The sequence below is a fragment of the Vitis vinifera genome, chromosome 15 (assembly GCF_030704535.1).
Source record: "Vitis vinifera cultivar Pinot Noir 40024 chromosome 15, ASM3070453v1".
Taxonomy (NCBI): Eukaryota; Viridiplantae; Streptophyta; class Magnoliopsida; order Vitales; family Vitaceae; genus Vitis; species Vitis vinifera.
Genome location: NC_081819.1, coordinates 1,003,814 through 1,075,902, shown reverse-complemented (window position 1 = coordinate 1,075,902; position 72,089 = coordinate 1,003,814). Strand labels below are relative to the sequence as shown.

General features: G+C 35.3%; 1 protein-coding gene across 4 annotated transcripts; it reads left to right on the top strand.

Moving 5' to 3' along the window:
- Positions 1–13,814: 13,814 nt before the first annotated feature.
- Positions 13,815–67,834, top strand: LOC100248851 (putative disease resistance protein RGA3). Of its 4 annotated transcripts, none has more exons than XM_059743228.1 (22): positions 13,815–17,343; positions 18,235–18,288; positions 18,394–18,447; positions 18,547–18,597; positions 18,671–18,721; positions 18,795–18,845; positions 20,760–20,810; positions 21,095–21,163; positions 21,238–21,288; positions 21,365–21,415; positions 21,490–21,540; positions 21,825–21,893; positions 21,968–22,018; positions 22,095–22,145; positions 22,220–22,270; positions 22,555–22,623; positions 22,698–22,748; positions 22,825–22,875; positions 22,950–23,000; positions 25,926–25,994; positions 26,110–26,157; positions 67,365–67,834. In XM_059743228.1, the coding sequence occupies exons 1-22, from the start codon at positions 13,929–13,931 to the stop codon at positions 67,637–67,639; spliced, it is 4,785 nt and encodes a 1,594-aa protein (XP_059599211.1). In that variant the 5' UTR covers positions 13,815–13,928; the 3' UTR covers positions 67,640–67,834. The 4 variants fall into 4 exon arrangements, with proteins under 4 accessions (XP_059599211.1, XP_059599213.1, XP_059599212.1 ...); XM_059743230.1 differs by lacking the exon at positions 67,365–67,834 and adding an exon at positions 28,901–29,158; XM_059743229.1 differs by lacking the exons at positions 22,825–22,875; positions 22,950–23,000.
- Positions 67,835–72,089: the final 4,255 nt, after the last annotated feature.

Sequence of the window (72,089 nt, the reverse complement as noted above, 5' to 3'; positions counted from 1 at the left end):
CAATCTCCTTGGTCAGCAAGAGCAAGTGATGTGAATGAAAGCGCTCAAGATCTTCGGTATTTTGGGATCAAGAGGCCTGGCACTTTATCTCCTCATCGTCTAGCACTGCTGGCGACATTGCTCGGGTTCCCAGAATAGAGCTCACATACCCAGGTCAATATTAGTCAAATGCTGATGATTCATCTTTCTGTGTAAATTCTCCCGTTCTTCTCTAGGGCTTGTAAATATGGAGAAGTAAAATTGAGCCACTGCTTGCATTACAATGCCCTCAGCCAAAGAAAATGAAGAGGAATCCTCTATAGATTCTGAATTGGAGAAATTCTTATTCTTCCGTGGGAGGGCAACAACTCAGGCTGCAGTCCAAGCATGGAGTGAAGAGGAACAGCCCCAGCTGCGAAAAAAAATGCAAGTGTTTTCAAACAGTGTTAATTTAGTTAGTGATCATGATACTGAGTGAGCTCGAGAAAAATCGCAAGTTGAATGATCTCCTTGATGCATTGGATTTCAATCAAGTTGTTATCTTCGTCAAAAAGTGTGGGTAGCGCTGCAGATTCCACCATTAGTTCCTGGGTTTGGCTCTAGCAATCCACCTCCACGCCCCCCAGTGTTAAACCCCGAGATGGAGAAGGCTTTGCTTCAACGTGCTATTGGCTGTGGCTGTATGGGAGGTGCACCTCTCAAGATCCTAATAATTGGTGATGATCAATGACAGTTCGTTAATGGAGTTGAAGTCCTCCAAGGCAGAGATAATCACAGCCCAGTTAAAATCCTTTTGAACACTATGCCCCTAGATGTTACCCAATGGGACTTTAGCCCAGCTTCTTCATGATTCAACAAAGATATCAGAATATGAACCCGACTGGCCTACAAGAGTCAACATTGCTACTGGAGTAGCAGAAGGGTTGGCTTTCCTTCATCATGCGGACTATGGTATGGTCCCTGGAGTTGTCTATAGGCAATCTGATGTGGCTCCTGTTAGGAAGCAAAGGGAGCAGAGCCTCTCAATTTTAGACACTAGTCGTGTCTTCAGGATGCAGCAACTGCAGTGGGATGTCTGCGTCCGATCAAACCTCTGAGACAGGTATGCATGGCCACCTCTAGCATGGCCACGTATTGAGCCATGTACCACCCCCTCAAACTCTTTCCCTTTGATTTCAAAATAATAATTTCCAACCCTGTTTTGAAGTGATCTTCCAATTTCTGGTTTTTAAATGATTTCAAGTCATCAAATTTTCCATCCTTAGGGTTTTTTTAGATACCAACATCTCATTTTCAATAAAATTTGGTTGCCATTTTCTTTCTGGCAAGCCACTTTTGCATTTTCTTTATTTTCAAAATGTTTTTAAAATAAGTAAGAATTAAATTCCGTAATTCCAAGTGATGGAAGTTATGGAATTGATTCATGCAAAATAAATGGGCTTTGGTGGGGGCCCAACATCAAATAAATTTTCGTCAAAATAAGAGCGAATTTGAATGAAGTGCCATGCGTGCCTTTGATGATTTTGTATTCGATTTAGTGACTTGTGAGCTATATTTATGCTCTTTATTGTGCACTAACCCTCTCTCTTGATAGCGCATAGTGGCTCGCTGCTCAGGTATGCACTCATTCCCACTTTGGTTAGTCTATATGCATTTTTTGACTCTCATATGTGCATGATCGATTCGAGTATTCATTGATTTTCTCATTGATTGCCACATCAGCTTCATTCTATTAGTAGAGACCCTACTTTAGGGACTTAGAGGGGTGCTACGGTCTTTACCGTACCTTCTCGATAAGTAACCTGACCCCCGAACCCGATCCGGTTTTTCACATACCACCTTTTCCAAAATAAGGAGTCACACTTAGGGTTTTTCTTTCTTATTTTGTTTACCCTTTAAAAATAAAACAAAAATAAGTGGCGACTCCAAGTCATTTTCAAATAATCAATAAAATCAATTTTTCAAATAAAAATCGAGCTTGCCATCGAGTGGGAAACGCATGAGCCGAAATCCAGGGTCCACAAAATGGCGACTCCACTGGGGATGATTTAGAGGGTCAAGCTTGAACTTAAAGTGAAGCAAATGTGGCATTTGGTGAGTCGATCAGTGGGTACTCTTCTCTTGATTGCACTTTGAGAGTTCCCGAGTTTTTACTTGGGACATTGACATGATTGATCGTATAGGTCTATTATCTTGATTGGGGATTATGATATAGCCAGTTTCTTCATGCTTCACTGATATATTTGTTTGAGATATTTGACATGCTGATTATGAGATTGATTATCTTGATTGAGGATTTTGATTTTTCTGTGCTTCATTGCCATGTTTTTTGAGTACATTGACATGCTGATTATATTAATTGATCATCTTGCCTTGCTTAGCATAGTCATTCTGATTTTTCCATGATTGTTCTGTTCACCTCACATGCATGGATTCACTGGTGTATATCATTTGACTTGATATGTCGATTCTCTGGCTTGTATATTGCATTGATCGTCTTTTGAGCATGATGTTTGTATCGCTATTCGTCTTGATCGTTATAGTTTGTGTGGACTTGAGTGATATATCTGTACTCTGCTTGACTGTATGGTGCATGACTACCCTTCCTTTGTGTGATTGCATGTTGCTTGTCCGTGTGGGCTACACATCTATCCCCTTACTTCCAACCCTCTGGTTTTCGGTCATTTTCTTCATTTCGGCTCTCACTTTTGCAAGTGTGAGGCCTTGTGTGTGCTTGATTCTCTGACAGAGCCAGATGTTAGGAGTAGGGTCTAGCGACGGGCTATACCGATATCTGGGAGAATTCTGGAGGAGACCGACATATCGATGCTGATTGGAGTCCGATCATTGAAGACCTGTATAGCCCCGAGCTAGGTTTTATGGATAGTTGTGCGACTAGTGTGTTTCCTCTTCTGCTCTAGCTTCCTAGGGTTATCGGATGCACCCACACCATCACTATGCACTCTAGTTGACTATTGAGCGTTGAGAGTTTGAGAGGTTTCACCATAGGAAACCATCTGGGATGTCGAGGTAGTGCATGTGTGGAGGTGATGACCACCTTGCATGGAAGCGCCCCGTCTCTTCGGAGGCGTGCAGAGGGTTGCATACCGTTGGAGAGTATGATCGCTTCTGCTAGGGATCCTTTAAAGTCCACCCATATCCATTTAAAGCCACTTTCACCTTGTAGGTTGAGCTGTAGATCATTCGATTAGGACTCCCTCCCTACACATGGGTGCATCTGAGGGCCTTCAGAGCCTCTTTAGTTACAGTTCGGATCCAGTATTCCCTCTTTTTTTTAGTCTCCAGTTGAGAGTGCTCGGAGATCGGTATGAGTTTGAGTATCGGTTGGATCACCTTTCGTCTTGTCGCCTTAGTTTGTGTTTTTCACTCGATGAGTTTGGCATGTTTTCTCCTTAGGGATTTCGTTCTCATTTCTTGGCTTGACACACCCCTTCACTTTGTTGTCACTTACTCGATATTTTGGGATATGTTCATTGATCATCTTTTTACACTGTATACCTATCATGGGCTCAGTACCATATTCTTTGTTTGATCCTTGGTTCGATTTTCGACTCAATGCTCATATTTTCATTACAGAAAGGTGAAAGACATATTTTCATATTCACACATTTTTCGAGAGATTCGCCTTGATCACCTTACCATTCTTCTTTCTCTTATAGAGCTCGAGTTGAAGGTTGAATTAAGGATATTTTGTTATAGATTGAGTATCGATCTCGTGATAGTGTTGTTCTTCACACCCCATTCACTTTCTTCACACCTCGATCATTTTTTGGATCATTGATAGAAATTCTTTAGTCATATTTGTAGTTGTCTCACACTAGACACTCATGTGACTCTAGAGATTCTATCGTATATCCAGATTTCTGATTGTCATCATACGATTGTGTATCACACCCTGTCGTGTATTGGGTTGTATTGTATCATGCATTGGTCATTGTTTGTTGCATCTCGTGTCGTTGTTTTGCTCGAGTCCTTTTGTAGGGGTCTGTTTGTAGTCCCAATCTTGGTTCAGTGCTCTGGGTTGAGTGGGAGAGAGGTTGATTCGTATTGCTAAGCTGCTATAGACGGATTCACAGTTAGTTCCGATTGGTTAGCTTATCGCTTCTGTGGTTTCGATTCAGGGGGCATTGACCAGTTTGCGTTAGAGGATGGATACTCAGCAGAGTAGGCATGTAGTGCTTGAGGACACGTCATCTGATTTAGTGGCACCACCTGTTATACCTGTTCAGATGCCAGCTACACAGACTTTGCATACTATTTCACATGATCAAGCTGCTGTCGTTCCACCTATTGTCACACCAGTTACCATTGTTGAGGATCCTCGTTCTCGTATGGACAGACTCGAGCAGAAGATTAGACAGATGAGAGATCTTGATGAGATGATTTTATGGGATGACCCTGACGATGTGCCAGTGGCCACTTTTCCAAAATAAGGAGTCACACTTAGAGTTTTTCTTTCTTATTTTGTTTACCCTTTAAAAATAAAACAAAAATAAGTGGCGACTCCAAGTCATTTTCAAATAATCAATAAAATCAATTTTTCAAATAAAAATCGAGCTCGCCATCGAGTGGGAAACGCATGAGCTGAAATGCGGGGTCCACAATCCTCTATTAATAACATAATAGAATTATGAATATTACTCTTTTTATTGTAAAAATCTATTATTATTTTTGAGTCACCTTTAATCTTTAGGTTTAAGAATCCTTTGTTTTTGACAACTAACATGTTATCTTTTAGAGTCATACATTTCGCAATAATTATTGAAGTATTGCCTATATGCCTACTTGTAGTCATTTTTATAGTTTTATTAGAATCTCTAATAACCCATGCATCTTGATGCACGTTTATTATTTATTCTTAAACTATCAAAATTTAATTTGAATATTTCATTAATTGGAGAAACTGAATGAACCCATTTTTCAATCATTCAAGAGACAATGTGTCATTTGTTTTGAAGATAAAGAGTGAATCATATAATCTTGAAGATTTTGAAAGTTAAGGTAGCTTTCTCGATAATAATAATGTGGTTGAATTAGATATTCCTAAAAATTATCTGATTTATATGAATTTATACATTCCCGACATAATGATAATTTTTTTTTTTTGATCGAAAATTTTATAGTTAATTTTATAGTTTTTATATACCTAGGAAGTGACCTTCGTACAAAAGAGGTAGAATAATTATATTGATCCCAAATTGGTTGAACGAAAGGATTATAGTCACAAATATAAGTAATATTTTTAATATTTTGATTGGAAAGAAGAAACATGGTGACAATCACCGGTCTGCTGCTAGCAATTAGAAACTCAGAAGTAGGGTGGGCATGTCAGCTCATTCAAATTATTCATTGTTCAATTACAGTGACTGACAAAAGTAATCATAGTTACATAAAGATTAACTATGAAAAATAGCCATCACAAAAACAGATGACAGCGCAGAGTAGTCATCAAAAGACCCAACACTTTTTTGGCTGTCTTCTCCTCCTTTGTCCTTTTCACTCTTACTTTTCTTTCATAGAATATTCTGATTTAACCAATGACTTGGGGCGCCATGATCCGTATATTCTCACATCATTTATTTATTTGAAAATAAAATATGCCTATTTGACTTGGTCACCATCCATCTCCATCCACATCCAAAAGTGATTACAAATTTTGTATGTCTAGGTACACTCATGTGTCAAGGTCCTGATTCCAGGTGATGTTTGATCATTTATAGTAAAAATTAAATATATGTTTGATTCTAAAAATGAAAATAAGAGAAAACATGTAAGGTAAAAATTAATATGAAAAAATTGTAAAAATATTGTTTTCTTGATTGTACATAGAAAAGTAGAGAAAAAAGAATTTTTTAAAGTTTTTTTTCACCTTTATTTTAAGAAAAAGGAGGAAAATCTTCTACTATTTTAATTCATCTTTTTTTTTCTTTTTTAGAAAGTTTGGGAAAAAAAGAAAATACGGGAAAAGAGAAGAAAAGAAAAAGGAAAGGGAAAAAAATTACGAAATATTTCTCTTATTTATTTGGCCATGGAAAAATGGAGAGAAAGAATATTAGATATATGAAGAATACACCATCTCTTAATTTTTCTCACTTTTTTTTTTTCTATTAAACAGACATAATAAATTTTCCCATATGATATGCATAGCATGAGCATTCATGTGAGAAATTTCCAATAAATCCATGAACCTATTTGGTGGTACTATTTTAAAATAGTGTTTTATTTTTAAAAACAAAAAATGGTTTTTAAAAATTTATGAGCATTTGGCAATAGTTCTGAAAATAATTTTTAAAAATAAAGGAAAATAAAGAACATAGTTTTAAGAGAAAAGTAGAAGTTGCTTTTATATGTTTTTGAGGGCAACAAGAAAACATATTGAAGAAATAAAAAAATAAGTAAAAAGCTATAAAAGTCAATCGTTTTGTTCTTTAATTCTCTCCTTGGCAACCATTACAAAAAAAAAAAAAAAAAAAAAAAAATCTTCAAATATAATTTTTTTTTTAAATTACATATTTTTTTTAATTTATTTTTTTTATCTTCTCTAAATTTTTTCGTTAGGCTACTTCAAATGATACTTGATGGATACCATTTAATGATTTTTAAAAATAATTTAAAATTCAAAAACTGATAAAATTAGTATAACAAAGTCATAGAACTCAAAATCGATCTAATTAACATTAGAAATTCACATACCAAAATTCATTATCAATGGCTTCATTAGTATAACAAAGCGATTTTGTTAGTATAACTATATTTTTGTGAATTTTTTTACTATGCAAGAAAAACTCTAAATCAAACAAGATCTAACACTTTGATTCATTCACGAGTCTTATGATTTTTAAATTTAATTTAAAACTTAAATAGTGACCCAATTAATATTACAAATTTATGGACTAAAAAAGTTTAGAATGACTCTATTGTTTCTTTTCTATGCATTACCAATTTTTTTTTTCCTAATTTTTGTACTAAACAAATAGACTCTAAATTAAGTATGGCTTAATCATTGCATTCAATAATAATGTTATTGATTTTAAAGAGTAATTTAGAATTAAAAAAATAACATAATTACTATTACTACTGAAAATTCACATACTACAATAGGTTTATAATAATTCTATCGTGACACTTGTATATAATTATATTTTTTAATGAACTTTTTCACTAAAAAAATGAATTTCAAATCATACAAGATATTAAGTTGAATTTATTAATGAGTTTAATAATTTTTAAAAATAATTTAGAAATAAAAAATTCATCCAATCACCATCTAAAATAGTATAACAAAATCCAATAGGTTATGACTTTACTATTTTTCCTATACACATAACTATATTTTCTATTTTTTTTAACTAAATAAATGAAATTCCAAATTAAATAAGACTAAATACTCTAAATTCTTGAATAAATATTCTAATTTTTAAAAATAATTTGTAATTCAAAAAATTGATCTAATAATTTGTAGACTAAATAAAAACTAATCTAAAATATTGTTTCCATAATTAAGTACTAAATGTTTACATGTAAAGAAAAAGCTGGTTTATTTACATATTTTAAAAAAATTAAGTATTATTTTTTAAAATTCATTTTAAATAAAATGTTATTAATCATTATTATTTATTTATTTTTAAAATAATTTTAATATCCATATTTTTATAATATATACTAAAATAACATTTTTTTTAATAAAAATATAATTTTTGATTTTACTATAATATTAGTTACTAAAAACTATTTTTAATTTATTTATAATTAAAAACTATTTTTTATTTTAAAATATTTGAATTAAATTCAATCAATATTATATAAATTAAATTTACAAATCTTTTACAAAATAAAAATAAAGAAACTATTTTTAATAATTAAGAAGTAATTATCCAAAAGAATTTTTTGTTTTTTGATTTCTAAAAAAGTGTTTTTTTTTTAAACAATTACCAAACACCCTTGTTTTTAAAAAATATTAGAAAAAATACATTTTTTTTATTTGCTTAAAAACAATTTTTAAAAACAAGTGGTAGAAAACATCACAAAAAGATACTCATATATTTTCTTAAATGAGTTTGAAGATTCAAGGAAAATTTTTCCGATGAAGTATGAATAAATATAAGATGATGTAAATATTTTAATTCAAGGGCCACAGTTTTTGATATATTTTGCAATAAGACAATCATTGTCCGTTAGCATAAACCAAAAAGTTTCATTGTACCTTGCCTACTTTCCCTAGGCGACTTCTTAGTGAGAGACTTGAAGAACGATGTACCCGAACAAATGCTTATTTTGAAGATTTGTAGGATGATGTCCATGCTACAAGACTCCACTTGGAGCACGACCTGTTTGAACCATTTCACGAACTCTCTCAAGGATTCATTTTCCTGCATTTTAAGGTTTTGTAGGGTACTTATGTTTTGTTTGTGGCGTGCTGAGCATAGGTAGTGTCCCACGAAGCAGGCTTTCGATAAATCTAAAAAATTGTTCATGGAGTTCTTTGGGAGGCGGTGGAACCATGAGAGAGCCTGATTGTGTAGGCTGGTTGGAAAGACTTTGCATAATAGCGCGTCATTCCTTATGTCAAGGGTCATGAGCTGCCTATAATGCATGATATGGTTGAACGGATCACTTGTTCCATCGTATGTCATGAATTTTGGCACCATGAACCTCCTTGAGGGCTTGTAGTTGATGGTGTGAGGGCTAAAAGGCGTGGAGAGCATGTCGTCCAGCCTTTGGCTGACAGAGTTGGGTTAACCCCTATCTGCTAGAACTCCTGTTTGTTGTTATGTTGGGGGATGGGAAGGCCACTCTGGCATGACCGTTGTAGTTGAGGGACCAGGGTAGAGCTCCTGGGCCACTGCTACATGTGGTATTCTCTCCATGCAAGGTGCCTGGGGTCCTAACCGGGCCCGTATCGCATCAGATAGTTGTGACTTCCTGTCGTGCCTCCTTTTTGTTGACATGTGGGTAGAGTAAGATATTTCGTCTAGCAGAGCTTGACAAGATGGAGAAAACTTCTCATTAGGCCATGTCTCCTGACTGCCAGAGGGGAACTTTGCATTCTTAGGGAAGGACGCCTCGTCGTTTTGTTTGGAATTTGTTCATTGGCTTTTCAGTTGTCAACTGTGAGAGGGGCTTGATGATGATACCTAGGCGCACAACACATCATTCTCTTATTTAAGTCTCATTGTCTCGCGAAGCAGGGATTGCATCTGTCACTCATTCACTTACTGGTGTCTTTCCATGTTTTCATGCTAGTCGAAGTAGTTTTCGTTACCCATGGCTAATGATCGGCTCCTGGAGGGCGTTGACATCCTTAAATTTCCCGTAGATGGCGCCAATGTTGATGTCAGGTCAACTGAGGTTAGAACCTCCTTGTACTATGCCTTTTAGAGCTTCTATCCAATGACGGGGAACTGGGTAAGCTTCTTCCCTGCACAAAGGATGTCCGAACAGGTGGTCCAGACATGCCCCTCCAAAGATTAAGTTAGACACAGGTAGGGTAAACCTTTTCAAGGAGAGAATGAATAGGCCAGCTTAAGCATGCGTACTTGGGTTATGATTTAGGAGTGCTTTTTATAATGCTCAAGAGAAAGTCATTATAGTGCTGGATAAGCACTTTTTGATGGGAAGCAAGACAAATCATTTGGAAATATGATAGGATAATCCCTTACAACGGGTATGTCCTCCAACTTTAAATCATTTTCATCACTTACCTCATAAGTGAAAAAGCCTTGACAACCCTTCTTGAGCAAAGAACTAGCTAGCTCACAAGACTGAGATCATATGCAATGGTTTATCCACAAGCTTTCCCTCAAAACTAAACTCAAGCTTACCAGGAATGTGGAAAGTCACCATTTTCTTTAAACAATCAATATAGGCATGTTATGAAGCTAACTGATCTATCCCAATAATCAAATCAAAATGTTGAAGCTAAGTTAAGTGACATCTCCCTATAACCAACCATCACAAGATAATCTTTAAACATTCTATTGGCCATAATAGAATCTCTCATAGGAATATCAACAATCAAATCAAAGTCCATGCTAGCAATAGACATACCTAACAAACTAGTGAAAGATACTAAAGCAAAAGAGTATGCCAAGTTTGGATTAATTAGGGTTATAGTAAATAAAGTGTGAATTTGAATAGTACTAATGACTGCATCAAAAGTGGCCTAAGCATCTTGTTGAGTCATAGCAAACCCCTGCCCTTAAACCTTAAGCTTTTTTTTTATCCTCTCTATTCTTTTCCTCAAGCTTCCAAGTTATAAACTTCTTATTCTTTGGATAATTCTTACCATAAGTAGGACATACCACATATGATTTTTGCATTATTTTCTTTTTATTTTGACTCCTAACCAAAACATACCTTTTCTATGCTTAGCTACCATGAGCGCCATCACTCTTACTCCTGTTCCTTTGTTTTTCCCTGTATTGATTAAGCTCATCATTATCCTTCTCTATAATAAGGGCTTTGTCCACAATCTTTGAATAGACACTAAGTTTTAAAATAGATATCTTGTTCTTTAGGTAGGACTTCAATCAATCCTAAAACTTTAATGCATTTTCCTCCTTTGTAGAAATCAACTATAGGGTAAATGTGACAAATTTTTAAGTTTGGCCTCATACGAGGCCACAGTTATAAGCCCATGGTCCAAATGAACAAACTTTCCCACCTTTTGTCGTTTAACATTGTTATGAAAATATTTCTTGTAAAAAGACTCCTTAAACTATTTCTGAACTATGGGTTTCTAATCCTTTAAAAGCCTCTTGCTCATACGTCACCAATGATTTGCCTATTTGTCCAACATAACGGCTACATACAAGGTTTATTGCTTCTCAAAATGATTCATTACATTGAAGAATTTCCCTATCTTAAGAATCAAAGCCTTTGCCTCCATTGGACTTAAAGTACTAGAAAAGTAAGGAGAACCCACCTTTTTAAAGTCATCAAAAGAACTACCCCTTAAAGATGAGGATTGTCCTTGATCTTGGGTCTCGGCAACTCTAGCTTGACCCTTAACAAAATAACCAAAGTTCCAACGCACTTATAAAGCTCTCCTACATTTTGGGAGGCAAACCCTCAAGTGGATGAGGTATATTATCATTAGCCTGGCTGCTTTGGGAAGATGTAGGTCTTCTTGGTGGCATGTTGTCCTAAATAGTGTAATGTATAGTTGAATTAGTCACTAAGATACCGATTGGACAATTTAGAATAAAAGGAAGAATTGGAATATATAATTGATGAAGCAAAAACTTAACTTAATGCATCACTCATCTATCATCTCCAATCTCAAATAAATCAAGTTCCAATAAGATTATAACTTAGTGCTCTAATACCACTGTACCATGCCTCAAGACCCCCTCAAAGGACATGACGGTTGATTTACACCTTATGCTCAAAGACTTAAAGTGCAAATGACTCAAACAATCATCTTGTAATTGGAAGGCTACCAATTACCAAATTCTTGTTTAGAGTAGTAAAACATGGAATAATCCTCAAAACTCAACCTAATAATAATAATAAAAAACTAATACATTGACCAATGTGTTATTGCCTAAACAACTTCAAACTTAAACAAGTCAAACAATAATTAAATTTTGACATTTAAACAATGTCTAAAAATAAAAGCTTAATCCAAAGGTCCTAATAAGGACAAATTTCCATCTTAACCATCATTGTTTGCCTGAACTGAAAGTACTTGAAAAAAGAATGTCAACAAAAGGGAATGAGCTTAAAGCCCAATAAGGAATATTAATACAGTTTTATGGATCAAACTTTTTTAATTATGATTACAAATAAGAGACACAATGTACAATTATTTTAATAAAAGCTTTTGAGTTCAAACATAGTAAGCATCCAAAACTTTTCAACCAAATATTTTTCATATCTATGGCAATAACAATCACGTATCAAATCCAAATCAAATGCATTCAAAACATTTTTATTTGGTTATCAAATAATAAATAATGGCCAATTAGGTGAGACTTTATAAATGGGTGGCTAACTTCAAATTTGTTCCTTTTAATATCTCACAAAGGAATGTAAAGGTCAACAATTATATTCCATTGACTAGGGGAAAAAATGTTAACAATTATATCCCATTGACTAGGGTTAAACAGACTAGGGTTAAAGTTAAACATTCTATTACAAATAAAAGAAAATGTGTTCTAACATATTTATTTGCAAAATGTATTTAATCCAAGTAGAGAAACAAAAAAAAAATTTTATATCATTTAAAATAATATATAAAAATATTTCTTTTTAATTTTTTTTTTTACTTTTATAAAATATGATCTGTACTAATTTCCCTTACCTCGAAGAAGCACTCAAAATCTTGACGAAAATTAATCCTAAAGAATCTACTCCTCATCTAATTGACTATTTCTCTAAAGTTTTATAATTGACAATCTTAATAATATTTTGTGTTAATATTAATATTTCTATCTACCAACATTAATTAAAAATTTTGACCAAGTTTGTTTTTAAGATTAAACTAATTTCATTTATTAACTTAAAACTAAATATTATCATTTTCATTATTTTATTATATCATTCCCTGACTTCTCTTACACCTGTTTGTACTAAATCGATCTTCAATGAAAATATGAAAATCTCCACCAGACATTCAAACACCACCTACTTTTGTATATATATATATATATATGTATAATTTTCATAAAATTTTATCCTCACATAAAATTTTACTAAATATATCAATTTTAATTATTTTATATTTAATTTTCTTTGAAAAAATTATTAAAAATACAAAAATTCAACATAATAATATTCTTAATGATGTTTTTTTAATGATCTTTTGGGTAATAATTCAATGTAATAGAAATGTAAACTTGTAAATAAAATATAAAAAATTTATAATTTTTGATATGTTAAACTTTATATTTTAAGAAAAGAAACTTTCCATGATAACAAACTATAGAATGTGGAAGAGTTGTTCCACCAAGTCCGGTGATATAGGCATTCGAGGTGGTGGCCGATGAGAAGCGACAAACCATTGAGGAATCTTTCCCTCGTGATTTCCTTTGTCTCTTTATTTAACTTTACAATCAAATCTGTCAAACGGGTCTCTTGACTATTTGAAATCAGTTGAACACTGAGTAACCCAATCAATTTAATTTGTATTAATCAGTTTAAAATTAATAAATTATCTATTTTTATAGGTTTCTTTCAAAATATTAATAAACATGTTCCCAAAAATTTTCTAAAATAATCTAGATTTAAATTTGATTGGATGACATTAATAATTAATGAGGAGCTGTCCAAAAAGATAATATATTTTTCTAAATAAGTTACAATTTTTCATGTATTTTTCTTTCTTCTTTTCTAACTTCGTCTTGTAAAAGATTGAAGGTTAGTTCAAATGTCTTTTGATGTTTTAAATCTATGTTGTTGTGTTATTCTTATTCTTTTCTCTCCTCCCCTCTGCAGCTTCATTTATAAATACTATAAATAAAATAATAATTATTTACAAAATAAAATTTTTAAGATTTAAAAAAAAACAATAATAGTTAAGATTATAAAATGATAAAATATAAATTAAATCCCAAAGCTTTAATTTATAGTTTACTAATAAATTAGATCCATATTCTTGATTTAATGTGTTAGGTTTAAAGATAAAAACGAAATATATTAAGTTTTTTTTAAATAAAATTTATATTTATAATATGATGTTAATTCAATCGTGGATTTGACTGTGATTCAACTACTGGCTTGATCAGTCCATAATTTGGATGGTTATAGTAGAAGGGCCACTGTTTTGAATATTATTTGGCATGCAAAACAAAGCTATCATATCGTTGTCTGTCAGCATGAACTAAATGGAAAACCATAGTCCTCTTGCATTCCTCTTGCTCTGTTTTCTACCCTCCTCTCCTTCTCTGTAACATTGGAGAATTTGCTTGTGCGTTGGTTTAGGCATAATGGTGCTTGCGGATCCAACTCTGAGTCTTACTGCTTCCATACTCGCAATATCCGCTTTGGTTGCCAAGGGGATGCCATGGATCCTTGCATTTGGGCTCGACTTTGATGATCTTTCGAGAACAGCAAGCATAATCCAAGAAATCGTTACTCGCGCAAATGAAGAGCAGATTCGAGCGACGCAAAACTGGTTGCTAGATTTTCAAGATGCCTTTTGTGATCTACAAGACTTAAGGGACACTACGGAAATCCCAGAATATTTGAGGGGAGGTAATCCTTTCTGTTCTATACGCACTTGGTGTAAGATTAAGAAAATGAAAGATAGGTTTCATCAGCTCAGGAAAAGAGCTCAATTCATCCAAACTCTCGTTGTTAACGAGGGTGCCTGCAGTCCCGGGCTCTCTTCTACTGCTTCTCATGTGGATATTGCTACCATTTTTGGTAGAGACAACGCTAAAGAGGAAATAATAAAGATGTTGTTTAGCACAGCATACCGCAGAGACGGTTGCGTAACAGTCAGTCGCATCGTTGGAATGACAGGCGTGGGAAAAACAACTCTTGCCCAAATCGTCTACAATGACGATAGAGTAAGGGAACATTTTGACCGTACGATGTGGGTCTGTGTCAACCACGATTTTGACCATTCTAGGATTCTGAGAGAGATGATGGTGTCTGATTCTCAGAAGATCAATTACACCAGTTCATCCCAGAACCAGTTGTATGAGGAATTTCTAAAGTTTGTGGGCGAAAAAAAAAGGGTCTTACTTGTTCTAGATGGTGTCCGGACGTTTAACAATGGAGACTGGAACAAGCTTCTCTATCTCCTAAAAATGGGAGAGATAGAAAGCAGTGTTTTGGTTACCAGCCAAAGAAGTGATGTTTGCAGTGCTATGGGAATGGGAGTTCAAAATGTTTACACCCTGGACCCTTTGAACGACTCCGGATCGTGGGCTTTGTTCCAACAAAGTGCATTTACACAAGGCAATTGTCCCCCGGAACTTGAAAGTTTCGGAAGGGAAATCGTGGGCAAGTGCAAGGGTTTGCCTTTGGCAGTCAAGGCAATGGGAGGCCTTTTGCAGAACAATCTTGATGCAAGAAAATGGCGAAAAATCTCGCAACTTGACGTATGTGAAGCCGAGAAGGTGTGCAGGTCTGAGAAGCCTAACATTTTGCCTATGCTGAAAGTGAGTTATAATCATCTGCCTTCCTATTTAAAGCCGCTCTTTTCCTACTGTTCCTTATTACCTAAGGGGCATTCATTCAACCAGAAGGAGTTGGCCCAATTTTGGATGGCGGAAAGTTTAATCCAACCCCAAGGACAAGAAACAATGGAGGAGACTGCAAGTGAACATTTCGATGATTTGTTAATGAGGTCCTTCTTTCACAGGATAAGTCCTCACAATAAGAGCCAAGATTACAATTACATGATGCATGACCTGTACCATGAGTTGGCGCGATACATCTCTAGCCCCTATTGTTGCCCAGTGGAAGATAGCAAGAAACACAATTTCTCTGCAAAAATTCGTCATATATCATTGGGCTGCAGAGATGTAGAAGAAGTTGTTTTCGATGTGGAAGAAGCTGTTTTGGAGATTATTGATAAATGTAAAAAGGTGCGCACACTCTTGTTTCCCAACTATCATTTGAAGAAAGAGTTTGGACAAGCCCTTGACAAAATGTTCAAGAGTCTGAAATACATGCGGGTGTTGGATCTGAGCTCAAGCACAATCCTCGAACTACCAAAATCAGTTAAAGAGTTGAAACTGTTACGCTACCTCAATCTCTCCAAAACTGAAATCAAAAGGCTCCCTGACTCTATTTGCAAACTCTTCTATCTGCAAACCCTAAAACTGTTGGAGTGTCCACAATTCTCCCAATTGCCCCAAAACTTGGCCAAGCTAATAAACCTGCGACATCTTGAGCTAGATGAAGAGTTCTGGTGCAAGACCACCAAGTTGCCACCAAGAATTGGGAGCTTAACCAGTTTGCATACCTTATATAAGTTTCCAATTCGGCGTAAGGTCGGGTATGGAATTGAAGAGCTGGAGGGCATGTCATACCTAACAGGAATGTTGTATATTTCAAAACTTGAGAATGCAGTGAATGCAGGGGAAGCAAAATTGAACAAGAAAGAAAGCCTTCGCAAACTGGTGTTGGAATGGAGCTCTGGGGATGATGCTCTACAAGATGAAGCCGCACAATTGAGGGTGCTTGAAGACTTACGGCCTCACTCAGACCTTAAAGAGCTCCAAATTTTTAACTTCAGGGGTACCGTATTTCCACTTTGGATGACAGAGGGGCAGCTCCAAAATCTGGTTACTGTTTCCTTAAAATTTTGCACAAGATGCAGAGTCCTCTCACTGGGTGGGCTACCCCACCTTGAAAAAATCAACATTAAAGGAATGCAGGAGTTGGAAGAATTACAGGAATTGGGGGAGTACCCTTCCCTAGTTTTTTTAAAGATCAGTTACTGCCGCAAGCTGATGAAGTTGCCATCTCACTTTCCTAATTTAGAAGATCTGAAGATCAAAGATTGCGACTCTCTCAAGACCCTTGCTGTGACCCCACTTCTGAAAGTTCTAGTACTAGATGACAATCTTGTTCTGGAAGATTTGAATGAAGTGGATCATTCCTTCTCTAGTCTTTTGGAATTGAAGATTAATGGTTGCCCAAAGCTGAAGGCATTACCACAAATATGTACCCCAAAGAAGGTGGAGATTGGTGGGTGTAATTTACTGGAAGCCCTCTCAGCCCGAGATTACTCCCAACAACTTGAGCACTTGATCCTGGATGAATGCGAGGATGAAACACTGGTAGTGGGGGCAATACCAAGGAGCACTTCTCTAAACTCTTTGGTCATTTCAAACATCTCAAAGGCAACCTGTTTCCCCAAGTGGCCTCATCTTCCTGGTCTCAAGGCTTTGCACATCCGTCATTGCAAAGATCTGGTAGCTTTATCCCAAGAAGCATCACCATTCCAAGATTTGACCTCTCTCAAACTCTTGTCCATCCAAGGCTGCCCCAAACTTGTGAAATTGCCTCGTGAAGGACTCCCCACGACACTAGAATGTTTGACTCTTAGTTACTGCACAAATCTTGAGTCCCTTGGTCCCAATGACGTGCTGAAGAGCCTCACCTCCCTCAAGGGTCTTCACATCAAGCATTGCCCCAATGTTCATTCATTACCAGAGGATGGTGTTTCTACTTCCCTTCAACATTTGGTAATTGAAGGATGTCCCACACTAAGAGAGCAATTTAGACCAGACGGAGGTTTAGATTGGCCAAAGATCATGCGCATCCCTCACATAGAGATTGATTCCACCCAAGTATCACCGTCCCTTGATTTGTCAAATCAAGTGCAAGGTCACCCCAAAGCATCTTCAACTCGTTGGTATCATCATCTTATGCCACGGAAAGGTTAGTGTCTCCATTACTATTAAAACTGAAAATCTTAATGCCAATTGTCAAGTGTCTAATCTAAAATAGGTTCCAGCATCGGAAATTTGGCTGAAAATTGTCCCCTTAATTTATATATAACCATAATTTCAATTTTTTACTAATCTTCTGCATGCCTTGTAACTCATAAGTTACAGATCAATTTCATTCCCTTTCTTTTAAGGTGACTTTTCTTGTCTAGAGATAAACTTCTAGCCCTTATTTCATCAGCATGAAGCTTAAAAAGAGTTTCTTTTTCAAAAAAAAAAAAAAAAAAAGTTAGAAGCCTTCTCTTCAATCCTTGCTTTTCAGGTCCAGTTTAGAGGATCTTCAATATAAAACGAAGAACCCTCTAAAAGTTAATATATGGTCAACAACTAAAAGAAAAAATAATTCTACTTGATTGGTGCCATTCCAAGAGGGAAGCATCCCTCCGAAGGAGATTAGATTTTTTTCTCTGTTCTATCATTTCCATTGTTCAGGTCAACTACAAGCCTTCCGGAAAATCAGACAACAACTGATTTTACATGGTTTAAATGCAACAAGAAAGTTAAAATGACCATTTCTGGGTTTTTTTCCCCCATTTTTTTTTTATGTTTATTATAATAATAATAATAATAATTATTATTATTATTATCATTTTATTTTTCATGTGCTGTGCATATATATTTGGATGAGTAGATGTATTTAGATTGAAATTAGTGGATGTAGTTTTCTTTGCAGGAAGAATTTCAAAAGGTAAGGTGCCTGTAGAACTATCAAGTAAATAAAAACATATGGTGTTCAACAACCCAATGGCTACATACATGATCATTGGTCATTTTTCTTTAAGATACGCATTTGGATAGAAACTGAAGATTCACAATGTTTCAGGAGGAAAGATTGAAGGGAAGCATCCAGCGGAGGCATCAAATTCAGCAGAACATAGTGAGTGCTCAACCATACAATAACAATAGTTCATAGATGTTCATTAATCTTTGCTCTTTCAACTATACATTTGGATGGGAAATGAAGATTTGACAATATTTGCAGGACCAAATGTTAAAAGAAAAGGACCCCCCGAACCATCAAGTTTAGGAGAACGCAGTGAGTCAGCAATATAGTAACTATAGGATAGATGATTATGGATCCTTTTCCTTATAGACATTGATTTGGGTAGAAAGTGAAGTTCCATCATCTTTGCAGGACAAACTTTTGATAAGGGGACAATAGAACTACCAAATCTGGTAAAACACGGTAAGTACTCAACAATATAATTTTACTTTTAGACATTGGTTTCAATAGAAAATGAAGTTCCATAATTTGGCAGAAAGAAATTTTGAAAAGGAGAGGCTAGAACCATCAAATTTGCTAGAACATGGTGAGTACTTAACAAGATAGTTTACTTTTAGAACTTGGCATGGATAGAAAGTGAAATTCCATAGTCTTTGCAGAAAGAACTTTTGACAATGAGATGGCAGAACCATCAAATTTGGAAGAACATGGTGAGTACTCTACAACATAATTTTACTTTTAGATATTTGTTTGACATAAAATCAAGTTCCATAATCTTTACAAGAACTTTTGATAAGGAGACACTGGAACAATCAAATTTGGCAGAACAAGGTGAGTACTTAATGACATAATTTTACTTTTAGATATTGGTTTTGAAAGAATGTTGTGTGGAATAGTTCAAAAGCACAAAGATAAAACAATTCATACAAAGGTATATAAGGTTTGAACATGGTTGAACCAAACATGTCTATATCCAAGGATGAGAGAGGATCATTCCATTATACCATAGATAATATTATATAGGATGGAAACCAAATATAACTATTACGTTCCCAAAATCTCCCATGTTTCCCCACTCTTTGTATGTACACGCTTAAGCATGAGGCCCTCACTCCTCTGAGTGTCTCCCCTCACATCTCTATCCACCTCGTATAGTCTTTATAAGTTCATCTCGATCTCACAACCTTTTCTCCTAATGACTTAGGATATTTATAGAAATATTCATAACAACTTTCCTTATAGAATAAGGAAATCTAATATAAAAATGATATATGAATATAGAAAATAATTCTATACTAATTAGGAATTTGAGACACTTTTCAATAATCTCCACCTTAGATCAAATTCCATTAAGTCAATCTTCATCTCTTCATGACACATTTTTTGTATCACATCTCGATGAGAGAACAATCAACTTCACCTTTAACTAAAATTCTTTTATGTCACCATCTTGTGTGCTTTGTTCTCCTTTATTCTTCCATAAATCTTCAACTAAGACTTTGATACTAGTTTATTGTACCAATGGAAGCTTTAATGACAACAATGTTAGTTCAAGAACATAAAGATAAAACAATTTACACAAAGGTATAATAGGTTTTAATATGATTCAACCAAACATGGCAATTCCACGGATGAGAGAGAATCATTCAAATATACCATCAAGAATATTACAATGGACAAAAATAAGATACAACTACAAAGTTTTGGGAACATCCTATGTTTCCCTACTCCTTGTAACTACACCTTGAACCATGAGCTCCTCGCTTCATTGGGTGTCACTTATTCTCTTATTCTTCCTCACATTTCTATCCACCTCGTACAGTCTCTACAGGTCCATCTCAATCGCATAAACTTTTTACCTAATGACCTAGAATATTTATAGAGATATTCCTAACAACTTTTCCTATTTTATAAGGAATTTTAATATTAAAATGACATAAGAACATAGGTAATATTCGATACAATATTCTTTTCAAAAAAGGAATCCAAACTAATTAGGAATTTGAGACATTTTCCAAAAAAGAAAGTGAAGTTTAGTAATCTTTGTAAAAAGAACTTCTGACAAGGGAATGCTAGTAACATCTAATTTGGTAGAACATGGTAACTACTCAATGACATAATTTACTTTTAGACGTGGGTTTAAATAAAAAGTAAAGTTCCATAATCTTTGTAGAAATAACTTTTGACGAAGAGAAGCTAGAAACATGGTGAGTACTCAATGATATAAGTTTACTTTTATATATATCCGTTTGGACAAAAAGTGAAGTTCCATAATCTTTGTAGAAAGAACTTTTGCTAAAAAGACGCTAGAACCATCAAATTTGGTAGAACACGGTGAGTACGCACAACTTGGTAGGTACTCCAAGACATAATTTTACTTTTTGACATAGAGGTGCCAGAACGATCAGATTCAGCAAAACATGGTGAGTACTTAACAACATAATTTTACTTTTATTGACATTGGTTTGGACAAAAAGTGAAGTGTCATAATCTTTATAGAAATTTTTTTTGACAAGGAGACGCTAGAACCATTAGATTTGGCAGAACATGGTGAGTAATCAACAACATAATCCTAGTTTTAAACGTTAGTTTGGACAAAAAGTAAAGTTCCATAATCATTGCAGGAAGAACTTTTGACGAGGAGAAGCAAGAACCATCAAATTTGGGAGAACATGGTGAGTGCTTAACAATATAATTTTACTTTTATAAAAATTGGTGTGGATAGAAAGTGAAGTTTCATAATCTTTATAGAAAGAACTTTTAAGAGGGAAACATTAGAACCATCCAATTTGGCAAAATATGGTGAGCACTCAATGGCATAATTTAACTTTTAGACATTGGTTTAGACAAATAGTAAAGTTCTATAAAATTTTGCTAAACATGGTGAGTACTCAATGATATAAGTTTTCTTTTATATATATTGGTTTGGACAAAAAGTGAAGTTCCATAATCCTTGTAGAAATAACTTTTTCCAAGGAGATGCTAGAACCATCAGATTTGGCAGAACATGTTGAGTACGCACAACTTGGTAGGTACTCCATGACATAATTTTACTTTTAGACATTGATTTCGACAGAAAGTGAATTTCCATCATTCTTGCAGAAAGAACGTTTGACCAAGAGATGCTAGAACCATCAGATGTAGCAAAACATGGTGAGTACTCAATGACATAATCTTACTTTTATAGACATTGCTTTGGACAAAAAGTGAAGTTTCATTATCTTCGTAGAAAGAAATTTTTACAAGGAGACGCTAGCACCATCAGATTTGGTAGAACATGGTGAGTAATCAACAACATAATCGTAGTTTTAAACGTTAGTTTGGACAAAAGGTAAAGTTCCATAATCATTGCAGGAAGAACTTTTGACGAGGAGAAGCAAGAACCATCAAATTTGGGAGAACATGGTGAGTACTCAACAATATAATTTTACTTTTATAGAAATTGGTGTAGATAGAAAGTGAAGTTTCATAATCTTTATAGAAAGAACTTTTAAGAGGGAAACATTAGAACCATCCGATTTGGCAAAATATGGTGAGCACTCAATGGCATAATTTAACTTTTAGACATTGGTTTAGACAAATAGTAAAGTTCTATCAAATTTTGCTAAACATGGTGAGTACTCAATGATATAAGTTTTCTTTTATATATATTGGTTTGGAAAAAAAGTGAAGTTCCATAATCCTTGTAGAAATAACTTTTTCCAAGGAGATGCTAGAACCATCAGATTTGGCAGAACATGTTGAGTACGCACAACTTGGTAGGTACTCCATGACATAATTTTACTTTTAGACATTGATTTCGACAGAAAGTGAATTTCCATCATTCTTGCAGAAAGAACGTTTGACCAAGAGATGCTAGAACCATCAGATTTAGCAAAACATGGTGAGTACTCAATGACATAATCTTACTTTTATAGACATTGCTTTGGACAAAAAGTGAAGTTTCATTATCTTCGTAGAAAGAAATTTTTACAAGGAGACGCTAGCACCATCAGATTTGGTAGAACATGGTGAGTAATCAACAACATAAGCGTAGTTTTAAACGTTAGTTTGGACAAAAGGTAAAGTTCCATAATCATTGCAGGAAGAACTTTTGACGAGGAGAAGCAAGAACCATCAAATTTGGGAGAACATGGTGAGTACTCAACAATATAATTTTACTTTTATAGAAATTGGTGTGGATAGAAAGTGAAGTTTCATAATCTTTATAGAAAGAACTTTTAAGAGGGAAACATTAGAACCATCCGATTTGGCAAAATATGGTGAGCACTCAATGGCATAATTTAACTTTTAGACATTGGTTTAGAAAAATAGTAAAGTTCTATCAAATTTTGCTAAACATGGTGAGTACTCAATGATATAAGTTTTCTTTTATATATATTGGTTTGGACAAAAAGTGAAGTTCCATAATCTTTGTAGAAATAACTTTTTCCAAGGAGATGCTAGAACCATCAGATTTGGCAGAACATGTTGAGTACGCACAACTTGGTAGGTACCCTATGACATAGTTTCACTTTTAGACATTGATTTCGATAGAAAGTGAATTTCCATAATTTTTGCAGAAAGAACGTTTGACCCAGAGATGCTAGAACCATCAGATTTAGCAAAACATGGTGAGTACTCAATGACATAATCTTACTTTTATAGACATTGCTTTGGACAAAAAGTGAAGTTTCATTATCTTCGTAGAAAGAAATTTTTACAAGGAGACGCTAGCACCATCAGATTTGGTAGAACATGGTGAGTGCTTAACAACATAATTGCACTTTTAAACGTTAGTTTGGATAAAACGTAAAGTTCCACAATCATTCTAGAAGGAACTTTTGACGAGGAGAAGAAAGAACCATCAAATTTGGGAGAACATGGTGAGTACTCAATGATATAATTTTAGTTTTATAGAAATTGGTTTAGATAGAAAATGAAGTTTTGGAATCTTTACAAAAAGAACTTTTGAGAGGGAAACGTTAAAACCATCTGATTTGGCGAAATATGGTGAGTACTCAATGGCATAATTTTACTTTTAGACATGGGTTTAGATAAAAAGTAAAGTTCCATAATCTTTGTAGAAATAACTTTTGACAAAGAGAAGCTAGAACCATCACATTTGGCTAAACATGGTGAGTACTCAATGATATAAGTTTACTTTTATATATATCCGTTTGGACAAAAAGTGAAGTTCCATAATCTTTACAAAAAGAACGTTAGGCAAGGTGACGTTAAAATCATTAGATTTCGCACAATAGGGCGAGTACTCAATGATATAGTTTTACGTTTAGACATTGATTTAGATAGAAAGTGAAGTTCTGCAATTTTTTTAGGAAGAAATTTTAATCAAGAGATGCTATAACCATTAGATTTAGCAAAATATGGTGAGGACAAAAGGTGAAGTTCCATAATCTTTGTAGAAAGAACTTTTGACAAAGAGACACCAAAGCCATCAGATTTAGTAGTACATGGTGAGTACTCAAAAACATAATTATACTTTTAGACATTGGTCTGGACACAAAGTAAAAGTTCCATAATCATTGTAGGAAGAACTTTTGATGAGGAGAAGCTAGAACCATTAAATTTCGGAGAATATGGTGCATACTCAATGATATAATTTAACTTTTATAGATACTGGTTTGGAAAGAAAGTGAAGTTCCATAATCTTTATAGAAAGAACTTTTGAGAGGGAAACATTAGAACCATCAGATTTCGTGAAACATGGTGAGTACTTAATGGCATAATTTTACTTTTAAACAGGTTTGAACAAAAAAGTAAAGTTCCATAATCTTCATAGAAAGAACTTTTGACCAACAGAAGTTAGAACCTCAAATTTGGTATAACATAGTGACTATATAACGATATGTTTACTTTTATAGACATCGGTTTAGATAAAATGTGAAGTTCCATAATCTTTGTAGAAATAACTTTTTATAAGGTGACACTAGAACCTTTAGATTTGACAGAACATGGTGACTACTCAATGACATAATTTTACTTTAGATATTGGTTTGAATAAAAAGTGAAGTTCCATTATCTTTGCAGAAATAACATTTGACGAGATGCTAGAACCTTTGAATTTAACAGAACATGGTGAGTGCTTAATGGCATAATTTTACTTTTTGACATTGGTTTGCACAAAAAATGAAGTTTCATAATCATTGTAGGAAGAATTGTTGACAAGGAGATGCTTGAACCATCAATTTTGATAGAAAATGGTGACCAAATACCCAAATTACAATGCAAGCCTTTTATAATTTAAAATTAGGGTGCAAGAGAGGCAAATACACGTTAAGGCATATAAAATCCAAGCATTAGAAGGGTCTCACAAGCATATTATAATGCAGAAATAGATTGAAATTTAAGAGATAATTAAAATACGCAAGATGAAAATGCAAATTTCATGCATTAAATGAACAATAGTTTGGTAAAATAACCATGGGTGCTCACCAATCAAAGAGCCATCTCTCTAATTTATGAAAAGTATATATATATAAAAAAAAGTCAAGCATAAGTTTCTCCACAAATTGAGACTAATAACCAAAATACATGAATAAATGTAAAAATAGACTTACAAATGGAGTTGAACATAGACAAAAACATCTCAAGTAAGATTATATCAAAATGAATGAAAATGAGATCTACCCTATTCCAATAAAAAACATGAAGAAATCTGAACTCTAGAAAAGACCAAAGAGGCCTCCCTAAAGAAGTCCTCCATCTCCAGCTGCAAAATAGGGTATCTGTTGTCCTTGCTTGGTGACACATAGAGGCAACCTAAGGAACCACCAAAAATCTAAGAGCTAAAAGGGAAGTGCCAAAAACAAAAATAGGATTGAGCAAGAAATGATTTCATAGCTAGGTTGGGTGGCAGGTTTTGGCCTCATGGGACATGCCATCTTATTACCATCCAAAGGTGGCAGTGGCTGAGGGATGGCTTTAGGGTCCTTGGATGACTCATTTTCACCTCATCCTTCCTCTGTTTTAAGCATTTGCCCTCTTCCACTCCATGCTTGTGCTTCGGGTGATCCTAGGATGTTCCTTTGAGTTGCAAGACATCAAAAATTTGAAAATGTGAGATCACTAAACACCGTGCGCTAGCTCTACATTGGTGATTGAGGAGGGCACTAGTGACATGATCTCACTAGGAATGTGATTTATGTTGTAATTAACATGTATGTTATGTTTGGTTCTTAGAAAGTACTAAGCAAAGAAAAAAGAAGTTAAGAAGAAAATACTAAAAAAAATAAAATATAATTAAAATTAGTTACAAACTTAGCAATACAGAGATCGACTATAGTTCATAGATGATCATTAATATTTTTTATTTTAGACATATCTTAGTTTAGATTGAAAGTGAAAACTTGTAATGTTTGTAGGAGGAACTTCTAACAGAAAGGAACCAGTAGAACCATCAAATTGAGCAGAACATAGCGAGTGCCTAACAGTAGAATCATCAAATTTACCCAAGCATAGTCAGTGCCCTACAATACAAATAACTATAGTCGATAGATTGATCTCTTTTTTGTTTGAGATATGGGTTTTCCTAGAAAGTGAATATTCATAATGTTTACAGAAGAACTTGTAAGGGGAAGGAGCCAGCAGAACAATCAATTTTCTTTTGACTTGTCTTTGGATGGAAAGAGAAGATTTATAATGTTTTCCCTATGTTCCATTTAGCAGAACATAGACTTGTTCTGATCAACAATATAATATTGATAATTCATAGATGATAAATTGATTTTTTTGCTATAGCATATAAATCAATCATTTTGAAAGAAAATGAAGATTCACAATATTTGCAGGAGCAAATTCTAAAATGGAAGAGAGCCCCGGAGAACCATCAAGAGAACCATCAAGTTCACCATTACAATGTAACTGCATGCCCAACCATACTATAATAATAGTTCATAGATGATAACTGATCTTTTCTCTTTTAGATATGAACTTGGACAGCAAGTGAAGGATTCCTACTATTTTTACATGCAGATTACAAGAGAATGGAGCCAGGAGAATCATCAAATTTAGCAGAAAATAGTAAGTGCTAAGAAATTCAATATCCATATAATAGTTGAAAGATGAGCAGTGAATATTTTTCTCCCTTTTAGATTTGGGTTTCTTAAAATCTGGAGGATGAAATTCTAAAAAGAACTTGGCAGCATATACGTATCATTAGTGGTGTTCAACAATTAAAACCAGAAATATAATTCATGCAAGATATATTGATTTGTCTGTTGCGTTTTTTTGGGTTCAAAATGATTATTATTATGTTTGCTGTAGGAAATTCTGTAGGGAAGGATACCATAGAACAATCAAGTTTAGCAGAACGCTGTGAATGGTCAGTAATATGATGGCCATAATCTCTACCTTGGTCAATGATCACTACAATTAAATACACACATTTAGGAGGGCTGAACAAAAGCCCTAAATAAAGAACACCTATACTCGGAGTCAATTAGTATATTCATGTGTAGAGATTATACATGATTTTTGGACCTGGTAATAAAGTTGGTGCAGCCGTAGGTTAGGGAAACAACAACAGGAGGTTCATTTCTACAAACCTAGGAGGACTCTTGTGGACATAGTTCTTTTTTTTTTTTCTTTCTTTTGAGGTTGTGGATATATGGTGTGACTAATTATACACACATTTAACCTTAAACAATAAGTTTCCTAATCCTAGCCACACTCAAAAAGGTAATTTATTTAAACGTGAATTTTATAAATATTTTGACTATCCAAAAAAAAAATAAAAATAAAAAGAGTCAAAATAAATAAAAATTTTGTGTTGCATACGGAAATGCTTGATAATTTTGGAGTTCTCAATCACAAATCAAGATTCCTAAGTGAAGTAGTGAACAGTGATTAATAAAATTTGAAGCACATCATCTTTTATTTATGTTGGAAATTCCCTCATTTCTTTTCTTTTCCCCATAATGTTAATAGACACTGACATATTTGTGCGTTGCCGCACACCAGCATTTTCAACGAAGATACTGAAAATACAGTTTGCTTTTACTCTGGCATATAAAGCTTCCAAGTTTTATCATTAATGCGTGCTGCTTGGATTTTATTACAATTCTTGTTCCCAAGGATTCCCTCGTCTCTTTAATAACAACCCTATGGACATAGTGGATTGATAAACTAAACAAAAGTGTTGATATCACACCAAATTTTAATTTTGAATTCAAACAAACCATTTGATGAGTAAAAATTCAAAATCTTAAATTTCTTTTACTCAACAAAGCTTTCCTTTACACCCTTTTATTATTTAATACTATTTTATTATTATTATTACTATTTTGTATGGACAAACTACATTGAAATAAGATGAATTGATTGACATATGCTACATTGTTCTAAAACACATTACATATGTAGTGCCAAATATAATGTGCACTACAATGTTGGGTCAGTTGCAACATATTAATGAAAGAGCATGAAAATAAAATAATCTATATATAAGGGTACATGATATTTTAATGTAGTTCGACTAATCATACCTATATCCATAAATGAGAGATAAAATTCCACTATATTATAGAAAATATTACATAGGATAGAAACAAGTACAACTATTAGGTCCCAACATATCTCATATTTCCCATTATTTGTATCTTGATCATGAATCATGAATTCTTTTGCTCCATTGGGTGTTTCCCACTATTTCTGATATCTACATCTTGAACTGAAAACCCTCTTACTCTACTAGGTGTCCTTTGCGCTTTCTCACATTTCTATCTACCATGGTTTGTCTTCACAAGCTCGTGTCTCTTTCATAATTTTTTCCCCTCATGACTTGGAATGTTTATAGATATATTTTTACTAGTTTTCCTTATTATATAAGAAATCTAATTATAATCACATATAAACTTGGGAAATATTCTATATAATATTCATAAAAAAATATTCCAATAGGAATTTGGGACACTTCCAACCTATCATGCTATAAGTTATAATCTAAGACCTATAACTGCATTAAATACATATATTACATATAATCGTTTATTTATTTATTTTGTTGGTCCTAGAAGGTGTTTTTAGTAATGTTATTTGTTACTTCATTTTCAACCATTAAAAAATGTTTGTAATTTTATTTTATTTTTTAAAAAAAATCTACAGGTACAATCTTGTAGTTTGAACCTTTCGTTTTTTTCTTTTCCATAGATGAAAATACCATGTAGTATTCTAAAAATTACGTAATATATGTCTATTATGAGCTCAATTTATATAAGTTAGCAACTTATAAAGAAAATTAAAATATTTGATTTTTTTATTTATTAAATTAACCTAATAAAATTTAAAATAAAAAAACTAGGTATCTCGTTTTGATACATTTCTTATTTTTCAATTGTAAATTAGAAACTTCTATATAAAAATAAAACTTCTTGTGCTAAAATATAACTTTACCTCATGTTTTTAAGAGTCACTTCAAAACATTTTTAAATTTGAGGTCATAAATATTTTTTGATACCTTAATTTTTTAAACCATTAAACTTCTAAAAGTTTTGGAATTTTATATAAAAGTTATCAATATTTTTTTATTTTAAAAATAAAAAATAGGAACTACTGTATCCATAAGAGCACTAATTTATTTTGATTTGTTTTGTTAGTCCATGGGTGTTGACTGGTTTTCTTAATTGTTTTCTAATTAATGCCACAATGATTTGCATGCATTAATGTAAGAAAAGTATACATAGATGCTTTTAGTTGTATGAGAAGTCCTAAAATTCTTGTTTCATTCAGCTCCATTCGAATACTGAACGCTAAAATCTGATTGTAGGGGGTTGAAGCTGGATGGCAATTCAAGGGGAAGGGTTGCATGTTTCTTGAAATTAGTGAATGCAGAATAGCTGTTTAGGTGATGAATAAGGTCCACTGAAACTATTTAGACAACATTTGGTGTACTTGATTATTTCCTTTTCATCGTCCTTTTGCGTGTGTTATTTTCATTCGAAGACCTCGAGACGCAATATGTTTTACTTAAAGGATATGTTACATATGCATATCAAGTGAACTAATCTAACCTAAAGTTCTAAAACCTTGATCACTTCATAAAACACCTTTCTTGAGGATGTAGTAGAGAAGTTTCTTATAAGGCTATCCTCTTGGAGAAGATATTTAGTAATCCTTAAGGGAATTAAAGAACATGAAGCTTATAAAAAGTAGCATTTCCAGTTTCCCATCGTTTTCATGGTTGAGAAGATTCCACATGATTTCCTTAAAATGGAGGAGGAAACATCGGAGAGGAAATTACAGTTGGTAAAGTCGTCATGCTAAGATAGTTTCAATTCTTTATAAGGCTCTTTTGATAGAAATTGGTGGTTGAAGTTTGAAATGTATTAAGATTAACTGTTTGTACAGGCATGTGATTTTGGTTGTAAAGGATCTTTTTATGTTCCTCATAAGATAACACATGGAGGACAATGACACATCAGTTTTTAAGATAGAGGATCATACTATAGTAGTGTTGTGCTCATAATGATTAGTGGTAATGAGTTGGCTTTCATGGTATAGTGACCTATACGTCCTCATGATGATGTAATACCCCAAACCCAATTTAGGAGTAAAATCATAATTTAAAAATTAATTAATTAAATTAAATTAATAAGGGTAGAAAAGTCTTTTCACTTTTAAAAGCCTTAGGTGCAAATTAGATTTTCCCTATCTTCTCTATTCAGAAAACCCTTTTGCACAGAGATTAGAAAGCATAGGGGTGAAGATTTGGAGGTTTAGGGTTTAAAGATCAAATTTTCAGGTAAGATTTTAATCCTCGGATTAGTATTTTATATTCATTGATTAGATTTGAATACTTTAGAGATCTCAACCTAGTTTAGGGTCTGTTTATTTAAGTTTAAAAAAAAATTAAAAAGATTGGAAATTTGTGATTATAAGTAGAGTTGTTGATGAAAAATAAAAGAAAAAGAAAAAGAAAAATCTAAATATTCAATTAAGTAGATCTAAAATAATAATATGAAGAAGATTTCTGGATTTTGGAGTTTGATGCACTACTTCGAGGCGGCAATTTGAAAAAAGAAAAAAGAAAAAAGAAAGAAAGAAAGAAAGAAAGGAAACGTGAGAGCCAGTAGGGTGTTGATTTGTAAACTAGAGGGTGGAATAAGTTAAAATAATAATAATAATAGATGTAGTTGGTGGCTTGGAGTAATGGTGTTGCAGGTAATTGAAAGTAATAATACTAAATATGTGTGTGTGTGTGTGTATATATATATGTATATATATAATAGGTGAAATGATGGAATTATGGTTAAGTGATAGTTGGATGATGGGAATAATAATAATAATAATAGTTTTTGGTACAAGTTTTAATTCGATTTAAGTACATAAAAAAATAAATAGTTAGGATAAAATTAGGAAGGAATATGAATTTTATAAAAATTTGGAAACTTACTAAATTTATATTATTATTGTTTAAGAAGTTGAAAATAATTTTGGGTGGTAATAATATTAACATAAGAAATTAATTAAGATCACTAGTACTAAATAAAATATTTTTAAGATTTTCAAATTTAGACCTTTAGATAAATAATCAATAATTATAGTTGTGCATAATATTATGTTAGTTAGGTGATGATTAAATTCGTTAAGTTAAATACTTCAAGTTTTTTAGTGTTTTTTTTAAGGTGAGGGAAATTAATGCAAATTTTGTAAAAGAAAATAATTTTCTTTTTATATTATATTTTGAAATGTGTAAAAATATTATTTTTATTTCTATGCATGGATCAAATATATGTTTTGCATGGAAAATATGTTTGATCAATTTCTTTGTTTATGAAAAATGAAAATTGTGGAGATATGATGTTTTGTTTTGTAAGTTTGAATTAATGCAATAAAGTGTTTGACTCTAGTTTCTATGACCCTAGTCAACGGGTTATAATTGTTAACACTTCCGACCCTAGTCAATAGGTTATAATAGTTGATATTATAAGGTCTTAGTCAACGAGTTATAATAGTTGACCTTATGGCCTTAGTTAGCGAGTTATAATTGTTGACTTTTGGTTTTGTTCACTTTAAATGGAACAAATTTGAAACTAGCCATTCATTTGTGAAGTCCCACCTAATTGGGCACCATTTATTATTTGATAACTAGAGTAAAGATATTTTGAATGTATTTGATTTGATTTTGATGAGAAATTATTTTGAAATGGATATGAGAAAGTTTGGTTAAAAAATTTGATTGTATTAACATTTTGAACTCAAAAGTTTTTATGAAAATAATTATACGATATATCTCCAGTTTGTAATTATAATTGAAAATGTTTGATCCATGAAGCTGTATTGATGTTCCTTATTAAGTTTTAAGCTCATGCCCCTTCGTTGATAAATTTTTTTTAGATACTCTTAGTTTGGGTGAGGAATGATGGCTAGGCTTGGAATTTTTCTTTGTTAGGATCTTTGTTCAAACTTTATTTTGGACATTGTTTAGATGTTAAAATTTGAGTCCCATTTGAATTATTTGGACAATTACACTTTGATTGATATGTTAGTTTTTAAAGTTGATATTTAGAGATTTTAGAATTTTTTTATGTTACTATTTTAAACAAGAATTTGGTAGTTGATAATTTCCAATTACAAGATGAATGTTTGTGTCATTTCCACTTTAAGCCTTTGAGTTTAAGGTGTGAAATGATTGTCATGCCCTTAGAGTGGGTTTTAGGGCATGACAGATGATTTGTAGAGGAAAAATCAAGGTAGATGTGGTGTAGTTCAAAATGAAAATTATCTACTAAAGTATATTCCAAACCGAATTCAATTAAGGAAATTTTGAAAATGAAATTTTGTGAAATAAAATAAGCCAAAATTCAAAATGAAATAACCATCAATTGAAAAACTATCGAATTCAAAATTCAAAATTCAGAATTCATTAGAGATTGATTTCAAAGGTGCATTGGATCACAAAATTGATATACTCTATACGTAGTTAGGTAATGACCTTAAAATCTTTCCTATACCAATTTTAGATTTAGCATTAAGTCTTGATCATTTCATTTCAATTCAATTCATCAATTATTTGTGATTCAATCCAATATTAAAATTTAATCATCTTTCAGTTGTTCATATAGTGTGTCTACACAAAATCAACCAATCTAGTGCTTAGCCATTCAATGAATATATTAACAAAAAAACTACAATATTCCTTATTTAAGATGATTATGAAAGAAGATTAACTTAGGTTCAATTAATTAATTCAATTGGAAAGCCTTCTCTATCAGCTCCAAGGACTCGAATTCACCATGAATCTCACCTCTAAATCCTTCCTCTTTGAGAGATTAAGAAAATGGAGAACCAACCTCACAATTCGTGATTGACTTAAAAGAAAATGAAAGAAAAACTTTAATAAAATGAAAGAAAATGCATTCTTTTAAAAGGAAATTAACTTACAAATCCTCTCAATACAAAATTGATTGAAACATTTACACATAAAAATAAAAATAAAAACTCCCAAATGAGATTTTTCAAACTCCAAACCAAATCAATTAAGGAAATTTTGAAAATGAAATTTTTGTGAAATCAAAATAAGTCAAACTCAAAATGAAACAGCTATCATTTGGAAATCTCTTAGATTCAGAATTCATTAGAGATCAATTTCCATGGTGCATTGGATCACAAATTAATCTACTCTTCATCTAGTCAAATAAAGACCTCAAGTAGAAGGTCTCTATGTGCATTGAAACCCTAGCCCCTCTCTAAAGAGAAACATAAGCCACTTTTCTCTATGTGCCTAGATTTGTGAAGGGAGAGATCAAGTAGAAGGTCATTTGGTAAATGAAATATATGATGCCCATAACATTTTTTTCATCATCTTCTTTAGATTAGATTCAATCTAGGAACATCCAGATTGCAAACATGACTTTTATATCTCTAGATCTTGGTTTTAATGTGGTTTTTAATACCATGTTTTCCACTGCATTAAATTTATATAACCTAGCAATGGATTGTAATGCATCCTATATGATCAAGGGCAAGGAATTGAGTAATCTAGGGTCCTTAAAAATTGGTATCAGAGCACCTAGGATAGGTTCTTACATGCTAGATTTTGCTCTAGGTTTTGCTAAATTGGTTTTTTAAGTTTTTTTTTTCATTCCATGGGCCAAGGGATGAATGCATGGTATGTTTTATTTGTGATTTAATGGAACGTAAGATTTTTCTTAGGTTATAAAAATTCTAGTTTTTAATTCCTAAATTGGTTGTAAACTTGAATTTGAAAATAGTATAAGCTTTCTGCCTTTTCCATGTAACAACTTTCTTTTTAAATCAATCTTATAACTCGTAAAGAGTGTGGAGATGATGCAACTAGTCATAGTGCATGCATGCAGGTTCCCAACCAGACAAAAAGGTGAGTTTTTGGATCAAGAGATGGTTAGAGATGTAGAAATCCATTCTTGAAATCTACAATTATAAGTGGAGCACTCAAGTGCTCAAATTGGGGCTTGAGCAACCTTCTAGTCGTTCATGAGTATTTAAGCGCTCATCTAGTGCCAGAAGGCTTTTCTAATCCCCAAACAAGCTTCAAGCATTCATTAATTAGCACTAGAAAGCATTTCTTAGAAAGAAAAAAGCTTTAAATGCTACATCCAACAGTATAGGCAGCAACAAAGGAACAATTTTTAGGCATTTTCGTAAATTTAGAATCTATCCAAATTAGGTTACCAAAATTGTGCAATAGGATCACTAAGGACATGGAAGCTATAATTTTTTTTCATTTCCTTATTATGCATGTTTTGTTTATTAAATATGTTTTAGATATAATTAAAATAATGTAAATGATAATTTTGGTTTTTTCTTGAGAAAATAAATTTTCATAAGAAGATATTTTCAAACTTATTTATGTTAATTGATTGTTGCTTATTAGAGTTGGTATTCCATTTGAACTTTCTTATTGTTATATATAGGTGGTTCTCTAGGCTCTTTCCTCTTAAGAGAATGAGAACAACACCTATGGTGGTCTTCCAAGCTCCCCTCCCACCCCTTAAGAGAAGAAAGACTATGTAAGGAAAGTTTAAGGATAAGGAATATGAGAACAATTCTATTTTAGTTCAAGTGCTCTAATTTATAAAATAAATAGTAGATTGTAAAAAATCTCATGATAGAGAATTTATTTTAAGAAATGTTGAAAAATTATTTAAAGTCTCATTTTTCAAAAGATTAAGTGGGAAACAACCTTAGCAAAGTCCACAACCTCCACTGTCAAGCCCATCTTGATTTGGGTTTATCACAATCCTAACAATAGGTTGAGCTCTAAGAATCAAGGAATATAGACTTTTCATATGGGCAAGACTTAACATGTTTGTAGTAGGATGGACAACCTCAATGGTGCGGTTCTTCACTTGGTGACATTCATGTTAATGGAAATGGTTACACTTAACTTAGATATAAAGTGGTTGAATTGCCCATCATGGTCCCCACTTGTATAGTCCAAGGGCCAAACAAAAGGTATGTTGATTTTTCCTTAAGTTTAACTAATGCGGGAAAATTAATCTAAGAGAGTCTCTAACTAGTAATAAGGTCATGACCTACCTACCATAGGCTTGATTCTTATAATACTAGGATACCTTGCAAATAGGTATGTAGTTTTGAAAGTTTTGCTGTTTTTTTTTTCTCAATTTACACTTGCTTTGATGTGAATGCTTGGTTAATTAATGCATATTTTTTAATTTTGTTACAAATGTCATGCCGTTCAATCCTATTAATTAGATTTTCACTAGTAATAAATTGATCGAACCAAACTGCGTGAATTACAAAAGGAATCTAGACATAACACTCATTTTAGAGGAGCTAAAATGGGTAACTTAGGAATTTTTTGTATCTACCACTAATAAACATTCCACTAAGGAGGAGAATGATAGGTATACTAGTTGGCAAAAATTAGATTAGAAGACTAAGATAATCATACTTATGTCTTTGGATAATGTGCTATAACATTAGCACATGTCTATGCCAACAACTTTTATATTCTCCTTAGTCTCTATGAGATGTTCTATAGTAAAGGTAGGTCAGCTAAAGAAGTTGTTCTTAAGACTATTAGGAATGATAAGATGTCAAAAGGAACTCCCATTAGAGATCATATGATTCATATGATTGGGCTTTTTAACGAGATAAAGATTTGTGGAGTTGAAATTGATGAGGAAACTTAGGTTGACATGGTTCTAGAGACTTAGTTAGATTCTTTCAGGTAGTTGAAGTTCAACTAGACTATGAATAAGTTGGTGATGACCCACCTAAACTTATAAGGGAATTCTAGTCTTAAGGACTAAAAGAGAAATGATATTGCAATTAAGGATTCTTTAGGTTCTTTTAGCTAGAAGAACAAGAATAATTCTTAGTCTATCAAGAAAAAGGGAAATTTTAAGAAGAAGGGTAAGAAAAGCAAAGGACAAAGCAAGTACTTTCTTTATGAAAAGAAATGCCATGAGAAAAAAGTGTCTAGTTTTCCTGAATAGGTAGTTAGGTATGCATTATCCACTTTTAATTGAATAATTTTTAATGTTGAATTTCACTAATTCATGGTGGATGGATTTCGGGGGCCACTGACCATGCATGTCTATAATTCTTTATAGGGTTTTTTGGTAAGGAGAAGAATTGGTATTTAACATTAGCTTTTGAAGCAAGAACTGTTGTATAAGTGATTACTACTCAAAAAGTGCTATTTCATAGCTTGTAATTAACTCTTTTAAACACTTTTGAGTAGTAGTTATCACCTTTTAACCCAATTAACATATTAAGGACCCTTGAAATCAATTCTAATCAAATTGTGTTAAGTTTTGGTGTTTTGATAGCTTTGTGATCACCAAAGCAATCCGAGATTGAGGAGAGTTCTTTGGAATCCATAACAAAAGATGTCCGGACAGGGCGTCCGGACACACCATTGGAGGGCGGCCGAACGTGGGTCTTTTTCATCCTGACAACATATCCGGATACAATATGCTATCGTCCGGGGTGTGATGATTGCGAGTGCCGTGTGCTTCTCCCTGAGGGAGTCCGGATAGGGGAACGCGCTGCCATTCCACCCGGATATTTTGCATCCGGCTCTTGACGCCGGATGGGAGAGGAGGGCGTTTCAACTTCCCCGGTCAGACATATCCGGATCTTCTGATAGCGCTTACCCGGAGAGTTTCGCAGCCATTTTGCATAGTGCCGCGGTGTTCTCCTGAAGCTTCCAGATATTTGCGACCGACATTTTGAGATATTTTGCTTTAGATATTTGATGTCCAAATTCCCAAACTCTCCTTGTAACCCACCAATTATAGGATTCCTTAGTTATTAAGTTTGGAAAAAGGGTGAATAACCCCTTATATATAGTTTATAATTTTCTTTAGAAAAGACGATCAGACTCTTGGGAGCTTGTTCTCGGAGAGACGCATCATTTGTATAGTTTTGGGAAGGAAGTAAAATACAGAGCACTTGCTCTACTTTTCATATATATTTTTGTTTTCTTGTTATTTTACTTTCTAGCCAATCAAACTCCGAGGATTTTTCCTCAGAGGATGAGAGGCTAGGCTCTTTGTCTCTTGGAGTGAAGAAAACTGGGTAAGTTTCCGAATGCAGAATTGGAAGTTTTGTTGTTTTAGTTTTTAATGAAGAGAAAGTGTGACCCATTAATGGTTTTTATCTTTTTAGTTAACTTAAAATGCCTTTAAATCACCTAGGCCAACACTTGATAAGGCAAGTGGTCTCCATCCATTGAGACGCACTAGTTTATCTCTTGCAAGCCTTTGGGAGGTGGTTTGAAGGTAGGATTTTCTAGAATAGCCAACACTTGGTAAGCTTTTGGACTCCACGGAGACATCCATTAGTTATCTCTTGCGAGCTTTTGACGGGTAATCCAAGGTTAAAGATCAACTTGAATGGCAAGTGCTAGGTGAGAGGCATGAGCCATTGCAAGATGCATCAGTGAGAGGGATTTAGTGTTTGAACCCATTAATGGGAAGCATCTGTACCACACCGGTTCGGGAAATAACTATATGTTAAATCCCCAATGCGAGGAAAATAAACAAATGACCGGAACTCCCTTTTTGTATAAGGAACCCGAGCCTAGTGATCTAAACTCCAAGAAACACTTTTCTTTGTAAGTAAAATCAGTTACTATTTTTGGTTAGTTTAAAACCAAACCTTTTTCAAACATCTTTATGTTTTCTTTTAAAGCTAACCTTGAAATGAAAAGACACCAATTCAGCTTTGAATTAATATCAATTGTGAAGTGAAAACCCATCCCGATGAACGATCCTAGGCCACTATGCTATATTAGCTTTGTCTTTGCTACCCTAGTTCATGGTGTAATAGGTTATAAATTTTGTTGATTACTCCCTCAAGCAAGGAGCACCAGTTGGACATGAATCAGCTGAGACACCGATTGGGAACGTATCAAATGGCGTCATTGCCGGGGATGGTGCCACTTCACAGTGATATGATATTTTCTCAATACTTGTGATTTTCATCACAAGTTTGGTGATTTTTCTTTTCATTTGCTAACTCTTTATTTATTTCTTTTTATTTGTTTCTATTTTTAGTTTATCTTTTATCTAGTTTTAGTTAACATATATATATATATATATATATATATATTTTCTAGAATTGTGTTTCTTTTTGTTTTCTTTGTATTTGTTTCATTAATTACTAGTCGTGCATGCCCTGTAGGATACGAGAAGTGCATGCCATTTCTAAAACACTAGTGCAAGCTATGTCGTGTGTCATTTGTCAATCTTTTGAGCACTTGGTGGAGGAGTGTCCTATCCTTCAAGCGGCGAGGGAAATGTTTGGTATGCCATGTGCCATTTGTCAATCTTTTGAGCACTTGGTGGAGGAGTGTCTTATCATTCCAGTAGCGAGAGAGATATTTGGTGATTATAACACCTACAATTCAAATTGTAGGAATCATCCAAATTTCTTTTGGGAACCACAACCACATCAGTACATGCAACCCGCTCAAGCACCACATCAAGGCTTGAAACTTGAACAAGCAATTGTGAACCTTACCAAGGTTGTGGAAGACTTTGTAGCATACCAGAAATCCATCATTGATCAATTCAGGCAAGAAAATGCTCAAGTCAGGCAAGAAATTGACAGCCAAGACAGAAAGATGGATGGGAGGTTGAATGATCTGTCTTAAAAGACAGACAATCTCGAATACTCAAGCTCAGGGCTTATCAACCTCAACACGGAGCGAGAAAAAGAAAACTTTCCTTCTCAACCATATCAACATCTCAAGGGTATCCATAAAGGGGAGGCCCAAAAGGAAGAAAATTCAATGGTGAGGAAAGTCAAAGTAGTTATGGTTGATCAGCCCACATTCAAGCCAAAGCATGAAGAAGGGTTACCTGAACCCTCAGAGAAGCTTGCTAATCTGTTCCATTGGAGGAGAACAAAAGAAATGCAGCCCTTACTGAATGCGGTGGAGATACAGAGACATGCGAAGGAGGAGCCCCCAAAGCTTATTCTTAACCCGCTACCTCCAAAGATGAAATATGCATACCGGGTAGAAGACAAGCTGAAACAGGACCAGTTTTTTTTATGGACTTAGTCTTTCTAAAGACTAGCTAGTCCATATCTTTTTGTTTTATTTTTAAACTTGTTTTGATTTTGATTTCTTGCTTTAATTTTATTTTGGTTTAATTTAAATTAGGTTTTTTGATGATCAACATAGGGGAAGCCAAAAACAGAGGAAAACAGAGCATTTCGCACTAGCTATGATTTTTTTTTTTTTACATGCGAAACGTCTACGAAACGCCAACGGTTAATTAACGGCCAAGAGGTAAGCCAAAATTCATTTGAATTTTCTATTTAAAGGCCTCCAGCTCACCATTTGGCACAAGCGACCTCTGTTGCCAAGAGCTTACTACCGCCTTGAGAAGAAAAATCCTCACCAATCCACGGCCCATGGCAACCAAGGAGAACCAAAACAATACAAATCTCGTCCATAGCAGCTATGGTGCGCACCAGAGGGGGCCATACAGACCCGTCCGCATCTCGCGAGGCTCGGCCAAGCACCTCAGCTCCTCAGGATCTATCTCAGGCCTCTCAGGCCCTGACCATACCATCTCCTGAGAGTGGGGTGCCTTCTAGCCCTCCTCAGCGTAAGTATTCGACACAGAGACCACCAATTTCTTCGCCCCCAGAGCCATCACTACCCCGTGGTCTACCAAAGAGAGCCAGAACCTTGGGCCCTGGAGAGACATCTAGTCAGGCTCCAGCCAATTCTCAGGCCCTAGAGGATATTCAGAGATCTTCAGGCACCGCTCCTGAAGTCATCATCAAGAGACCAATGGTTACTGCGCCTCCCATTCCTAGTAATTTGGATTGTAGAGCCAAACCATTTCACTCTGAGCTCTACTTCGAGATAGAGGCTATGAGACAGGAGCCAGACCTTTGAGATTCGTTGGGATTGCTCCAGAGGTACCATCTCGAGTGCCTGATGACTTCCAGAGAGTTTTTCTACCCCAGAGTAGCGATGGATTTCTATCAGTCTATGACTACTCAGGACGTCCAGGGTTCCATAGCCATTCGTTTCAGTATAGACGGACGTCAGGGTATCTTAGAGGCTAGGCATATTGCTGAGGCTCTCCACATTCCATTTCAGCCAGAGGATCCAGAGCAGTTCAGACAGTGGACCTCCACATCTCAGGGGAACATGGTTCGCATTCTATCACGAGGGACTTCTGGAGATACATGCCTGCTACGTAAGGAGCTTCCATATGAGATGCTCCTAGTAGATGTATTGTTGAGGTCCAACATTTTTCCTCTCCAGCATTTAGTGCAGAGGCGAGGACCTATTTTGGATGCATTATACAGGATATCTATAGGTTTCTATTTTGGTCCACACCATCTAATCATGGACGCTCTCCTATGCTTCGAGGAGAAAGTGCATAGGAAGAAGTTACAACGAGCTGACGCGATTCCATTACTATTTCCGAGGCTTCTCTGCCATGTCTTGGAGCATATAGGCTACCCTACTGAGCCCCATCTCGAGCGTCGCCACCATTGCCGAGAGCATTTCACTCTCGACCAATGGACAAAGTTAACAGAGAGGAATTCAGCCGAAGCAGCCCCACCCAGGCCAGTACCTCTAGTACCAGCACAGCTAGACCAGGCACAGCAGGACGAGCATCCCACAGAGTCTATTCCATCCACCCCTGCTGCACCATCTATGTCTCAGGCCGCCTCTACTGATCCTCTAGCTACACCACCTGTTCCACCAGTTGTACATCTTCCATCAAAGGACTTTATCACCATTTCTGGCTCAGAGTTTCGTGGCATGGTATTATTATTCAGAACACTCAACGCCACACACGACGCTCTATTCCGGAAATGAGAGACATCCGAGATCAGCAAGATCGAAATTCTATTATCCTTGACCAGCATACTACTATCCTTCGTCAGATACAACAACATCTAGGCCTTGCTCCACTTTAGACTGATATTCCTGGGCCATCAGAGCTGAGAGTTCCAGCTGAGGAGACGATTCCACCTGTGGAGATCATCATAGCTGATGTCCCACCTCAAGCCACTCACGAGACAGCACCAGAGCCATCATGTCCACTAGAGGACCCCGCTCATTGATCATTTCTTTATATTGTATTTACTTAGTATATTAGTTGATATTATATATTTTGGGATTGGATGTATTACTGATGATACATCATATATAGACATCATTTTTTGTTTAAACTTGACATTTTTCTATTTCCTCTACTCACTAACTCTTTTGTTTTTTTTTGAAACATATGGTTTCTCCTATACGACTCAGACTCCATGTCACTAAGGAGGTACCACTTCCTCCCTATTTTTCAATCGCTTTTGTCACATTGAGGACAATGTTTAGTTTGGTTGGGGGGAGAGTTGAGGAAGTAAGTTTTGTTATTAATGCTAAGTTATTTTGGTAATTTAGTTGTTTTTTGCTTAATTTTTAAAATTTTTTAAAGTTTTTGTTCTACTCTCCATGGTTATTAAGGAAAAATTTTCAAAATGAAAAGGGAGAAATTGAATTTTTGTCTTTTTACTTGACTTAGAGTTTGTATTATGCTTACTAAAGTTGATGAATTGGTGAAACTTCTATTGAATTCAAGCTTAGTTCTTCCACTTTAAGCTATTCACACACTGTGCACAATAGGTTCCGATTATAAGATAAAAAACTATTTCCCTCTTGACTTAGGAAAATTTTAGACTTGGTACCTTTGACCTCATTTAATAGTGTTGGGACACCTTGTAAAAGGCCAATGAGCCTTTGAAAAAAAGAAAAAAAGAAAAAATGTTTGCTTACCTTGAAACCTGAGCAAGGTCTGAGGGGTATATGGTGAAAATCTTTAAAACCTGGTGCCCTAAGCCTTCATTGGTTGGGAGTCACCGACCTCAATGCTCGTTACAAGGGTGGATAGGTGGAGTCTAACATATTGTAGGTGCTTGGGTATTAAAAATCATTCTCAAAAGTTCGGGGTAAAATCCGAGGAGTTAGTGGTTGAAAGATCCTTAAAACTTGATGCCCTAAACCTTAATTGGTTGGGAGTTTTCGATGGACCCCCGTTACATGGACAATTTAGAAAAAGAATACCTTTAAGCCTTGTACTCCTACAATAAAAAAAAATTGTGAAAAAAGAGGTGTGTTCTTAGCCTATTGGAGGTTGACCAGTTTGCTAAGCTTTGAAAAAGAACTAGGTTGGGGGGAGAGATTAGTTCAACATACTATATTCGGAAACTAATAAATAACACTTAGATTTTTGTGGAAGAGTAAGGTTTGGTCCTTTGGAAGTGGAAATGATTTTAAAGCTTAAATTTGCATAATGCCTTCTCTTTAAGAATTGTGATTAGATAAGTTATTTGATAACTCTTGTTGAAGTTTGAGTTTTATTTCTTTAATGTTCCATGTGAGAGTTAGATCATCATGCCACTTGAAAATTGTTTTTTGATAAGCATGATGTTGTAAATTATAATACTTTTTATTTTTATTTTTCTCTCCTTCATTGCTAAGGGACTAGCAATATGTTGGTTGGGGGGAGTGATTACTACTCAAAAAGTGCTATTTCATAGCTTGTAATTAACTCTTTTAAACACTTTTGAGTAGTAGTTATCACCTTTTAACCCAATTAACATATTAAGGACCCTTGAAATCAATTCTAATCAAATTGTGTTAAGTTTTGGTGTTTTGATAGCTTTGTGATCACCAAAGCAATCCGAGATTGAGGAGAGTTCCGAATCGGTGTCTCAGCTGATTCATGTCCAGCTGGTGCTCCTTGCTTGAAGGAGTAATCAACAAAATTTATAACCTATTACACCATGAACTAGGGTAGCAAAGACAAAGCTACTATAGCATAATGGCTCTAGGATAGTTCATTGGGATGGGTTTTCACTTCACAATTGATATTAATTCAAAGCTGAATTGGAGTCTTTTCATTTCAAGGTTAGCTTTAAAAGAAAACATAAAGATGTTTGAAAAAGGTTTGGTTTTAAACTAACCAAAAATAGTAACTGATTTTACTTACAAAGAAAAGTGTTTCTTGGAGTTTAGATCACTAGGCTCGGGTTCCTTATACAAAAAGGGAGTTCCGGTCACTTGTTTATTTTCCTCGCATTAGGGATTTAACATATAGTTATTTCCTGAACCGGTGTTGTACAGATGCTTCCCATTAATGGGTTCAAACACTAAGTCCCTCTCACTGATGCATCTTGAAATGGCTCATACCTCTCACCTAGCACTTGCCATTCAAGGTGATCTTTAACCTTGGATTACCCGTCAAAAGCTCGCAAGAGATAACTAATGGATGTCTCCTTAGAGTCCAAAAGCTTACCAAGTGTTGGCTATTCTAGAAAATCCTACCTTCAAACCACCTCCCAAAGGCTCGGAAGAGATAAACTAGTGCATCTCAATGGATGGAGACCACTTGCCTTATCAAGTGTTGGCCTAGGTGATTTAAAGGTGTTTTAAGTTAACAAAAAAGATAAAAACCATTAATGGGTCACACTTTCTCTTCATTAAAAACTAAAACAACAAAACTTCCAATTTTTGCATTTGGAAATTTACCCGGCTTTCTTCACTCCAAGAGACAAAGAGCCTAGTCTCTCATCCTCTGAGGAAAAATCCTCAGAGTTTGATTGGCTAGAAATAAAAAGAACGAGAAAACAAAAATATATATGAAAAGTAGAGCAAGTGCTCCGTATTTTACTTCCTTGCAAAATTGTACAAAGGATGCGTCTCCAAGAACAAGCTCCCGAGGGATCTACATATTATGATCGATCGATATATGATTGATGTCTTGTGTAAAGGAAATTACAAACTATATATAAGGGGTTATTCACCCTTTTTCCAAACTTAATAACTAAGGAATCCTATGATTGGTGGGTTACAAGGAGAGTTTGGGGATTTAGACATCAAATATCTAAAGCAAAATATCTCAAAATGTCGGTCGCACATTAGGGATTTAGACATCAAATATCTAAAGCAAAATATCTCAAAATATCTCAAAATGTCGGTCGCACATATGGGGAAGCTTCAGGAGAACACCGCGGCACTGTGCAAAATGGCTGCGAAACTCTCTGAGTAAGCGCTTTCAGAAGATCCGGATATGTCTGACTGGGGAAGTTGAAACACCCTCCTCTCCCATCCAGCGTCAAGAGCCGGATGCAAAATATCTGGATGGAATGGCGGCAGAGAAGAATTCCGGATGTGAGACATCCGGGTGGAATGTCGGCGGAGCAAAATTCCGGATGTAATACATCCGGGTGGAATGGTGGCGTGTTCCCCTATCCGGACTCCCTCAGGGAGAAGCACACGACACTCGCAATCATCACACCCCGGACGATAGCATATCGTATTCGGATATGTTGTCCGGATGAAAAAGACCCACGTTCCGCCGCCCTCCGATGGTGTGTCCGGACGCCCTGTCCGGACATGGGCGTCCGGACATCTTTTGTCATGGATTCCAAAGAACTCTCCTCAATCTTGGATTGCTTTGGTGATCAAAAAGCTATCAAAACACCAAAACTTAACACAATTTGATTAGAATTGATTTCAAGGGTCCTTAATATGTTAATTGGGTTAAAAGGTGATAACTACTACTCAAAAGTGTTTAAAAGAGTTAATTACAAGCTATGAAATAACACTTTTTTAGTAGTAATCACTCCCCCCAACCGACATATTGCTAGTCCCTTAGCAATGAAGGAGAGAAAAATAAAAATAAAAAGTATTATAATTTACAACATCATGTTTATCAAAAAACAATTTTCAAGTGGCATGATGATCTAACTCTCACATGGAACATTAAAGAAATAAAACTCAAACTTCAACAAGAGTTATCAAATAACTTATCTAATCACAATTCTTAAAGAGAAGGCATTATGCAAATTTAAGCTTTAAAATCATTTCCACTTCTAAAGGACCAAACCTTACTCTTCCACAAAAATCTAAATGTTATTTATTAGTTTCCGAATATAGTATTTTGAACTAATCTCTCCCCCCAACCTAGTTTTTTTTCAAAGCTTAGCAAACTGGTTAACCTCCAATAGGCTAAGAACGCACCTCTTTTTTCACAATTTATTTTTATTTTTATTGTAAGAGTACAAGGCTTAAAGGTATTCTTTTTCTAAATTGTCCATGTAACGGGGGTCCATCGATGACTCCCAACCAATTAAGGTTTAGGGCATCAAGTTTTAAGGATCTTTCAACCACTAACTCTTCAGATTTTACCCCGGACTTTTGAGAATGAAATTTTAATACCCAAGCACCTACAGTATGTTAAACTCCACCTATTCACCCTTGTAACAAGCATTGAGGTCGGTGACTCCCAACCAATGAAGGCTTAGGGCACCAGGTTTTAAAGATTTTTACCATATACCCCTCAAACCTTGCTCAGGTTTCAAGGCAAGCAAACATTTTTCTTTCTATTTTTCAAAGGCTCATTGGCCTTTTATAAGGTGTCCCAACACTATTAAATGAGGTCAAAGGTACCAAGTCTAAAATTTTCCTAAGTCAAGAGGGAAATAGTTTTTGTGCACAGTGTGTGAATAGGTTAAAGTGGAAGACATAAGCTTGAATTCAAATAGAAACTTCAACAATTCATCAACTTTAATAAACATAATACAAACTCTAAGTCAAGTAAAAAGACAAAAATTCAATTTCTCCCTTTTCATTTTGAAAATATTTCCTTAATAACCATGGAGAGTAGAATAAAAACTTTAAAAAATTTTAAAAATTAAGCAAAAAACAACTAAATTACCAAAATAACTTAGCATTAATAACAAAACTTACTTTCTCAACTCTCCCCCCAACCAAGCTAAACATTGTCCTCAATGTGACAAAAGCGATTGAAAAATAGGGAGGAAGTGGTACCTCCTTAGTGACATGGAGTCTGAGTCATATAGGAGAAACCATATGTTTCAAAAAAAACAAAAGAGTTAGAGAGTAGAGGAAATAGAAAAATGTCAAGTTTAAACAAAAAATGATGTCTATATATGATGTATCATCAGTAATACATCCAATCCCAAAATATATAATATCAACTAATATACTAAGTAAATACAATATAAAGAAATGATCAAAGAGCGGGGTCCTCTAGTGGACATGATGGCTCTGGTGCTGCCTCATGAGTGGCCTGAGGTGGGACATCAGCTATGATGATCTCCGTAGGTGGAATCGTCTCCTCAGCTTGAACTCTCAGCTCTGATGGCCCAGGAATATCAGTCTGAAGTGGAGCAAGGCCTAGATGCTGCTGTATCTGACGAAGGATAGCAGTATGCTGGTCAAGGATAATAAAATGCCGATCCTGCTGATCTCGGATGTCTCTCATTTTCCGGAATAGAGCATCGTGTGTGGCGTTGAGTGTTCTGAATAATAATACCATGCCACGAAACTCTGAGCCAGAAATGGTGATAAAGTCCTTTGATGAAGGAGGTACAACTGGTGGAACAGGTGGTGTAGCTGGAGGATCAGTAGAGGCGGCCTGAGGCATAGATGGTGCAGTAGGGGTGGATGGAATAGACTCTGTGGAATGCTCGTCCTGTTGTGCCTGGTCAGGCTATGCTGGTACTAGAAGTACTGGCCTGGGTGGGGCTGCTTCGGCTGAATTCCTCTCTGTTAACTTTGTCCATTGGTCGAGAGTGAAATGCTCTCGGTAATGGTGGTGGCGCTCAAGATGGGGCTCATTAGGGTAGCCTATATGCTCTAAGACATGGTAGAGAAGCCTCAGAAATAGTAATGGAATCGCGTCAGCTTGCTGTAACTTCTTCGTATGCACTTTCTCCTCGAAGTATAGGAGAGCGTCCATGATTAGATGGTGTGGACCAAAATAGAAACCCATATATATCCTGTATAATGCATCCAAAATAGGTCCTCGCCTCTGCACTAAATACTAGAGAGGAAAAATGTTGGACCTTAACAATACATCTACTAGGAGCATCTCAGATGGAAGCTCCTTACGTAGCAGGCATGTATCTCCAGAAGTCCCTTGTGGTAGAATGCGAACCATGTTCCTCTGAGATGTGGAGGTCCACTGTCTGAACTACTCTGGATCCTCTGGCTGAAATGGAATGTGGAGAGCCTCAACAATATGCCTAGCCTCTAAGATACTGATTCATGCCCAGTCGGTGTATCACCTGATTCATGTCCAACTGGTGTTCCTTGATTGAGGGAGTAATCAACAAAATTTATAACCTATTACACCATGAACTAGGGTAGCAAAGACAAAGCTACTATAGCATAGTGGCTCTTGGATCGTTCACTGGGATGGGTTTTCACTTCACAATTGATATTAATTCAAATCTGAATTGGTGCCTTTTCATTTTCAGGTTAGTTTTAAAAGAAAACATAATCTTTAGCAGAAAAAGGTTTGGTTTTAAACTAACCAAAAATAGTAACTGATTTTACTTATAAAGAAAAGTGTCTCTTAGAGTTTAGATCACTGGGTTCAGATTCCTCATACAAAAAGGAGAGTTCCGGTCACTTGTTTATTTTCCTCGCATTGGGGATTTAACATATAGTTATTTCCCAAACCGGTGTAGTACAGATGCTTCCCATTAATGGGTTCAAACACTAAATCCCTCTCACTGATGCACCTTGGAATGGCTCATACCTCTCACCTAGCACTTGCCATTCAAGGTGATCTTTAACCTTGGATTACCCGTCAAAAGCTCGCAAGAGATAACTAATGGATGTCTCCGTGGAGTCCAAAAGCTTACCAAGTGTTGGCTATTCTAGAAAATCCTACCTTCAAACCACCTCCCAAAGGCTCGCAAGAGATAAACTAGTGCATCTCTATGGATGGAGATCACTTGCCTTATCAAGTGTTGGCCCAGGTGATTTAAAGGCGTTTTAAGTTAACTAAAAAGATAAAAACCATTAACGGGTCACACTTTCTCTTCATTAAAAACTAAAACAACAAAACTTCCAATTTATGCATGTGGAAATTTACCCGGCTTTCTTCACTCCAAGAGACAAAGAGCCTAGCCTCTCATCCTCTGAGGAAAAATCCTTAGAGTTTGATTAGCTAGAAAGAAAATAACGAGAAAACAAAAGCAGAGCAAGTGCTCTGTATTTTACTTCCTTCCCAAAACTGTACAAAGGATGCGTCTCTAGGAACAAGCTCCCGAGATCCGATTCCGATTCGAGAACAAGCTCCCCAAGATTACATACATCTTTCAAAGAAGATTACAAACTATATATAAGGGGTTATTTACCCTTTGTACTTACTTAAAGACTAAGGAATCCTATGATAGGTGGGTTACAAGGAGACTTTGGGTATTTAGACATCAAATATCTAAAGCAAAATATCTAAAGAAAAATATCTAAAGATAAATATTGAAAGAAAAATATCTAAAGATGTCGGTCGCACATATCGGGAAGTTTCAGGAGAACACCGCGACACTGTGCAAAATTGGCTGTGAAAATCTCCGGGTGTAAGCGCTATCAGCGGATCCGGATATGTCTGACCAGGGAAGTTGAAACGCTCTCCTCTCTCATCTGGCGTCAGAATTCCGGATGTAATACATCCGAATGGAATGGCGGCGGCAGCCGGATGGAATGGCGGCTGTAGTCGGATGGAATTCCTACCCGGGTGGAATGAGCTATGATTCCCGTCCGGGTGGAATGAGCAGGATCCCATACTCCTTGTATTCTAGATTTTCTTATGGATTCCAAAGAACTCTCCTCAATCTCGGATTGCTTTGGTGATCAAAAAGCTATCAAAACACCAAAACTTAACACAATTTGATTAGAATTGATTGCAAGGGTCCTTAATATGTTAATTGGGTTAAAAGGTGATAACTACTACTCAAAAGTGTTTAAAAGAGTTAATTACAAGCTATGAAATAATACTTTTTGAGTAGTAATCACTCCCCCCAACCGACATATTGTTAGTCCCTTAGCAAAGAAGAAGAGAAAAATAAAAATAAACAGTACTATAATTTACAACATCATGCTGATCAAAAAACAATTTCCAAGCGGCATGATTATCTAACTCTCACATGGAACATTAAAGAAATAAAACTCAAACTTCAACAAGAGTTATCAAATAACTTATCTAATCACAATTCTTAAAGAGAAGGCATTATGCAAATTTAAGCTTTAAAATCATTTCCACTTCCAAAGGACCAAATCTTACTCTTCCACAAAAATCTAAGTGTTATTTATTAGCTTCCGAATATAGTATGTTGAACTAATCTCTCCCCCCAACCTAGTTCTTTTTCAAAACTTAGCAAACTGGTCAACCTCCAATAGGATAAGAATGCACCTCTTTTTTTTTTTCACAATTTTTTTCATTGTAGGAGTACAAGGCTTAAAGGTATTTTTTTTTTCTAAATTGTCCATGTAACGGGGGTCCATCGATGACTCCCAACCAATTAAGGTTTAGGGCATCAAGTTTTAAGGATCTTTCAACCACTAACTCCTTGGATTTTACCCAGACTTTTGAGAATGAATTTAAAATACCCAAGCACCTATAGTATGTTAAACTCCACTTATTCACCCTTGTAACGAGCATTGAGGTCGGTGACTCCCAACCAATGAAGGCTTAGGGCACTAGGTTTTAAAGATTTTCACCATATACCCCTCGGACCTTGCTCGGGTTTCAAGGCAAGCAAACATTTTTTCTTTCTTTTTTCAAAGACTCATTGGCCTTTTATAAGGTGTCCCAACACTATTAAATGAGGTCAAAGGTACCAAGTTTAAAATTTTCCTAATTCAAGAGGGAAATAGTTTTTCATCTTATAATCGGAACCTATTGTGCACAGTGTGTGAATAGCTTAAAGTGGAAGACATAAGCTTGAATTCAATAGAAACTTCAACAATTCATCAACTTTAATAAACATAATACAAAATCTAAGTCAAGTAAAAAGACAAAAAATTCAATTTCTCCCTTTTCATTTTGAAAATCTTTCCTTAATAACCATGGAGAGTAGAATAAAAAACTTTAAAAATTTTAAAAATTAAGCAAAAAGCAACTAAATTACCAAAATAACTTAGCATTAATAACAAAAACTTCCTTCCTCAACTCTTCCCCCCAACCAAGCTGAACATTGTCCTCAATGTGACAAAAGCGATTAAAAAATAGGGAGGAAGTGGTACCTCCTGAGTGACATGGAGTCTGATTCGTATAGGAGAAACCACATGTTTCAAAAAAAATAGTGAGTAGAGAAAATAGAAAAATGTCAAGTTTTAAACAAGAATTGATGTCTATATATGATGCATCATCAATAATACATCCAATCCCAGAATATAAGACATCAAAACATGGAACTATGTATACTAATATAATATGTAAAGACAAAAAGTAAAGAGATGATCAAATAATGGTAAGGTCCTGTGGAGCTGATGCATTTGTGGTGGCCTTCTGAGTGGGTTGGATCAGGACTTTGGCCTCTGTTCTGGTATTCTCCTTGGATGGCATAGTCTTCTCAACTGGAGCTCTCAGCTAGAGCTATGGGCTTTGATGGTTTAAAGAGGTCAGAAATGGAGTGAGAGGCTTCATGTGTGTGATCCTAGGGTGCGCGGGGCTCTCCTCTTCAGATGCATGGTCGTGGGGCTCTGTTGGCATTTCAGCTCTTTGTTTGCACAGTTTTCAAACGACCATAACTCTTTCGTTTTAACTCCAAATCAAGCACCGTTTGAAGGTATTGACTCCTGACTTCCTAAGCTTCGAATCAACATATGGTATGCATAATTTGAGCTCCAGTAAGTACTCCAAAAATGTTTCCAACAGTAGCGAAATGGGGTGCGGCTGCAACATTTTCGTTCAGCTTTGCACATTCATCTTGATTTTGATCATCCAAAAACCTATGTTACATCAAAATAAATTAAAATTAAAGAATTAAAATCAAAGTTAAAACAAGTAAAAAAAATAAAACAAAAAGCTATGGACTAGCTAGTCTTTAAAAAGGCTAAGTCCATCAAAAAAATTGATCCGGATTCCGCTTGCCCGGATCCCATATGAAGTTTGCATCCCTCACTTGAGACTTGCTTTGTATGATTTTCCCATACAAATCTTGGAGGAAAAGTGGAGGTATACGTTTCTTCATCAATTCTTCCTTGATGACTATTCTCTGTGATTTTTCATTTATACAATCATCTTTCTCTGTACTTTTCCCCTTTCTCTTTCCTTTCTCTTTCCTCCCTCTTTTCGTTCTCTGTTTCACTCTCTACCTCGTGCTCTAGCTTGCATGCGGGCAGATCAACCTCTTTATCACTCTCCTTAGCCTCTATTTCATGGATACCCTTTTGATTTTGATGAGGTTGAGAAGGAAAGTTTTCTTTCTCTTGCATTGTGTTGAGGTTGGCAAACCTTGAGATTGAATCTTGGAGCACTTTGCACTCCATCCATCTCTTTGTTCAATGAACTCTCTACACTGTCAATTTTTTGACTGAGATGAGCAGTGATGGATTTTTTAGCTTCAACAAAGTCTCCCATGACCTTGTTAAGATTCATCATAGCTTGTTCAAGGTTTGAGGCTTGCTGTGGTGCTTGAGCAGGTTGCTGATACTAAGGTGGTTGTGGTTTCCAAGAGAAATTTGGATGGTCCCTCCAATTGGAATTGTAGGTGTTGCAATCACCAAACATTTCCCTCACGGCTGGAATGGTAGGACACTTTTCCCCCAAGTGCTCATAAGATAGACAAATGGCACAAGGCATAGGTTGCAATGGTGTCTGAGAGATGGCTTGCACTTCTTGCATATTCATCATTTCTAACTCGTCCAATCTCCTTTCCATAGCTGCAATCTTTGCCTTCATGTCCATGTTGTCATTCAAAATATACATCTCACCCTTAGCTTTAGGTTGAGACATCATTCTGCCCATATTTTTAGCATTTGGTTCATCCCATCCTCTTGAAACTTCAACCACATAACTCATAAAGTTCATGGCTTCCTCTGCTATCTCGTATTCAATATGGCATGCACAACTAGCAATTTGTGAATTAAAAACAGAGAAAACAAAAGAAAATAAAAGAAAATAAAATTCTAAAGAAAAAAAAATTATTAAGATTAACTAAAAACTAAATAAAAACTATACTAAAATATGAACAAAAAAAGATAAACAAATAAAAAGAGTTAGTAAAAGGAAAAGAAAAGTAACCAAACTTGTGATGAAGATCACAAGTACTCTAAAGAGGTCATATCACTGTAAAGTGGCACCATCCCCGACAACGGCGCCATTTGATTCATGCCCAGTCGGTGTATCAGCTGATTCATGTCCAGCTGGTGCTCCTTGATTGAGGGAGTAATTAACAAAATTTATAACCTATTACACTATGAACTAGGGTAGCAAAGACAAAGCTACTATAGCATAGTGGCTCTAGGATCGTTCACTGAGATGGGTTTTCATTTCACAATTGATATTAATTCAAAGCTGAATTGGTGCCTTTTCATTTCCAGGTTAGCTTTAAAAGAAAACATAATCTTTAGCGGAAAAAAGTTTGGTTTTAAACTAACCAAAAATAGTAACTGATTTTACTTATAAAGAAAAGTGTCTCTTGGAGTTTAGATCACTGGGTTCAAATTCCTCATACAAAAAGGAGAGTTCCGGTCACTTGTTTATTTTCCTCGCACTAGGGATTTAACATATAGTTATTTCCCGAACCGGTGTGGTACAGATGCTTCCCATTAATGGGTTCAAACACTAAATCCCTCTCACTGATGCATCTTGCAATGGCTCATACCTCTCACCTAGCACTTGCCATTCAAGGTGATCTTATATTGGATTACCCGTCAAAAGCTCGCAAGAGATAAGTAATGGATGTCTCCGTGGAGTCCAAAAGCTTACCAAGTGTTGGCTATTCTAGAAAATCCTACCTTCAAACCACTTCCCAAAGGCTCGCAAGAGATAAACTAGTGCATCTCTATGGATGGAGATTACTTGCCTTATCAAGTGTTGGCCCAGGTGATTTAAAGGCGTTTTAAGTTAACTAAAAAGATAAAAACCATTAAAGGGTCACACTTTCTCTTCATTAAAAACTAAAACAACAAAGCTTCCAATTTATGCATGTGGAAATTTACCCGGCTTTCTTCACTCCAAGAGACAAAGAGCCTAGTCTCTCATCCTCTAAGGAAAAATCCTTAGAGTTTGATTAGCTAGAAAGAAAATAACGAGAAAACAAAAGCAGAGCAAGTGCTCTGTATTTTACTTCCTTCCCAAAACTGTACAAAGGATGCATCTATGGGAACAAGCTCCCGAGATCCGATTCCGATTCGAGAACAAGCTCCCCAAGATTACATACATCTTTCAAAGAAGATTACAAACTATATATAAGGGGTTATTTACCCTTTGTACTTACTTAAAGACTAAGGAATCCTATGATAGGTGGGTTACAAGGAGACTTTGGGTATTTAGACATCAAATATCTAAAGCAAAATATCTAAAGAAAAATATCTAAAGATAAATATCTAAAGAAAAATATCTAAAGATGTCGGTCGCACATATCGAGAAGCTTCAGGAGAACACCGCGGCACTGTGCAAAATTGGCTGCGAAACTCTTCGGGTGTAAGCGCTATCAGCGGATCCGGATATGTCTGACCAGGGAAGTTGAAATGCTCTCCTCTCCCATCCGGCGTCAGAATTCCAGATGTAATACATCCGGATGGAATGGCGACGGCAGCAGAATTCCGGATGTGAGACATCCAGATGGAATGGCGGCGGCAGCAGATTCCGGATGGCGACGGCAGCCGGGTGTAAGTGGTGGCAACCGGATGGAATTCCTACCTGGGTGGAAGGAGCTATGATTCCCGTCTGGGTGGAATGAGCAGGATCCCATACTCCTTGTATTCTGGATTTGCTTATGGATTCCAAAGAACTCTCCTCAATCTCGGATTGCTTTGGTGATCAAAAAGCTATCAAAACACCAAAACTTAACACAATTTGATTAGAATTGATTGCAAGGGTCCTTAATATGTTAATTGGGTTAAAAGGTGATAACTACTACTCAAAAGTGTTTAAAAGAGTTAATTACAAGCTATGAAATAGTACTTTTTGAGTAGTAATCAGATACCCTTATGTTAGACAACAATTGTTTTCAAAACTCCAAGATTGTCATTATATTAATCATGAATTTCGAAAGAATTTGATTTCAATTTCTAGTTTATGTAAATTGAATTATTAAGTGGTTTTTAATAATAAACAAATTTTTATTAAGATGAATGATTCCTTTATATACTCAAGATCAATGGTTGATAATTTTTATCATGTATCCCCATTATTTGTTTTGTCAAGTAGGAGAATTATAATATCTCATTTAAAAGAAAGGAAACTAGCGTTAATCAAATATAGTTTTGGCACTTCTGCCCAGGCTATATTAATCTAAATAAGAACTAATGACTGGTTAAGTCTAGAATATTTTACTCTTGAATTCCAAATGATCCTCCAATCTTCAAATCTTGTATAAAAGGTAAAATGACTAAGAGGTCCTTTACTAGAAAAAGATATGCAGCCAATGAGTGTTTGGAGTTAGTGCATACTAATGTGCATGAGCCTTTTAATATCCATGCATAATGAGGGTATAGGTATTTCATCACCTTTATAGATCATTACTCTAGGTTTAAATATGTCTACCTATTGCATAGGAAACTTGATGCATTGGATAAATTCATTGAATTTAAGGTAGAATTGGAAAACCAATTAGGCAAAAATATTAAGGCACTTCGATCTGATCAAGATGATGAGTACAAGTCTTCTCAATTCAATTCTTTCCTTAGAGAGCATGAGATTTTATCCTAATTGGGTACACCTAGAATTCTATAGTAACATGAAATAGCAGAAAGAAGAAATTGAACATTGATAGACATTGTGAGATTTATGATGAGTTTCTCATCACTTCCTATATCCTTTTAGGGATATGCCTTGGAGATTGTGGCTTACTTACTTAACCTAGTGCCTTCCAAGTCAATACCTTTGACTCCCATTAAGATATAGACAGGTCTTAAACCTTGTTTGCAATGCTTCACATTTGAGGGTGTGTAGCACTCGTGTTGAAGTTAGAAGTAGACAAGTTGGAAGCAAGGTCATAGATATGTTAATTTCTAGGTTATCTAAAAGGAATGGAAGGTCAAAACATAAGTATATCAATTTGTTAGTATAAATTTCGGATTTCTAGAAAAAGATTATATTGTGAGTAGTATGGAGAAACATGATATAAACTAGAAAACACTTGAAGGTACTCCCACATTGGAATAAAGGACTATGGGTCAAAGGTTTTTACACCTACAATTCCTATCACTTCTAGTTCTTCATGGTGGGAGGATTGTTATACAATTAAATAGGTTCATATATTTGGGAGAGCCTTTTGACGTCATTCTAGAGGAACATGAGACCAATCCCATGAATTATGATGAAATAATGAACAGTGATGATGCTATTCTATGGTAAGGAGAAATGGAATCAGAGTTAAAATCTATGTTTCTAGCATATATAGTCCAAAATCTTGTAGAAGCACCTGAAGAGATGAAACCTATAGGGTATAAGTGGATTTATAAGAGGAAGAAAGGGGTAGATGGAAAGGGGTAGATGGAAAGGTTAAGACATACAAGGCTAGGCTTATAGTGAAGGGTTATGGTGAGAAATCTTTTTTTGACTATGAGGAGACCTCACTTAGCGATGCTTAAAACTATTAGAATAATCCTACACATTATGATACATCTCAATTATGAGATATGAAAAATGAATGTCAAGATAACAATATTCTTGAATAGGGATGTTGAATAGAGCATCTATATCATGCAACTAGATGGATTTATAACAATGAGCCAAGAGCACCATATATGCAAGTTGCATAAATTCATTTATGGATTAAAGTAAGCATCTCACTCATGAAATATGTGTTTTGATCAAGTTATTAAGACTCTTGATTTTGATCAAAATAAGATGAACCTAGTGTATATAAGAAGACGTATGGAAGCACAATGGTGTTTTTGATCTAGTATGTTGATGACATTCTACTCATTGAGAATGATGTAGGGTTGTTATCATTAGTCAAGATATCATTATCTACTCAGTTATAGATGAAAATCTGAGTGAGATGCAAATATTCTTGAGATTAAGGTCCTTTGGGACTGTAAGAATAGGAAGATTGAATTGTCTCAAGCCACCTACAATGACAAGGTTTTGGTCAAGTATGTGATATAAGACTTCAAGAATAGTTTACTACCTTTCAAGTATGTGTTCACTTTAGGTGGTGGGATTATTAGTTAGAGAAGTGTGAAGTAATTCTATATTGTCATCTCTACTATAGAAGTCGAGTATGTTACTACTTCTAAAACAACAAGGGAAATAATTTGGTTTAGGAAGTTCCTCATAGGACTTGGGGCAATACCCTTGGTTGTACCGCCCTTGGTACTACTTTGTGGTAATAGTGGGATAATGACATAGTCTAAAGAACCAAGAAACCATAAAAAAAAAAAAGTAAACACATAGAGAAGAAGTATGAGATAATAATGAGAAGAAATGTGACTATGGAGAAGATACTTTCTATAGAGAACCTGATAAATCTTTCCATGAAGACTTTGTCTATCAGAGTCTTCAATGGTCATAGGGATACCTTAGGTGTTAGATGTGTTCCCAACATGTTTTACAGTTAGTGGGAGTTTGTGGGATAAAGCCTTGGAAAACTTGACATGATGTAATAGATTAAGATTTACTAATAAATTTTTTTAGTTATGATTTTAGTTTTATTTTATTATCCCTTATTCATTGATTGGTTATCTAAGCATTCAAGTCCACATCACTTGCATTGTATATGATTGAGGTGTATGAAATTGCACAAAATATCCAAATCATAGTTTCCTTGCAAGGTGATAAGAAATTTATAGCTAGTTTATAGATTTGGACAATCCAACATAGACTGTAGTACACTACCTCATAATTGGATAAATGACTTGTCTTGGTCATTGAATGGGGTTCCCATGGTGACTATACTAGTACATATGGTTACAAATTGGACTAGGCATACGGTGAGCCATGGTGTAAGGTTATCAATTGTCATGATTTACCAAACTACTATATTGCATGGATTTTCAACCTTTAGTGGATATTGAGCTTATGTTAAATTCAATAGGAGATTTCAACCTATGAGTAAAACCCTAATGTGGTTATATATCTCTACAAATTGTGTTATTGTTATGAATACTAGTGGCAACAACTATTCTTGGTAAAGGTACAATGATATCTCATAGAATTGAGGTAGTGAGTCCCCTTAGGTTATTCAAAGGACTTGTGATTAAGAAGACTATAACGATAATAATTATTTTAGTGGAATTTGTCATATGCTCTTTGTTACCTTTAATAGGTAAACTCTCCACTTGTTTTATGGTGATTGCTAGTTTGTATAAGTTCTCCTTAATGATAGTCATTAAGAAATGGGGATGAGCCTTAAAGGTTTACTCATGAAATGAGGTAAAGGGAATAAAGGAATCCTAAGTTACTTCATTAAGGGTATTTAAGTAATTTTTCATATTATAGTTATTTACGGTTGTAATTAATAATATTTTAGTTATTTTAGTCATATTTAAAATTTAGAAAGTCCTCTTTGGAAATTTTTTTATTGTAATAAGTTCCTATGCTTTTAAACTTTTCATTTTTCAAAAACAATTATTTTTCTAGAGATGTATTTTTTCTAAGAATGATTTTATTTCCTAAAATAGTTCTACTTTTTTTTGAAGGGTTTCTATATTCTAAAAACATTCATTTTTAAAAAAATGTTTTAATTTTATAATAGTTGATTCGTCCCTATTGCAGTCGTGCCATTTGATTTTGGCTCAGACGGGTGTTATTAACAAAATTTATAAAACCTAAATCACCTCACACTAGGGTAGCATAGCTAACATTGTATAGTGGCTCTAGAATCTTCCACATGGATGGGTTTTCATTGTACAATTGACTTTAGTGAAGGAAATAAAATAGCTTTTAAAGAAATTGGAATTGTGGTTGCAAAGATTGATTTTAAGTTAAGCAAAAATAGTAAGTGAAGTTAACTACAAAGAAAAGGTCTCTTGGAGCTTTAGGTCATTAGGATCGGGTTCCTTAGGCAAAGGGGGAGATTCTAGATCTTCTCCTCGCGTTGGGGACAATAACATAAAGGATGGTTATCTCCTGAACCAGTTTTGTATTTAACAATTAAGATTTGATCCAAAGGATTCATGAAAAATGGTAATTTCTTCCCATTAATGGCTCCAAACACTAAAGACCCTCACCTTAAACCACCTTCCAATGGCTCATAAATGATAACTAATAGATATCCATGGATCTAGAAATAAGCATCCATAGAATCCGAAAAGCTTACCAAGTATTGGCCATTCAAGGTGATTTTAAGGGATTTAAAGCTAAACCTTGAAATAAAAACCATTAAAGGTTAATAATTACTTTCCTTTAAAGCAAGGACAACTCCCACCTTTGCATTCAGGTCCTTCACCTAGCTTCCATCACTCCAAGAAACGTAAAATCTAGCCCCTTATCCCCTGAGAATTCATCCTCAAAGGTTGCTTGGCTAGAAAGAAAAGTGAAAACAAAATGAGAAGGTAAGACAGAGCAAAAAGCTTTGTGTATTTCTTACTACGGGGAATTTTCAAGTGTTTTATGAAAACATTATATATATCTCTCCTTCTATCTCTCTCCTTATATATCATGTTACCTCCAAAATATACAAAAAGAGATAAAAGAAAATATCTAGGTTAGTTACAAGCAGAAACTAGGAAATTACACAAAATATCTTAAGATAAAAATCTAATGGAGTTGGTGCACAGGAAGATTTCACATACCATGTGAAATTTCGCATGGTGTGCAAATTCTTTGGCTGCTTCTTGTGGTTTCGCATGGTGTGCGAAATTTCGCACAACCATGCGAAAATGCTGGTTGTTGGATTTCTTCCTCTAATTTTCTTCCTTGCATCTATGATTGGCTTGGCAACCTATTGTCAAGCTTGGCAAAGGGCTATGAAGTGCTCCAAAGCTTGGATTCTTCATGTATTTGAGCTTCAACTTGCATTGCCATGGATTTGAGCTACCAAAAACACCAAGACTTGCCAAAAACTGATTAGTAACCCTTGTTAGGTTCCTTAATGTGCCAATTGAGTTAAAAGGTATTAACTACTACTTAAAAGTGTTTAAAATAGTTAGCTTCAAGCTATAAAGAGTACTTTTTGAGCAGTAATCAATAGTTTTATTTTTTTTCCCTCAAAGTTCATATTTTAAATTTAAATTAATTATTATAAGGTTTAAATTATTAAGGAAGAATTAAGAGTTTTAAAGAGTTACTATGAAGGTTGCATATTTTGAAGCCTATAAATAAAACTGATGGATGTACACAAATGAAAAATAAGGAATTATATATATATGAATGAAAAATAAGGAATAAGATATGTGTGTGTGTGTATATACACACACATATCCATACATATACTTTTGCATACTTGTAACTTTCAATAGTGATATTTCTAGTTTTTCTTCAAGGTAAGACTTTTAGAAAGTTTTTAGCGAGATTCTGAAGTTTTTCTATCTTTGTCTTCTTCTTTTTCTCTTGCTACCATTACCTTAACTCTTTGTTTTCATTCAATCCAAAAAGATTTAGGTCGTTGTCCACTGATTTGATTGTAGATAGCCACCCTAAGGGTGTCCTACATCATTTAACTTGTTTTTTTCTTTTCTTTTTTGGAAGTCTTCATGAAACAATTCAATCTCTTGATTCCCAACCCTTCTACATTCAATTTGAAAACTTGACCGATCCACTTAATGATATTTCTAAAGCCTCTTCAATGTCTCTCTCACTAAGGCAATATGACTAGTTGCCTTATTGTATTTTGGTAAGAATTATTCTAGTTGGGAACAACATTGGGAATATCCTTTAAAGACTTATAAAATAAGGGAAAGATTGGTTTCAATGCTCAGGGCTTAATTTGGGAGACTAATAGTGACAAAAATTCAGCTTGTGACTTGCAATACTTAGTTTTTTAAGTTTCTATTCTAGTTAGTGGCAAACATTTATTTCTTTTATTATTATTATTATTATAATATTTCTTTCCTATATCTTTTTCTATTCTTGTAGGTTATGTTTGGTTTCTGAAAAATACTAAGAAAAGAAAAAAAAATGCTAAAAAAAATAATTTTCTTATGTTTGTTTGTAATATGGAAAATATGAAAGAAAATTAAATATAATTAAAAATAACTAGAAATTTATGTATCTTTATATTATTTAAGCTTTATATAATGGAGAAAAATAAGTGAAATAAGTTTCAAGAAACATAAAAAATGATATATTGATCTTAAATCTTTTTTTTCCTTCACTTCTTCTTTCCTTCTAGTTTTCCTCTCTATTTTCTTTCCCTTACATTTTCCTTCATATTTTCGGGACCAAACATAGTCGTAAAGAAATATAAGAATTTAGAACATTGTTATATTAGGGAAGGGTCATAAGAGTCATGTACATTCGTGACCCTTTAGGATATTACTCATGAAACTTTCACCATTGATTTCACATCAATGTTCAAATTGAAATCTCAAGAAAGCAACTTTCAAGTCTCATCAACGCTCGAAGAAATCTTATTTCTATCACTAACTTCACATCAATATCTCATTTTCAAAGTCTCATTGAAGTTTGAGTAGAAAATTCTCAATTGAAAATCTAGTCACTTCAATGACGCAACTTAAGAAGAAGGAGAGAAGAATTTGATGTTGAAGTTTATTGTCTTGAAGCTCTTTCAAAATGTTCTTAATGTAGAGCTTGAGATGAAAATCCGAAAATTAAAGAAGATTTCAATCTCTCAGGGTTTGAAGTTCCATTTGAAAGGTTCTCTCAAAAGCTAATATGAAATTTAATATAATGTGGTTTGATGATCAATGTGATCCCTACATCCACAAAGTGCACCAACACTCAACAATCCACTAATCAAAATGAATTAGAAGAGTTACAATGATGAAACTTTCAAGAAACAACCTCTCAATTGCAGTTGTACACTCTAAAAAAACACTAAATATAAAAGTATTAAATATATAATAGGGGCAAACTCATCAATCAAAATGTTACATAAGGTAACAGACTTGAACTTCAATGCCTTGGAAAACTTTTGAGCTTCCAAAATCCCACATAAGCCCACCACGTCTATGGTTTTCCTTTGTCTTGTGAAGCGGGCCTTGATCTCCTTGCTAGAAGAGATGAGATCTTTTTGGTTGGTGGTGGATGGTACTAGGTGGTCCTTATTTGAAGTCGTTGCTTGTTGTTGTATATAATGAAGAGATGCAATCTTCTTGTATTTTTTCTTATCTGAAAAAGATCCTTCATCCTACTTTGTATTCCTTTTCCTTTTCTCTAATTTATGTCTTAATTAAAAGAAAGGGTCTTAGTTTGCTTAGTAGTATTTCTTTTCTTTGATGGTTCTTATGGAGTATTTGTACAATTTTTCTTCTCCTCTCCCACTCTCTATTTTTTCCTTTGTTTTCATAATTAAGCTTCTAATTGTTCCTTGACCATGGATGTTTCAGTATTGTGATGAACCTCATAATCATCAGTCTCATTACCTATGAGTGACAGCGTCACATCCTGTGTACATGTGCATGAATCACATCCATGAACATAGAAAACAACATTTCAATATGTGAAATCAGTTGTAAAGGAATTTGATAGAAATATGGTATATATTATAACACTCATAGGTGAATCACATCTTTGAACAGAGGAAACCACATTTCAATATATGAAATCAGTTGTAATGGAAATTGTTAGAAATATGGTATATATTATAACACAAACTATGGTTTGCACTGAGGTGATATGTTGTAAACTAAGAATCAGGAGAGGTTTCTCTTTCCAATTTCCTAGTCCTCTTATTTAGTAATATTTTAATTGAGATAAATATCCTGGTTCAAGATCTAAAGGTGGCTAGAGTTCTATTGGTCATTTAAGCTTTTGAATGTCTTCAATTCCAATACAATGTGCATATTGAATAGATTTAGGGCCTGTATGGGAGTGTTTCTAGTTAAAGGGCTTTTAGTGTGTAGCACTTTTGTTGGTAAAGTTTTGATAGGCCGAGAAGGTCAGATAGAATCCTCAGGAAGAATCCTAAGTTTTTAGCTTGAGTTAGACTAAGTCTAAAGAGTTGTTAGCCTTTTAATTTATTTTTTGCTTTTGTTTTGTATTTTTGCACATTCAAATTTGTTACAAGGTATTCCCTTGAGTTTAGGCTAGTTAGTTTCCTAAGTTGAAGCTAATCTGTTAAGCTTTACTCTATTTATTGGAACATTAGCAATGAATAAAAACAAACATATTTTTCTTACAAACAATTGTGGTTTATCTTTCATCTAATGAAAGTGAGTATTTCTTTGAGTTATTTTTGCTACCTGATTGAGACCTAACATTGGTATCAGAGCATCATTACAATGGCGTCTAACAAAGAGAGAATTGCGGCTTTGGAGGTTGGGCTCAGTGGAGTTCAAGATGGAATACAACGATTAGAGGAAACCATCAACAAGCTATCTGAAGTTTTGCTTCCAACTTAAGAAGCCTCTAGCAACAATAACAATGGGTGAGAAGGATCCTTCCGTTCACATCGGGAGGAAAACGATGGTGGCATACAGGTTTTCTCTTCCAAGATGGCGAGGTTGGAATTTCCAAAATAATCCAGAGAAGATCCAACTAAAGTAGCTAAATTCTTTGAATTTCAAGGCACAACAGACAACCAAAAGGTAACTCTAGCATCTTTCCACCTTGAAGGAGAAGCTAACCAATGATGGCAATGGTTGTGTCAAGCTTACTAGGAGGAAGGTCGTTTGGTGACATGGGAATTATTTGAGGAGGAACTATGGGCTCATTTTTGGACTAACAAAGTGTGAAGATTTTGATCAAACTCTATCCAGAGTTCGACAGGTTGGATCCCTTCGTGAGTACCAAAAGGAGTTTGAGAGGCTAGGCAATCGGGTTCAAGGTTGGACACAGAAGGCTCTCATTGGCACTTTCATGGGAGGATTGAAACCCAAAATCGCCGATCAAATTTGAATGTTCAAGACCAAAACATTGAAGGAAGCCATTAGTCTAGTGAGAATGAAGGATGAACAGATTGCAAGAACGAAGGGGTTCATATGACCTCCACTGTAGAACCGTGTATCTACCACCATCACTCCAATGAATCAGTCTACCATAATAGTGACACCCAAGCGATTGAGTTGTGATGAAATGCAAAAATAGAGAGCACAAGGCCTTTGTTTCAACTGCAATGAAAGATTCACCCCAGGTCACAAGTGCCAAGGACCTCAACTACTCCTTCTTGAGTTCCAAAGCAATAGTCAAACCAAAGAATACGAGGTGGAGGATGAAGAGTTGCAAATGGAAGATACTATGGGAGATCAAGTTGAACTAGAAATATTAATACATGCACTAGTAGGCTGGACATCTCCACGAACCATGCGAGTAGCAGCCACCGTCGGATCTTAACACGTGACAGTGTTGATTGATAGTGGATCCACTCACAATTTTATGAGCGAGAAAATAGCCAAATTGCTTTGACTTTGGTGGTGCCAAAGAAATAATTTGTTGTTCTCCTGGAAAATGGAGAACGACTACTTTTCCGGGGTTGCTTTGAGAAGGTGCAAGTGAATTTGCAAGACATTAATTTTTCACTCACCTTTTATTCTCTACCCCTAGCAGGACTTGATATGGTGTTAGGCATCCAATGGCTAGAGATGCTAGGCTCCGGGGTTTGCAATTAATTAAACCATTCAAGCGATATCATTGGCGTCAATTGCGAAAGAGATGCGCCAAGGCCAAATGTTGTTTGTTGTCTACCTACAAGCTGCCGAGAAGTCCATTGGGACAGACACCAGTCCTAACATGCAGCAGACATTGGAGAACTATGCATACATGTTCAAAGAACCAACCACACTACCACTCCTAAGGGATATTGACCATCACATTCTTCTCAAAGAAGTTACTCAACCCATAAACGTTCAGCCCTATAGATATGCATATTTTCAAAAAATAGAGATAAAAAAGCAGGTCGGGGAGATTCTTAACATGGGAGTCATTTAACCTAGCACCAGTCCATTCTCATCTTCTGTTTTGTTGGTAAAAAAGAAAGATGGCACTTGGCCATTTTGCACAGACTATCGGGCACTAAATGTAGCCACCATCAAAGATCGATTTCCCATTCCTAAGGTGGACAATATGCTAGATGAGTTGTATGGGGTAGCCTATTTCACCAAACTAGACTTACGAGCTGGATATCATCAGGTAGAAGTACATGTTCCTGATATTCTAAAAACTACCTTCAGAACCCATAATGACCATTTTGAGTACCTAATTATGCCTTTTGGTTTATGCAATGCCCCTTCCACCTTCTAAGCCATTATGAATTCTATATTCCACCATCCTCTTCGCAAGTTCATACCAATTTTCTTTGATGATATTCTTGTTTATAGTCCCACCTAGGAATTATATATAGAACATGTAAGAACAACATTAGATGTTAGAAATTTATTCAAAACTATGGACTTTTGGGTCGCCCCCTTACCAATCTCCCAAAAAATGGAAGCTTTAGATGGAATGAAGAAGCAATGGATGCATTCAAGCTGCTTAAGCAAACCATGACAACTACCTTGATGTTAGCCATGCCAAATTTTGATGACTCTTTTATTATTGAAACTGATGCTTCAGGTGACAAAATCGACACGGTCCTTACTTAACAAGGCAAGCCAATCTCGTTTATGAGTCACACTTCAGGGATTAGTAAATGAACATGGTCCATCTAAGCCAAGAAAATGCTATCGATTGTGGAAGCAATTAAGACATGGCAACCTTATCTTTTAGGTAGGAGATTTTTCATTCAAACCAATCACAGAAGTCTCAAATACTTTCTAGATCAACGTGTGGCAACTCCCGATCAATAAAAGTGGGTAGCAAAGCTCTTAGGCTATGACTACGGAATTCTCTACCGGCTAGGACATGAAAATTCAGTTGTTGATGCTCTCTCTCACTGCCCTGACAACCCTTTTCTTAATCCGTTGTTTGTCTCACAGGTTACTTTTTGGCATGATATGAGAAGGGTAGCACAAGATGACCCATATATGTAGTAATTGAGCCTCCAATCAACTACGGATCCCATTGGACCATACTCGATGCAAAATGGTCTATGCTTCTACAAAAAGAGAGTGGTTGTTCCACAAGTTATCCATAACCAGCTGCTAAAAGAATTTCATGACAGCAAAATGGTAGGGCATTATGGAGTATTGAGGACATTAAAAAGGTTAGCTCAACAATTTTATTGGCCATCCATGTACCGGTTTATCCAAGAATATATCATTCAATGTGAAGTTTGACAAAAAACCAAAATTGAAACCCTAGCCCTAGTAGGATTACTTCAACCACTTCTCATTCCCTGTCAAGTCTAGGATGATATCACTTTGGATTTTATTGAAGGCCTTCCATCCTCTCATGGCAAAGATAGTCTTTTGGTGGTCATAGATAGACTTAGTAAGTATGCTCATTTTGTTGCTTTATCTCATCCGTTTTTTGCAAAGATTGTAGTTAAACATTTTGTAGAGCACGCCATCAAACTCCATGGCATGCCAAAATCAATCATTAGTGACCGCAACCTCGTCTTTATCAGCAAATTCTGGCAAGAGTTCTTCACTATGTTAGGAACGAAGTTGAAATTGAGTTTTGCCTACCACTCTTAGACCGACAGACAAATCGAAGTTGTGAACCACTGTGTTGAAAAATACCTACGCTGTTTCGTCCATCAATGGCCATGAAAATGGTATAGTTATTTACCTTGGGTAGAATTCTAGTACAACACCACCTACCATAGCTCAACGGGGATGACACCTTTCCAAGCTTTGTATGGTCGGCTTCCTCCCTCAATTCTGCTTTAGTTTGATGGGTTATCTCAGGTTAACGAAGTTGATCAAAGGCTCTTACACTGGGATGAATTGCTCCAGCACTAGAAGAAGAATTTGGACATGGCGGCTAATAGAATGAAGCAAACGACAGACAAAAAGAGGTGAGATGTGGAGTTTCAAGCAGGCAATATGGTACTCCTAAAGCTACATCCTTGTGGCCAACAAACTGCCTTCAAACGAGTTCATCAAAAACTTGCCAGCAAGTTCTACGACCCTTGACCCTTATCTATCGAAAAGAAGATCGAAAATGTTGCTTACCAACTCCAATTACCAGCAAGAGCAAAGATCCACCTTGTTTTTCATGTCTCTCTCTTGAAGAAATATGTTAGGGATCCTCCACAAGTTAACTTAGAGCTTCCACCTATTACTGATGAAGGTGTAGTTTCGGTAGAACCAGAGAAAATCCTAGATACACGCTGGATTAAACAAGGCAAGAAATTTATTGAAGAGAGCTTGGTGAAGTGGAAACGATTGCCTACTGAAGATGCTACATGGGAGGCAACAGCGCTGCTGCATAATCAGTTTCCTTCACTGGACCTTGAGGACAAGTATCCACTTGGGGGAAGTATTGATAGGCCAGAAGGTTAGAAAGAATCCCTTAGAAGAATCCCAAGTTTTTAGCTTTGTTCATAAAAATGTCCATTTTTATTGCTTTGTTCCTTTTCAGTGCTGCAGTCGGTGATGTTATCTTTTCTTGCATGTCAGTTGATCAACTTTTATGAACAACATCTCCGTTTCAGTCCTACAACTTGACTGGAAAATATGTAGTTTTGGACAACAGGAGCATATGTAGCTGGAGCCACGTCATCTTTGCTTTTCTCCTTATGCTGTGTTGGAATTTTGTAGTTTCGAGTGATAGTCCAGGACAACCAGTCCAGACTTTCTTGGGTGGGTGGTAAATATTGTAAGGCTGAGTCAAATAGCAGGAGGCCATGTCTTTCTTTTTCTTCTTGTTTGTGGGGGTTGGTGGGGGTTAGTATGAATAGCTACTTACCGATGAGAAAGTCTTGTTCACAACTTTTACTTTCTGGCACGTGTTTGACCTTTCGTCCCTAATGACAAGACTCTTCTCTTTTAAGCTTCTTTGCTCCTTGGTTTTCATGGCACAAGACCTCATGGTGCTTTTTCTAGATATACTGGCAACTGGGTTTGATTCAATATTTTCCTTTCAAGGCTTAGTTGAAATAAACTTTGAAGAAGCCCTTCTTTCTGGCAGTGACTTGATCATATTGTATTCATGTCGATACAACCTATCTAACATTTAAGATGAAGATATTTCCTTTGACAAATTCTTATACTTGTTTTGAAACATGCCTTGGTTTTAAGTTCATCATGAATTGCCACCCCATCTTTCTACATTCCATTCTTAGGCAACCCTTGTGCCCTGTTCCAGAACAAATATTCTATTGTCATCCTTGATATGTACATATTGGGTCCTGTCTCGATCCATCCAATCTTGAGTTCATCTCTTATTGCTGTTATTCTTATTTAACCTATCTTCTCGAAATCATCGAAAACAAAGGAATGTCATCTGCATGCTGTTCTAGTCATCGAGTCCTAACAAAAACAAACCTTTCCTACCTTCTCATCCACCTTGGAAAATAGCTCAAGGTAGGCATCTTATTGATATAGTTTATTAATTTGTAGCATATTTTAATATAGAGTAGGGGAGAGTTGGCCTCCAAGCTGATCTCCATCATGTATAAATAAAAGAAAAACACAGAGAAGACAAACTTGCTTGAGGACAGTGGCATGGGTCAACTACTCATATAGACCCAAGGGAACGAAAGCATCAGATTGATTGCTTCAAATTCCTTGCTATCTGCAACTAACAGACCCTTAATAACACCCTTTAGAATCTAATCTTTTTCTGATTCTCTAATTCCCAAGTCTTGTGCAGAGCTTGAGAGTCATGAGAAACAGAGCGCCATCTCCACTGGTTCCATTTCTAATGGTGGGTGCCCTTTGGCTGCTTATATGTGGCCCTACACTCCTATCTCTTCTGGGAAGTTTAGTGATTCTCTTTGTTGCAGACTCAGAAGGCAGGTTCACCTTCTCTATTGTGATGGTGCTTCTCACACTACTGTTGTTGGTACTGATACAGTGGCCTACTGTGTTGTTTCCGGGTCGTCGTCGTTCCATGTATTTTTCTTCTGCAGTCCAGCAAACCAGTAGCTCTGGGTATGATGGTGGTGGGTTTGGTCTTGGAACTTTGATTATGGTTGTGCTGTACTTCATTCTGTGTAGTCTGGTGTGAGGTCCTGTCATATTTGATAGGAGGCTTCTGTGTACATTTAAAAGGAAAAGGAACAGGTTTCATGGATTGTTTTCCTTTTGGAGAATATACAATTTGCAAAATCCATGGATTAAGTGTTTGTTTTGTATATGATTTCAAGTTTGTAGAATTCTAATTTTATGTGAAGGAAAATATTAAATATAGCTCCTTAATCTTCTCCAAAAACGCATATAATTTATTTATTTTTTCAAATAAAGGATTATATAAAATGACAAAAGTGCCCTCTTCTTAGGCACCTTTTATCATATACCCAGGCAGCCCAATCCTACAACTTCAATTCTCTACCCTTTTCCCTTTTCTTCCTTTTTCCTTCTCTTTCCTTTTATTTCCTTTCCCTTCATCTTCCTCCTTTTTTTCCTTTTTTTTTTCTCTTAAAGTTTTTATTTTGTTTGTTCGTTTATTTGTCTTTTTTTTTTTTAATGATTACTTGAAACATGAAAAAGAAAAAAAGAAAAAAAAAAAAGAGATGCCCAGTGGAGTGCACATAAAGACATCCCTTTCTTTCTTTCTTTTTTTCTTTTTCCCAATTAATTTCAGTTTTTGAAAAATAAAAATTGAAGAAGATGAAGGAAATGGAAGGAAAACTTAAGGAAAGGGAATGGAAAATGGAGGAAGGTTGAGGTTAGGCTTTGGGGTGGGTACAGAGTGAAGTAGATGAAATAGGATATTATTATCTTTTGACATAAAATTTTATTAGAAAAAGGAAAATAGAACATGATTTTAGTAGTTCTTGGGAGAATGTTTTTTGGAAAATGCAAGAGAGAATACGAGAGAAAAAATATATATATAGAAGAAAAATAGAAGGAAAATAAAAAATAAATTTAAAGTTAATAAATTATTTTTATACATTATTTTAAAATTTGACTTATTTTAACTTTTTATATAAAGATTAAATAATTTGAAATGTATAAGTTTTTTTACTAATTTTAATTATTTGATTTTCATCAATATTTTTCATAATATAATCAAAATTAAGAAATATTTTTTAAGGAACCAAACATAGATTAGAAATTTAATAAGATATTTCCTTTATTTTAAATCAAAGCAGATGTGAGTAAAAATAACACATGAACAGTATATAAGAAGTATTTAATGGAATTTCAAATTAATGATGGTTAGGTATATTTAATTGAAACTTGGGGAGATGAGTGAAATTAATATTAACATATAGATATAGCTTTGTTATCATAGTTTTTCCCGTGAAACATATAAATAGATAAATAATAAGATAACTAACTTTATATAAATAAATTAAGAATGAATAAGGTAGCGACTTAAGAAGATATATCAAGCTACAAAAACAAGATTGATTTGAAGAAGAAGCTTTATAAGGATGATTTGATGATAAAAAAAATTGATGAAGGTATGTTTGCATCTATTAGCTATAAGATATGTTTGATTCCTTGAAATTACTAAGAAAATAATAATAAATGTGAAGAAAAATGATTTTATTATATTTAAAGGTCACGAACAAAGGTTAAAAAAAAAAAGACCAACTAAGGAAAAGAAGAGGAAAACACTAAAAGATTTTTCTCCTAATTTTTTTTCTTATAAAGGTAGGTGAAGTTTGAAGAAAATATATTTCATAATAATTAATTTTATTTTCCTTTTAACTTTTTCGTGGATAATAAACAAACAACAAAGAAATTTTATTAATTTTTCTACCAATTGAAAAGGTGAATTGAAATAAAAAAATGATAAAATAATAACAAATAAATTAATTAATTAAAAATAAAAAAAAGTATATAACAAATAAAAATAAACAAGTGATTGATAATAATAATAAAAAAGTCATGTGAGCCATGTAAGCCATGTAAGAAATGTGAGCCTAAAAGGTGACCTAGGTGGGCCAGGGAAACCTAAGTGGGCCTAGGTATGCCTAGATGAGCTTAGGGTGTCTAGATGAGCCAGGTGAGCTTAGATGGGCCTATAGTGGTGCCTAATGGGTCAGGTGTGCTTAGGTGAGCCTAAGTGAACCTAGGTGAGCCTAAATGGGTCTAGGTGAACCTAGGTGAACTTAGATGGGCCTAGGGTGGTGCCTAATGAGCTAGGTGTGCCTAGATGGACTTTAATGAACCTAAGTGTGCCTAGGTGGGCTTTAGTGATCCTAGGTGGGCCTAAATGGGCCTAGGGGTGTCTAAGTGGGTCTAGGTGGTCCTAAAAGGTGCCTAAGTGATCCAAGGTGATCAAGATAGTGCCTAAGTGACTTAGGGCGATCAAGAAAGTGTCTAAGTGACCTAGAATGATCAGGACAATGCACTTAGTGATCTAGGTGAAGTGTAATGTGACTAGGTGGCCTATGTTGAGCCTAAATGTGCCATAGGTGAATCTAGGTGAAGTGTAATGTGCCTAGGTGACCTAGGGTGAGCCTAAGTTACCCAAGGTGTGACTTAATGGTCCTAAGTGACCTAAGGTGACCTAAGGTGAGTGTGTGTAATTTGGAAGGTGCCTAGGTGACCTCAGGTGAGTGTGTGCAAGCCAAAAGGTGCCTAAGAAGTGTATAAGTGAAAGAAATGAAAATCCTAGATCTAACTCGTGGCTGCCAAGGGTCACAATGAGAGGCTAGATAAATCCCTCGACCAAAGTCTCCAAGGTGGCTCAAAAAGGTAAATTATATGAGTAGCAATGGGCTACCAAGGAGTTGTTGTGGAGTACTGAAAGAACACCTAATTGGGCATGAGCTAAGATGACAAAGTGGAAGGTCTACAACTTGTTTTATTAAAGCATAGTTTTTATTTATGTTATAGATATTATGCCTTATAATATGATTAATCTCATTCTTACTACTAAGAAGTTGATCAGACCAAACTATGTGAATTAGAAAAGGAATATGGACATAGTACTTCAAAGGAGCTAAAATGCGTAACTTAGGAAATTGCTCCTTCTACCCTTAAGGAACATTCCACTCAAGAGAAGGACAATTATCATAGTTAATAGAGGACATATCAATAGAGCAAGTGTATGATACTTGGGTATTTGGATAATGTGCTATAATATTAGCATGTGTGTAGACCCTCCATTTTGTCTTCCTAGAACATGTCATATTAGGTATTTGTTCAATACTTTACAGCAATTTCCTAATGGTCCATTACTACTCGTGTAGCCTATCTTTTCTAAGCCACCTTGGGGACTTTGGTTAAGGGATTTACCTAACTCCATTGTGACTCTTAGCAGTCCTATTTAGGCACCACCCTAGGTCTACTTAGGCACCTTAGGCCCATTAGGCACCACCTTAGGCCCACTTAGGCACTTTAGGCCCGTTAGGCACTACCTTAGGCCCATTAGGCACCATCCTAAGTCCACTTAGGCACCTTAGGCCCATTAGGCGCCTGAGGCCCATTAGGCACCACCTTAGGCCCACTTAGGCACCCTAAGCCCACTTAGGCACCTTAGGCCTACTTAGGCACCTTAGGCCCACTTATGCACCATAGGCCCACTTATGCACCATAGGCCCACTTATGTACCATAGGCCCACTTATGCACCATAGGCCCACTTAGGCACCTTAGGTTCACTTAGGCACCTTAATGTCACAAGCTGATTCAAATGAGCCTCCCCATGGGCTTATATAGAGCCAGGAAGCTTCTGGAGACTCCTAGAGTGGGAAGAGTGTGGAAGGTTCTAGAAAAGCCTAGAGGAATCCACACAATTCTACACTATGGTGGAAGGCATGAGAGGAGTCCGGGGCTTTCTAGAGAATTCCAGAAGTCTCTTGTATATCCTTGTACGTAGGCTTGTACCTAGAATGATGTAGGACATTCTAGAATAGTCTTGAGTTGTAAGGAACCCTCCAAGGTTCCAGAGAGTTCCATTGGTGCCTATAAATAGGTGAGGGCCTCATTTGGCCAAGGCACCAAGCACTTGTAAAGGTTTCCTTGAGTTAGTAAAAACTTCCATTCTTTAAAGAGTTGCCTACTAAGCTTCTTAAGCTTTTGAGTCACGAGTGTCTTAGCCGAGCAAGCTAAGCATTGGGGAGCAAGGCTGACTTAGCAAGATCAAGCATCTTGACTTGCCTAAGTGCCGCACGAGCTTAGTGAACGACTAAGTCCGTGACAAGCGGTATCAGAGCACGGTTACTAAGTGGGCATAGCAAAGGAAGCATGTCGGACTCTAATGTGGAGGAGACTAGCGAGCAAACCCGTGGAAGGGAGATGGAGCATACTGCACGGGGCCGAGGCAGGAAGGATAAGTCTCATGACGCCTTAGCCAACATGGAGGCAAGGCTAGCTGTGGACCCGCATTTTTCACGTGCGCCCCCACTTGATCGGTGAGACTCGCTTTTTATTTGTGAAAAATTAATTTTGGAAAAAAGTCGGAGTCCCCACTTATTT

Coding starts and splice junctions, on each gene's coding strand:
- LOC100248851 (XM_059743228.1), top strand. CDS start 13,929: ATGGTGCTTGCGGATCCAACTCTGAGTCTTACTGCTTCCATACTCGCA. Junction 21,541..21,824: donor ATCAAATTTGGGAGAACATG/GTGAGTACTCAA, acceptor TAATCCTTGTAG/AAATAACTTTTTCCAAGGAG. Junction 22,019..22,094: donor ATCAGATTTAGCAAAACATG/GTGAGTACTCAA, acceptor TTATCTTCGTAG/AAAGAAATTTTTACAAGGAG.